Source organism: Rhinatrema bivittatum, chromosome 2, assembly GCF_901001135.1.
Source record: "Rhinatrema bivittatum chromosome 2, aRhiBiv1.1, whole genome shotgun sequence".
In the NCBI taxonomy this organism is placed as follows: domain Eukaryota; kingdom Metazoa; phylum Chordata; class Amphibia; order Gymnophiona; family Rhinatrematidae; genus Rhinatrema; species Rhinatrema bivittatum.
This window is the reverse complement of record NC_042616.1, coordinates 95,677,547-95,749,635: the sequence shown is the minus strand read 5'-3', so window position 1 is coordinate 95,749,635 and position 72,089 is coordinate 95,677,547. Positions and strand designations below refer to the sequence as shown.

At 44.2% G+C, this 72,089-nt stretch overlaps 1 long non-coding RNA gene across 1 annotated transcript; it reads right to left on the bottom strand.

The window, feature by feature from the left end:
• Positions 1-12,180: 12,180 nt before the first annotated feature.
• LOC115086038 lies at positions 12,181-23,050 on the bottom strand. The gene is made up of 3 exons (XR_003855024.1): positions 22,693-23,050; positions 14,314-14,490; positions 12,181-12,293 (listed from the first exon to the last, which is right to left on the bottom strand). It is a non-coding gene; the product is annotated as an uncharacterized LOC115086038 (long non-coding RNA).
• Between the last annotated feature and the right edge of the window lie 49,039 nt (positions 23,051-72,089).

Here is a 72,089-nt window from a genome sequence, read left to right as displayed (position 1 = left end):
ACTTAAAAAAAAAAAGCAGCCGCCCTTTAAAAAAGGCACAGAATAATGTAAATATAGATAACTTTTGTACTTGGCCCCCAGATAATTTAACATATTTATAAAATGACCTAGAAATAGGGAAAATGAGCGAGGTGATCAAATTTGCAAATGACACAAAATTATTCAAAGTTGTTAATCCACACGATGATTGTGAGAAATTGCAAGAAGGGAGGCTGGGTATGCAAATGGAAGACGACATTTAATGTGAACAAGTGCAAAGTGATGCGCGTAGGGAACAGCAATCTAAATTGCAGCCACACAATCCAAGGCTCAGCATTCAGGAAAAGGATCTAGGCATTATTATGCATAATACGTTGAAATCCTCTGCTCAGTGTATGGTGAGGGCCAAGAAAGCAAATAGAATGCTAGGAATTAGGAAAGGACTGGAAAATAAAACAGAGAACATCATATTGCTTCTGTATCGCCCCCATGGTGCAAACACATCATAAGTATGGTATGCAATTCTGGTCACTGTATCTCAAAAAAGATATAGCAAAATTAGAAATGATACAGAGAAGGGCAACCAACATGATAAAAGGGATGGAATTTCTCCCATATGAGGCAAGGCTAAAGAGGTTAGAGCTCTTCAGCTTGGAGTAGAGATGACTGAGGGGAGATATGATAGAGGTCTATAAAATAATGAATGGAATGGAACAAGTGAACACAAATTGGTAGTTTACTCTTTCAAAAAGTACAGAGACTAGGGGACATGCAATGAAGTTACTTAGCAGTATATTTAAAACAAATAGGAGAAAATACTTTTTTCTTAACACTTAATTAAGTTCTGGAATTCATTGCCAGATGACATGGTGAAAACTATTTAGTGTAGCTGGGTTTAAAAAGGTTTGGACAAGTTTCTGGAGGAAAAGTCCATAAACCATTGTTAAGGTGGACTTGGGGAAATCTGGGATAAGCAGCATGGAATCTTTTTAAAGTACCATTTGGGTACTTATGATCTAGACTGGCCACTGCTAGAAACAGAATGCTGAGCTTCATGGATTTTTGGTTTGACAAATCTTAAGTTTTTATGCTGGAAAACCACCATCCTGTCATTTCTCCACTAACTGAAAAGGTAATGGAGGAGCAGAGTCATTGAGTACAAGCCACAAGGTCCTATCCTGTGGTGGTGGCTCCCACAGAAATTGCCTTTGTACTAACATGATTATTGATGACACGTGCCTTGGCAAGGTCTCAGGAAGAAAAGATTCTGGTAAGGATGAGTACTGAAGGTGGATCATTACATATTCCACCAAGGGTAAGAGTATCTGAACAATCAAGACCAAAAGAGAGAGGAATCTCATTTCATCAAGAGAGACTACAAAAAAGCCTTTGAAAATGCTTGACAACCTGTAAGGAAGAAACATCGCAGAAGGAAGCATCAATATGATAAGAAAGCTAGAGATGTGGTGATTGGGTAGGGTACCATTGAAGAAACATCATTTTGAAGGCAGGCACAAAATTCAGGATTTTTGGGAAAAAGACAATATGAAGTTGTAAGATTTTGAGCCACTCCAAAATGCATTAAAAAGTACGCTCAAACTTAGGAGAGACCAAAATTGTTCAAGAAACCATGCAAGATTACTGTTTTGGGGGAAGACCTGCTTTTGATACGATAAATTGAACCTGAGGGCCAAGAGAGTGAAATTCCACATGAGAAACCTGTCATGATTTGGTATATTATACCTAATCCTGTTACAAACCAAGAGATCTGTGTTCAGACAGTGGTTGCTGCTGTAGACCGTGAAGAATCAGTTTCGAGCTAAGTCTGATCAATCCTCTGACCAAATCAATATCCAAGACAATTTGACTGTTTAGAATTTCAAACCGAGCTAATAAGGGAAAATCCAAGCCTCTCCCTCAGAGAATTATTGTCTTGGATAAATTATAGAAATTGTGTAAGAAGGAAACTAGACTGGTAACAGTGAATTTGAAGGATGCTTGTAAAATGTTCTTGAAGTACCAAGTAATGTAAGAGAATTATATTTCCTGCTGTATGTGCTCTTAATCAGTAGATTTTAATGTTAAAGAGTAAAGACTGTCATTGTTTTTGAAGAAAGAAAATATTGGGGATGAAATTTTTGCATCCATGATGCCTATATGTACGAGTTAAAAAAACTAAAAATGCATTTGCTTTGGCCCCTGAAGAATGGTCCTGGAAGAGAGAAGCAGAGCTGCATTAGCTCTAACACAGATCCTGTGTTTCTTTTAATTAATTAATTGCTTGCTGACCTCTAGAACCTTCACAGGAAGGAAATACAAGCAAAAGTAAACAAACAGTTGAACTGAGCAGTGCTTGCATTTATTGCTTCTGCACCTAGAAAAGGAATAATTTGGAGCTAGACTGCAGAGAAATTTGGAGAGGACCAGAACCATACCTGTGTAGCTGCAGCTAGTGAGAAAGAAAATTAGTTTGTTTTTTTTGGGGGTTTTTTAGTCAGAGAGCAAAATAAATTATTTGGCAAAGGAAAGTCCTTAAAAAGCAAAGATTTGTATTTACCTATTAAAAGCCTTTATTCACAGGAATAGCTGTACATAAAATGGAATAGTTGCACACATATCAGGCTGTCTAAGGGTTGGAATAGTTACATTGCAGGGCCACCAGGTAAGGAATACAGTTGTACAGCTGTTTGTAAGGGAGAAATATAAAAATGTCTAAATAAATAAACAAATAAATAAATAAATGATGTCAGATAGTGGCAAATCTACACCTATGTAATTTTATGTATTTTGGTTTTATTGTATTTATCTTATTGTATTCTTTTGCTGTTGTAAACCGTTATGATGGCTACACTAAATGACGGTATACAAAACCAGTAAATAAATAAATTCATATCTGTTAGTCACTGGTGAGGGTGAAGGTGAAAAGATAGATTATGATGTGGGGAACTGGAAAACTGGGGAATTGGCATATGTAGGCATGCTGTGGGGGGAAGGGGGTTAATGATGAGAGTCGGTATGGTGCAGGGAGGGAACTTGATATGTAGAGGTCTCCAGCTTGATTTGATTGGGATTATTTGGAAGGGATGTTAATATTGGATGTCAGGTATTGGGAGATTGGAAGTGTATTATTTTATTGTTCCATCAGGATTATATGTGTGTGAAATGTGCTTGTATATACGTGTGTGTTTCAGAAAGGTCCATGTTTAGTAGAGTAGCTGAAAACATAGTTGATACTCTAGCTGGCTTTGTCACTTTTCCCTCTTTCCCTGCCATACTCAGTGGTTTCTTTAGAAGGACATTTAGGAACCCACTGGGATCCCTATGAAGAAGTATGGCCTAGTTGTAGGCCAGAGTAGTGTAGAGTAGATGAATGTACCACTTATGCCACTGTGACCCCAGTAGAGGCTGTTGTACTGGTTTGTTCATGTTTGCATAAAAGCAAGTGAATCCTGGTGTCTGTGTGGATTTTTAGTTTGAATTTAGAGAGGAGTGTTTCCTTTCAGTTCTTTTGATGTTTCAGATTAAAGGCCCAAAGCCTTGGCTGAGGAGACTTAGAAAATAAGAGATTAATTTACAGTTCACATCCAATAGTTGATAAATTAACCCTAAGAGACTTTTGAGTAGTTTACTATTTAAGTGATTTTTATTGGAAATAAAAATGTGTATCCACCCTTCCTACCCATGAACGAAGATCATGCAAAGAGGTTTCTTTTTTCAAGTCCTCGGTGTGAGAGATTTGTTTTCCCAGTCAGTGATGAAAGAGTGGATATATCTAGCAGATGTCATCACCAGGAGGACAGGCCTAGCCAAAACAAACAGCTAAAGAGGTGCCCACAATGTAGAGGAGGGAAGAAAAGGAGAAAATTGGAGAGCACAAGAACAAGCAGTGGATCCCAGAAATTTGGATGGGGAACTTAATTGGGAGCGGAAGACCCCATGTGTCACAGTTTGCACAGGAAGGTGTCACTTTCTATGCTGGGATAAAGAAGGAACCTTGAGGAATAGATCAAGGGATCATAGATGTACTAATCTGAATTGCTTTATGGACTTAATCTGAAAGAGACTTGGGCCAAGAGTAATATTTTCATGTTTGAACCATTTCTACAGCAAAGTTATGTTGGAAAATCAGCTTTGCATACAGCTTGTTTATTGGCACTCACTAAAGGATTACACACCTAACACCCAGGGCCTAGGAAGTTTATCTTCTCCCTTCCCCCCACATTTCAAACACAGAAGACCCTCAACCAGAGATGAGGGAAAAAAATTATACCAGAGACTTAGCCCGTGGAGTATATCCTGTGATCACTGAGGAGAGATCCAAGTACCTGGGTTAGACATATTTGAGGGCAGGGGTGAATTGTTGAAGAATGAAAACTAGGTATGGAGGGGGAAAAGCCCAAGAGGCATTTCCATACATCAATCACGCTCACGCCCAGAACACGGAGCAACTTTTAATTGGCTCTAAAAGATGCTACAAGAACTAGTCCCAAGAGCGTTCTATGCAATATTTGATAGCATCATTCGACTAATTCTTCTACACTGCAAAATTACACCAGGCCCTAAGATACTAAATTCACTTCCTATGAGAAAGCAGTACAAAACTCAGACCAATCCTCACCTTATAAAGGGACCAGAATTAGAAATAGAAAAGTACAGATGAAAATTGACCTGGAAACATCAAGAAGCATGCCTGGGACCTTTTAAAGTCCTGATCATCCTGAGACTGCTGTGAATTAGCAGAGAGAGGGGTAGATGCACATGAATTATCTTGCCTCCATATCCCCAAATACAAGCCCCCCACCAAAAGACTCTCACAGTCCCACGTTCTCTGCTCCCCCCTTCACGTCTGACTCCAGCAGCCTCTTCCTTCTTGATCCACTCTCCAAGATTTCTTCACCTTCCCTTTACCCCTCCCCAAAACTGACCCTAACACTCTCCCCTTCCCCTGCATGGACCCAACATCATCCCCCTTTCTCCAGGACAGAGCCCCACATTGTCTCCACAGGACAGACCCAGCAGTCTCCCTCTAACCTTTTGACCTCTGAGGCAGCGGCTGACTCGAGGACACTGGTGCTTCCTTGCCTTCCTCTGGCATACAGGTCAATTCTGCTGCCACCACTATTTCCTCCTTCTTCTGGCCCATGTAGACCAGGCACCTCCAATTCTCAATTAACTGGGGTAGCAAAGGAGTGGCGAGCCATTTTATCACACCCCCCCCCCCCCCCCCCCGTAGGGATAACACTGGCCATACTCCTTTGTTCAAGATTCATGTTAGTGGGAAGGAGCTCTGCTGTTGGGGGAGGGATGACCTAGCAGCCGAGGATGAATCGGGCTCTTTGTGGGCAACCCAGGCCTGTAGCCTTCAGCCAGAGTAGGCAGTATGTAAACAGGGGCCAGTCAAGACCTTGTGACTTATTTTAATGGGGTAGTCTGAGTACTGACCACACTAATATACCAAGAGTCAATCCTTTGAAACAGGCCTCAGTGGAAAGGTCACTAACCATGACCATGCAGTCATGAGATCTCTTTGCTAATATTTACAGAAATAGAAAAAAAAAAAGGTCATTGATGTTGTAAAACTTGAACGTTCTGATTAGGATGAGGGAGGGGGATGATTCTCCCCCCCCCCCCCCCCCGAGTTGCAGTTATCCTGGGTATATTACAAAACTGTATAAAAATGGTCAGAACTGTCAGAGATCAGATCTCTTCAAACAACAGACTTCCAGAAGTGGCAGAGCTGATCGAATCCTTGGGTCCTAATTGAACATTGTAAAGAATGCATGCTTTGCTTCATGAACAGCTGTATTCATTATTGTGATTCTTATCTTTATCTGATTATTGCAATCAACCATTTCTGTTATTTGCAGTGACTCCCATTTTCTAATTATCCCAATTAGCTTAAATCCCTATTAGCTTAAAACCTGCTGCAATTTTTACCTGGTACCAAGGTGTTTTAACTCTGTGTATGGGTGAGAGAGAGAAATATAAAAGTAAGCCTTGTCAGAGTCATAGATATAAACCTTGTCACTATCACAGATACAAGCCTTGTCAGCGTCAGAGGTGACCCTAGTCTCTTGGTCCGAACCTAAAACATTTATGGCCAGGCATATAATGGCTTCACATGGCAGACAATGCGCCATGCACAGAGCAAGGCCTCATGAGTACAGCAGGCCTCAAAGTTCCTGAACAAGACATCGAAAACCCTGTGAGTCAAAGGGGATGTCACAGAAACCAAGGATCATGAATGGAGCAAGCAACTAGAGCACGAGGGTCATGTGATCAGTTGCCTGGCCAGTAAGCCAGCTGCCCAACAAAGATCAGGAAACTGTGTCCCAGTAGCCCAATAGAGAAAGAACAGCAGGTGAACGAGCAGCCTGAACATCCACAATTCTTACTGGATGATTTCTAAGAGGAAACCACCAACCATGGTCTGGCATGGGTGTAGGAGAAGTTACAATTGCAGAGCAACATCACTAATGTACTTCTCCTTACACTCAAGTAGTTCCAGGGATGTTTTGGAAAACGTGAGGCTGCCTCCTTTCTGACCCACAAGGCACATGACTGTCGCCAGATTAGAGTGGTTGGCATTAGTAGGAGTAAAAGGGCCTGCATAGTCCCTACCCAGCTACATACTAGCAGGCTTCAGATACTGAATATGAAGTGGGGTTATGGAGGGAGGAATGTTTTGATGTCAAGAAAGACAGAGAAAACGTTTCATTGTTTATGGTTGATCGGTAACCTTTTGTCAGAGCTGGTGGGAGTTAGGCTTGATGTGAGGAGGTTGGTTCGCCATCTTAAAAATAATGGTTAAAAAAAATCCAGAAAGCCTACTGAAAAAGGGTGGACAGAGGAAAGCACCAGCATAAGCAAGAGACCTAAGAGGGCCCTCAAGAACATTTAGTTCAGGTTCATCTCAGACTCTGAAGACTCCTCGGGATCCACAGCCCCTGTGGTTTGAGTAAAGGCTCAGGGTGTGTGTTGGGGGAGGTAAGGCAGATCCCTCAGGTAGTGTCCCACTGGGCAGCAGTTGTGAATGGCAGTTGAGAATTAAGCCCTCTGTTCTAGAGCTCTTCTAGCATGCCAAGTACTTGACAAGGTGAGCTGGAAAATCTGAAAAAGGCAGATATACTGAGAAGAGGATTGTTCCGGATGAACTGCAGCCAGGCACCTCGATGGAGGAAAGAGCCCATATTAGAGGGGACCTTCCAAAGGCTGCACTTGAAAAAAAAGCAAATCAGCAAAAGAAGACACCAGGACCAAACCTAAAAGAGCTTTTAGGAGAGGCCAGAGAGCTATTCCATCACAGTAGGATTGTGAAAAAGATGATGATATATGGTTGCTGAGTGCCAGAGAGGGATATTTTGTTCAGTATGAGAGAGGAAACTAAGATTGCTGAGTGTCTGTTTGAGAGAGGAGGATGTTATTGCTAAGTATGAGAGGGGGGGATATCATTTTTATTTTTTTTTTAGATAGAGAGGGATATGGCTTTGAGAGTGAGTGTGAGAGAAGGGGAAATTATTGCTTGGTGAGGGCATGTGAGAATAAGAGGGACATTATTATTAAGTTTGAAGCAAGTGAATTATGATTGCTGCGAGAACAAGGCTGGGGGCAGAGAAACAAAGAAAAAAAAATTGAGAAAAAAAAAAAAAGAGTCCCCATTCAATGAACACAGAGAAAAATAAGCAAAGAAACAGACAGAGAAAGTAAAGCAGATAAAAGAATAAGAAAAGTCAATCCCCCCCCCAATGAACAACAAAAAATTAGAGTAAATTAGAATGAAATAAATATATATTTTCCCCAGCTCCTAAAACGTTTGGCTAGTGCCTACATTTTCTGTATAATTCATATTCCTCCTCATACCCATGTACTAATGACCCTCCTTTCCAAGGATGGCATGCAAGCTTCTCTCAGCTTCTGCACAACTGTTCCCATATTCCCTGGGGTTCCTGCTATCCCTGTGTGATACTGAACAGCAGGAGAGGTAGATTAGGGCTAGGAATGGGTGCAGCAAATGTTTGAGTGGCTGTTCCCTCAAATGATACACACAATAACGTGGGAATGAAGCCATATCAGATGCAGTAATGCCTGAGGTTTTCTGCTTTGGAGCAGATCCTATAAAGTTGAAACATGGATCTCATAAAGGATTGGATTAGAGAAGGTTTGGGGGAATATTTTTGCATTTTTAAACAATATTATTTGTTTTTTTTTTACATATATAAAGACATTTCAAGAAAAGGTGTTTCTTTTAGGCCTCACAGTTATAGTGAATTATTAGCTATGAGACTGCTTAGATAGATGCTTAGTTCACACCTTTGAAAATTCCTCAGACATCTCCCTGGTCCTTTACAACATTTCTGTTTGTTTTACACATCTGGTTAACACACAAATACTTGAAAGTTTATGTACAAGACCACTTATATGCTTTAAATTGATTTGCTTCTTGGATCTGTGTGTACATTCATATCATATAGATAGATAGATATGACCTGTACATTCACTTTTTCATTTGTTCTACATTTTTTCAAATTTTCAAATATTTTTAAGAGGGATTTTTGTTAGGGTAAGGCAAGATGACAATATCCACTCTGTAAAAAAAAAGGAATAAAGGCCTGGTTAATAGTAAATAAACAGATTAATGATGAGTATGATTATCATATTTTTGTTTGTTTTTAAATTTTTCCCCCTGCTCCTATGGGCTTCCAGCTCAATTGGCATTGACCTCTGTTGGTTTATGATGTCAATAGTCTTCATTTGCAACTACTTGGATTTTTTCCCTGTAAATATCCATCTCTCAATCAGTCCAGTCATTGCAGTGATAATCCTTATCCAGGCCCCATGCACCAAGGATCCCTTCAGAACCTTGTACTCATGGAACCTAAGTCTAGCCATTAGTGTCACTATTATGCAATAACTGACATTACTGCCCAGTGCCCACCTTCTCCCCTCCCAAGGACTATAAATATAAACACTGCCTCTGCAGTACTTCCAGCCTTGACTGGCCTGGGAACAAGAGGCCTGCTTCAGAAATCGAACCCAGATCTTCTTCTGCACGGCAGTGTACATCAAGATCACTGAGCCACTAGGCCATCCACAAAGGCCTAGTGGCACAGGAACTGCAAATGAAGTGTGTGCAAAGAATGCACACAGAAAATGCAGCTACACAAAGTGAGCACACGCAATCATCAAGTATGCACATAGATTTGGGGGTTGACACAGTCAGATTTTCAGAGCAGTGCAGTTCAGAGTTGGTATTTGAAAATCCCAGACAGGTTTTAGGCTTAGGGGTAGGGACCCGGGAAACTACCTATTAAGTATCCTACTGGAGACGGACCTCTACACATCTCTGTATCGACTGATTTTCTTGGTTGCTGAGAATACCTCTTATTATTTTTTAATTACCTCTTTGGCAGGTATTAGAACAAAGGCAATCACTTCTCAGCAGTAACTGAAAAGCAATATAATACTTTCTGACACGTCTGACCCAATACAACCCATGGTTCTCTAAAGGTCTCCTCCTCAGAGGGGGACAGAGACTGACGGGCCCAAAAGAAGAAGAAAAATCTCATTTTTTCATGACCTACTTCTACTGATCAATGATGATAATAATACATAGACAGACATATCTGCATTTGATCAATGGCAAAGCTCCCAGTCACCCAAACACTTTCCACCAGGGCTTATTTAGTCAATGGAAATCAGCAATTTGTAACAATGCCAGTGGTGATGGTAACAAAAGTACTGCTGGGAATGATAGCAAATGTAATCATCTAGCTCAGGGCGTCCAAACCTGTTCAGGGGACCCTGCAATCAGTCAGCTTTTCAGGATATTCACAATGAATATACATGAGATACATTTGCATGCATTGGTATATGCAAATTTATCTCATGCGGGCCCAATGTAGATGTCCTGGAAACCCAACTGGCTGAGAGGTCCCCAAGACAGGTTTGGGAAGCCCTGGTTTAGCTGTTGGTCTCCAGGAGGTAAAAGGTGTGTTAAGTATCGGTCGAGGCATAGGCAACCAATGCAACTGTTGAAATACTAATTAATAAACAAAGAACTTTACCTAAAGCTGCAATCAGAAGGAGTGGAGTCACTTCCAACCCAAAGTCAGTCTGAGACGTATCAGGGCAGTTGGGCAGACCCAGAGATGAAAGGTGAACTTGCTGGGAGAAGCTGGGAAATACTTGGAGCTATGACTCAGTGACAAGGCTCTCTACTGCTCCAGAGGTTGCTAGTCCAAGGTCATCTGGGTTTGACAGTACCTGTCCTCTCCACCGAAGCTGAATTCTGGGAGTGCATGGATGGAAGCATCTAATTAGTCCGGAGGTATATACATTTTGGGTTGGTTCCCAAATGCAGTCCTTGAAGCTGATCTTGCATTCTTTTGGAGTTCAAAATGTGTTTTATCGCAAATTCCTTATATTCATCTCTCTTCAGTAATGGCCACCTGTGAAAGGATTTACATGATAAGGTTTTAGCAATGCTGCATGAAGGTCTAGGTTCAGCACTCAAGAGGAAACAGAAAGTTGCCACTGAATACTATGCTTGTCTCAACTGATTTTTAACTTCATGAATGCCACGTATGCCCAACAGTACAGTGTTCCATAAGACATTAAGGAATCGATATTCAAAAGCCATTTAGATGGATAACTAAATGAGAAAACAGGCATATTCAGCCATTTCTCTGGTTAAGTTGTAGTCAGATAAGTAATAAACAGCTATAATTTAGCTGGATAAAAGAGGGGCATTCCAGGGGCACTCAGGGAAGGGGCTGAGTTATTCGGTTAACATAACTGAATATGGAGTAACTTTAGATCTATTTCAGAGCTGGCTTAAAGTCATCCAGCCTTGTGTGGCCGGATAACTTTCTACTTAATGGATATCTTCAAAGATAATCTGGTTAAGTAGCGCTGTCAGTATCAAACAAAAATAAAAAAAAAAAAAAAGTAATCAAAGGCCATGTGCCCGAATGTCATCCTTACCTACCTCATATATATAAAATGGCTCTGTCAGGCCCAGCTTCCCTTAGCCCCCAAAACATTACCGAGCCCCCTCCCCCTCTCTCCTCTCACCCTTTCCCTGTTTTGATTTAAAAAAAAATGTTATAATCAATACATCCCCCCAGACTTTCAAACCACTCCTGCAGCTGCAAATGGAATGGCATCACCCCTTCCCCACCTCCAGACTCCCCTCTCCCCGATGGACAAACAATCCCTGCTGGACTGAAGAATCCCACAAGCTCCATCATTGCTTCTCATAGGCAGCGCTGGAAATGTAAACCACACTCGTTTTACACTTCCAGCGTTGCCTGTGAGAAGCAGAGCTGGAGCTGCCGGAAGCAGGTGAGTGAAGACCGTCACTCCAGGTAGGAATCTGTCTTAGCCATCGGGGACAGGGAGGATGGGAGATGCTGTTTTATTGGTGACTGCAGGAGGAGGGGGTTTAAAAGTCCAGAGGGATAACGATTGGGAAATGTATTATCAAAATGGGGAAAGGGTGTGGGGGAGGGGAGGGGGCTCGGTAATGTTTTGGGAGCTGAGGGTGCTGGGTTTGACAAGGCCACTTATATATAAGATGGGGAAGGATGACATTCGGGCTATAGGCCGTTTGATTTCTTTCTTTCTTTTTTTTTTTTTTTTGTGATACTGACAGTGCTACTTAACTGGTTATCTGAAGTATCTGGGTAAGTAGAAAGTTATCTAGCCATACAAGCCTTTAAAAACTAACCGGCTTTATTCAAACAGAGTTGGTTAGGTTTTAAAGTTAAGTACATTCAGCGGGACATTTATCTTACTGAATAAACAAGACAAGTTATCCCACTCACTTTAGGGGGATAACTCGTCCACTAAACGTCCTATTGCGTATTGGCCTCTAAAAGTCTCCAGTTCTGGAAAAGTCTATTCACAGTTCCCCAATATCTTCAGGACCAGTAGTTGAGGAAACATTTTTCTTCATAATTCAGGTGCCTCAAGAAATAATTCAAGTTTGACCTGATCCATGTTAACTTATCAGCAGGATCAAGGATATGATCATAGCAGGCAGGTGAGCAGAAAGAAGCAGCAGGACCAGGGAAATGATAATCACAACACCAGTTGATGGGATGGGGCTGGGACAGGAGGTAATCGTTCCAAAACCTACTGGGTACACAAACTTTCGGATCCTTGGTCCTTCTACAGACCTGCTGGAGGTGGAGGTGATTGTGCAGCTGACAGTGCTGGTAGAAAGAGTAATCTTGTGGCAGCTTCTGGTGACATCTGAGGATACGGTGCCCTCAGCAGCAGGTAGATGGGCTGAGGATGAAGACATTTTCATTCTAGAAGAAAAGATTTTTTATATATATTTTTTTTAGCAGAGACCCAAAATATTAATTAAAATATATATTCTTCCATTGCATATTTTTTGTTTGTTCACTTGGGAAACTCAATTTTCAGGGGAATTCACCCAAGCTGAAAAATGGCATCCATTTTGCTATTAAAACACATAAAAATTACATTTTGAAATCCCCATGCATAAATTTTCCATGCATACTCTGCACCTGCTCTAAACCTGATGCTAACTCCATACAGCATCTCCCAGCTAAATCCAAATTTTCAGAGCAAATCTCTGCAGGGAGTCTTCCTTTGAAAATTAGCTTGCAGAGCTACCTGTAGATATGCGAGTTGACCACAGGGCTTCAAAATTGCCCCTGTTTGTACCAGTGTTTTCATTATTACTAACTGATACCAGGAGTGCTAGCACAGTAAAGGAAAGCCAGAGAGAAACCCGCAGCCATCCCACCTCATAATGCTGTCAGAAACTCTTAAGCCTGAGCAAAGGAGGAGATAACAAACAAGATGGGCACCAGGAGATCAATGTCGGAAAGTAACAATAATAGCCTAGAGATTTGTTCTTATTCTTATCTGTTTCACATCCATTTAAAACTCCCAGCTATCCCTATTCCTCTGAGAACTTCCTCCATTCCAGCATCTATGATAATGGATTATCCCAATTCAAATTCTCTCTGCTTTCAAGATTATGACTACCATATTATTCTAGAAATTGTTACAAAATCAGACTGTTCAAAAATGGCTAATAATTGTCTGTCCAGATCCTCTCATTTGTAGTCTGCAATATCATCTGTCATAGATTTCAGAATGAAAAAGGTCACCATTGCTCTGCTACACTTGGCTGTAGCTGACTTCCTGTTTACAGCCTTCCTCTTCTTCTGGACATGGCTAAAGGTTTATATTGAACCTTTGGTAAAGTCGTGTGCAAGCTGAACGCTTTCATTTTCATTCTGAGCATGTTTACCGGTGTGCTTTTTCTTTCATCGTCATTAGCCTAGATCAGTAGTTCCCAAACCTGTCCAGGGGGATATCCTAGCCAGTCAGGTTTACAGAATATCCACAATGAATATGCAGGAGATTAATTAGCCTGCAAAGTAGAGGCAAGTGCATGCAAACAGAACAGATTTGAGAACCACTGGCCTAGATCACTGCTCTTCTGTTATTTACCAGTCTAGTCCCAGAACCATTGGACAACAACATTTTTGTAGCATGTAATCAAACATAATGCTATAACCTTTTGCTTCTGAAACAAACAATTCCTTAAACACCAGCAATACAGAACTTTGAGAAACAAGACCCAGAAGTATAACTTTAGAATGCTATGACAGAGAGTATGGCTTTTGGATAAGTTATATGGTGTCTTTCTTTGTTTTTATGCTATTTTAAGATGTTTTAACTGTTTTTATTGTGAAGGTGATGATGCAGACTGCCCCAGAACAGAGGTCTGGTAATTGGGTGGGTTAGAAATAGAGGCAAAATAAATATATAAATAGATGTGTCCCGATGAGTGTATGCAAGGCAGTGATTTCAACCCACTTCTCAGGTACCCCCTTAACCAATCTGCTTTTCAGGATACCCACAGTGAGTATGCATGAGATAGATTTGCATGCACTTCCTCCATTGTATGAAACTCTGTCTCATGGATATTCATTTAGGAGTAGCCTAATAGTTAGAACAGTGGGCTGCAAACCAAGGTTCAAATCCTGCTGCTTCTCCTTGTGATCTTGGGCAAGTCACTTTACCCTCCATCGTCTCAGGTGCAAACTTGGAAGGTCATACTAAATATTTAGCACGGAGACACAGAACCTTGCACCTGACCTAGTTGTAGAATTGGATTTCATTTCACACACTTTGTCCTTAGATTTTGTAATTCCTGTTCCAATCAATCATCACAGTCATCTAAGTATCCTCTTTAATTTAAAAGGAAGCGGCTAGCCAAATCCAGAAAAAACAATCAAAATTATGTCAAGCATTTTTGTGACATTTTTTAGATGTTGCTCTCCTTACCATGTAATGTTTGTCTTGCAAAGAAAGTGCTCAGCATTTCCTCATTCTGTAGTCAGCATTAGATTCCCTATTGTAATGGTCTTCATGGATCAGGATTTTAAGACATTTCAGAAGAACATCATCTCCAGGCTTGAAATTGCAGAGTTTAGCAAAACAAGCTTCTCAAAGGCTTCTTTGCTAATTTAAAAGGAAAGAATTAAGTTGTAAGTAAACTGTGGAAAGCAAAACAGATGAGAATATAACAATCCTCATCTATGTTAATAAAAAGGACAAATGTACTGAGGCTACTAAATATGTTTTTCACCAAGAAAAGTGTAGAAACTGTGGACACGATCTACCAAATTTAATCTTTCCATTGTGAACTCTTCTCTCTACTTTGTCATAACTTAAACTGTCCACTGAATGCCTGATGAGCTGTCTAAATTGACTAAAGGGATTAGCTACAGTAAAGCCCCATTATCCAGCATGCATAATACCAGTTTATCAAATATGGCAGCATGTCTGCTGAAGGAGGAGGGAAGTGACCTCTGGAATAGGATAGGCCAGAGTGGTAACAGGCAAGAGGCTTCAAAAGTAAGTTACAACCAAAAGACTACAAATCCCAGAGTGTAAAGGGGTTAGTGAAATTAGGGGGCTCGGGGGGCAGGGTGTCCAAGAGTAGGGTAAGTGGAAAACTCAGGGTCCATTTTAGATGCCAGAGGAAGAGAAGAAGTACTCTACCATCAGCAGGAGGAAGACTTCCCAAAGAAGCAGAGTGGCAGTTTCTACCTTAACAGAAGGCATGGGGGTAACATGCATGGAGCGGCAGTTACTACCCTTAACAGAAGGCATGGGAGTAGCATGCATGAAGCGGCAGTTACTACCCTTAACAGAAGGCATGGGAGTAGCATGCATGAAGCGGCAGTTACTACCCTTAACAGAAGGCATGGGAGTAGCATGCATGAAGCGGCAGTTACTACCTTAACAGAAGGCATGGGAGTAGCATGCATGGAGCGGCAGTTACTACCTTAACAGAAGGCATGGGAGTAGCATGCATGGAGCAGCAGTTACTACCCTTAACAGAAGGCATGGGAGTAGCATGCATGGAGCGGCAGTTACTACCTTAACAGAAGGCATGGGAGTAGCATGCATGAAGTGGCAGTTACTACCCTTAACAGAAGGCATGAGAACATAAGAACATAAGAAAATGCCATACTGGGTCAGACCAAGGGTCCATCAAGCCCAGCATCCTGTTTCCAACAGTGGCCAATCCAGGCCATAAGAACCTGGCAAGTACCCAAAAACTAAGTCTATTCCATGTAACCATTACTAATGGCAGTGGCTATTCTCTAAGTGAACTTAATAGTGGGTAATGGACTTCTCCTCCAAGAACTTATCCAATCCTTTTTCAAACACAGCTATACTAACTGCACTAACCATGCTGCTCCATGCATGGGAGTAGCATGCATGGAGCAGCAGTTACTACCCTTAACAGAAGGCATGGGAGTAGCATGCATGGAGTGGCAGTTACTACCTTAACAGAAGGCATGGGAGTAACATGTATGAAGTGTAGACTACCCTTAACAGACAACATGGGGGTAACATGCATGGGGTGGCAGTTACTATCATGAACAATTTGCTGGACAGGCTGGATGGACCATTTGGTCTTTATCTGCCATCACTACTATGTTACTATGTATGTTATGTTATGTATGGATTTTCTATTCACAGACATCCCAGAGTGCAGTGTATTTCCTGCAGAATTTTTATACTAATTGATTCTATGCCATCTTTTACCTCCATAAGTCAATTTTCAGCCAAAGCTGAATGCCTCATCTAGGTGACTAAATGTTGTCATCATTGACATTTCCTATGTCTTTTCAAATGACTATTCATCTGTCATTCAGAATCTGTCAGCACTGCAGGCAGGAGGGAGACAGAACCTCTCCTACCACAAGGATGTAAGACCTTCCGGAATCATAAGGTAAACTTTTGGGGGGTGCAGGTGGTCCTGGGCATCTTCTTTGGAACAAAAGAAGGCAGCCACCAGACAATCATTGTCCCTGGGGTGGAGGTAAGGGGAGAAAGGAGGAAGCGGATTGCACTCATTGGCATGCAATTTTAGAGAGGATTGTGTCGTGGAAGGAGTTGGCGTTTGAGATCTTGGGGTTGTAGAGGGAAGGGATCATCTCAACCAGATTATTACTGGACTGGGCACAGGGATAGCACCTAGGTTTAGTTAAGCTATCCCCAATTCTAGTTTTGGCCACTGTTGGGGGAAATCTGAACCTGGGATTTCCCCAAAGTCCCTTCTTCTGTTCCCTTGATCTGAGGCAAATAAAGGAACTCTGAATGGATTCTTTAAGAAAAGCTTTATTTACATAAATGTATGGAGAAGTGCAAAATAGAGATGCTATGCACTTCTGCCTATTATTTTCATTTGCCTCTGTACATATGCATATTCATAAGTGCAAATATACATACGCATGGATTTAAGTACAAATATCTGTAAATATCTTTGTAAACCTTTGAACAGATTACAGAGCATTAAGACAGTAAGACACCAAGGCAAAGTCTCTCTTATCCTATTTTTCCACCACCAACTAGATTAGGTGCATAGCATTGAAAATCAGCACTAGATGCCTAACTTTCTCCCCCTGCCCAGCCCACTTTTTAATTGTCTTAAGTTAGACACCTAGTGAAAATGGGCACCTAACGTTAGGTGCTCAGTCCCATTTAGTTTTCAAAGATCGCAATTTATAATGCCTAATTCTTAGGCACTTAAATCCTTGGTGCTTTAACATATAAATAGTCCCAATCCCATTGCTGGACTGCAATCTCTGTTGTTTTTTTTTAAACTCAGAATAAGATTAAAATTTCCAAGCAAGTATTAACCTAAAATTCTAGTGCAATTCTCTTTAGAATTCAGATGACACAAGAGTTCTTATCACCTTCCAGAGAACAAAAGAGAAATTATCCACGGGTACAACTGCATGCAAAGGAGAAATCTTACAGGAAAGGGAAGCCTGCCATCCACAAATTTGGAGGCATGAATATAAGACAAAATGGAAATAAAGGTGGGTAGAAATATAAACTACAGTTCAATTTCAAAGCAGCAAATTCAATAAAGCCAATACAGAGTAAATTGAAAAAAAGATTGCAGAGAACAAAAAGGGCAGAACAGGTTAACCAGGAAGAGGCTTGCAAAACAGAGAGCCAGAGCCTCTAACAAACTGGAGACCTTAGTCAAATCCCTCTGTAAGATCCTCTACTATGCCCCCCCCCCCCCCCCCGAGCTGATCCAACCCTTACTGTGAAATTGTAGGGGTGAGCAAAAGGCTGAGAGCCACAGAAACCCAGTTTCAAATCCCACCCCTCCTTCCCACTAACACACCTTAGGCAACAGGCAAGTCACTTTATCTCCCATCTCCTCAGATACCCCCTTAAATTGCTAGCTCTCTGGGGCAGGGGCTTATTGTACCCGAATGCTGTAAGCCTCCTTGAACATGGTTTGAAAAGGTGGGCTACATTATTACAGTAATACTTTATGCCATTCTGGGATTGAAGTGAACCTGCACAACGACACCGTCATGACGGCAGAAGCAAGAGCAGGCCCGGAGGTTGTGAGAAGGAGAACATGCAGTGGTGGCAGTGCCCACTGCTGCTCCACTCTGCAGGCGGATACTTCTCGCTGGCAGGGCATCCTGGACCTCTGCAAGCAACTGAATGGAGGAAAAAGGGAGAGTAGAAAAGAGAGCGTGGGACGGAGGCAGCCAGTGACGGCACGACCGGTTCCTGCTCTGCAGCGGCGTTTCAATTCTTGTTAATGTAGTTTGGCTATGTTTCTTGATTTTAGTATTATTAGCCTTCGCTTTACTGCATTTCCATTCTTCTTTTTACTGAATTGTTGCCATCATGGTTTATATTGCTATGCATTGCCTTAAGCAACTGGAAAGGTGAACTAGAGATTAGATAGGGAAAGAAATAACTACTCTGCTGGTAACAACGGAAGCCTAAAAGGAGTTGGCACTCTGCTGGGAATCCTAAGCACCTGAGGTGGGGGAGGGGAGTGGTCCCTTGAGCAGTGACTTGTTTTGGCTGGGAACAGTCTTGGTCCAAGTATACGCCAGGTGGGGGGGCAGCAGCTCCCCTGGTGGAGGGTGAGAGAGCAGATGGAGAGGGGGGAGGTCTGATCCTGCAGTCTGTGTACCCGCGCGATGCATTCAGCACAGCAGAAACATTGGAATTGGAGGTGGGGGGTGGGGAATGTGAGGAAATGAGCTGCAGACACTGATGGAAAAAAAAAAAGAGGGGCGTGGCTAATGTTGGGGGGGGATGTAAAGATTAGATCCGCAATTCCCAACCTGTGGTCTATGGAAAGAAAAATAGGAACACAGGGCTCTATTCCTTGGGGAAATCAGCAGCGGCATCAATAAGGTGAGTTAGAGGGAGAGAGGGTTGAAAGTTAAGAGAGTGAAGGAAAAAGCGGGGGTGGGTTAGGGTCTATGAGATGCTGTAGATTAAAAAGGGGCAGAGCAACCAAAATGAATTGGACCACCTTGATTAGAGGGGAGGGCTGGGGAAACGGGGGTTGAAAGAAAGGAGAGTGAGAGGGGATTGTCAAGGCGGCCTTAACAAATAGGATTACATACGTTTTTCAGATACCTGCTAGCAGAAAATTCATCTTCCTGTATCCTATACAGTATATGGAGTGGGTGAGTTCTCTGGCTAATTGGGAGTGACTGGCACTGTGAACTTAGCAGAGTATACATTCAAACTGTACAACAATTATAATCAGACTAGGCGAAACCCACAAACCATAAGAACATAAGAAGATGCCATACTGGGTCAGACCAAAGGTCCATCAAGCCCAGCATCCTGTTTCCAACAGTGGCCAATCCAGGCCATAAGAACCTGGCAAGTACCCAAAAACTAAGTCTATTCCATGTTACCGTTGCTAGTTATAGCAGTGGCTATTTTCTAAGTCAACTCAATTAATAGCAGGTAATGGACTTCTCCTCCAAGAACTTATCCAATCCTTTTTTAAACAAAACTATATTAACTGCACTAACCACATCCTCTGGCAACAAATTCCAGAGTTTAATTGTGCGCTGAGTGAAAAAGAAAATAACTTTCTCTGATTAGTTTTAAATGTGCCCCATGCTAACTTCATGGAGTGCGCCCTAGTCTTTCTATTATCCGAAAGAGTGAATAACTGATTCACATCTACCCCGTCTAGACCTGGGATCTGATTTCTAGTCACCCCGAGATTGTTGTGGCTTGGGAGAGGTAGGTGCACAAATTTTATCATCTCTCTCACACACATGCACAATAACACATTCATTCTCTCCCACAGTCCCTCTCTCTAACATACACAGGCTGCCTCTCCCTCACCTCCACAGATATATTATGTGTGTGTGTGTGTGTGTGTGTGTATGTTCGTGTGTGCCTGTGAGAGCCCATATGTGACACACAGGCTCTCAGAAGCAGAAAACATACACAAACACACAAGCTCTTACACAGACACATTCACAGGCACACAGGTTCTCACATAGATACACCCAGAAGTTCTCACACACACAGAAGCTCTCACATAGACACACACATAGGCTCTTATAGTCACATGCACAGACTCTCACACAGACACACCCATTTCTTTATTGTAACAAACCTTCTTTAAATACAGAATTTTCCTCTCCTCTGATTGCCTCCCTCTCCTAAGTGCTCTACTGTACATCTGTCATCCATTCCATGGTTTTCTCTCAGATACACACCCACCCCTGAACCAGTCTGCTCTCTCATTCACACACACAGGCTGAGCGGATCCCTCCCCCAGCCAATCTCCTCTCTTCCCCCCCCCCCCCCCCCCGTCTCAGTCCCAAACTTCTACCCTATTGATTCCTGCTCTCTGCCCCTCCTTTTCAGACCCCCTTCGCACGTCCCACTGGGGCCTTCTTAACCTGCGACTTTCATGCTTCCCATTCCACCTGCAGCACACCAGTCACAGTCCAGTCTGATGCCCAGTGGGGCCCACTTTGCAGCCCTCACAGCGGTTTATTATTCCTCTGCCACACCAAGTCCCCCAAGCCCCACCCCTACACTAAGTTCCTTGCTGCTTTAGCATCCTCCCAGTGTCACTGGTGCGACACATGGACTCGGCACCACTCTCTCTGCCTGCCCATTCTGGCAGCGCAGCCACACGGCTCGACTGTGCGTCAGGGGTGAGGACAATCTGTAGGAAAAACTTAGCTGCCAGCAAAAAATGTTTAAGAGCCAGAGAAATGTGCATAATTTTGTTCATTTGTTCCTTTTTTGGCCAGTTTGCATTTGTTGCGTACTTGTTTTTTTCTATTTTTAGCATATTCTATAAAATAAAAAAAAAGTGCTTATGGTTTTGCTTTTCCTTCTCTCCGACCGTCCATCTGCGACACTGACATCAAAACAAAACCCTATGTGCTGGGGGGAGGCGGGAGCTGCCGGTGGATGGGGCAGCAGGGCTGACATCGGAGAAGAGGAGCTGCCAGCAGCACAAAGCAATGGGACTGGCAGGGTTCCCCAGGCACTGCCAGACAAAGATGAAATGACAGGAGGTTGGGAAGAGCTGTGTGTGTTGAGAGAAGGGGTATGGGGTGGAGGGGTATGAGGTAGGGTGAGTGGATGTTTGGAGGAGTGGCAGTATGGATGGGGGTTTGGCAGTGGGAGTGTGTGTGAGGAGGTGCGAGTGAGAGGGGCTGTGTATGGTTACCCACATGCCTCACTTCCACATCTACCTTCCACTCACACACATACTCCTTCTCTTCCAAGAGCAACTTGACTTCTACCATTTTGTTGCGTGTCTTGACAAGTTGTTTTTTTGTTTGTTTGTTTTTTATTGAATTTTGCTTACAATACAAGAAATTCTTGTCTGAAAACAGTAAAGCTTATTTATGTAGTACAATCAAAAAGAAAAATCTTTTGAGGAAAAAAAAACAAAAAAAAAACATATAAGCTTTACAAATTAAGTCCTCAATATTGAGAGGATGCAATACACTACTTTAGGAAATTACAAACTTAATCATAGGAATAGCAATTAACAGTTAGGTGATAGGAAAAGCTCCTTTGCCTAACTCTGTGGAAATTCCCCTAACCGAAGTAACTTGAAAAGAAAAGGCTCCTCCATTGTATAATGTGCTACTGCACCTAACTGTTAATTGCTATTCCTATGATTAAGTTTGTAATTTCCTAAAGTAGTGTACAAGTTTTTAAGCTCCGTGGAGCATGGACTATTTTCAATCTGTGTCTGTATAGCACTGTGTATGTCTTAAAGTGTTATATAAACTAGTACTGGTAGTAATAGTAGCAGGGGTAAAGCTTAATCCCTCAACACTGCTCCTCATCCATACACATGCCCCTTTCACTCACAATCCCTCATCCACCACACCCTGCCACTACCCACTCCTAGCCCTAAAACCTGCCCACCATGAAGCAACTGCAAGACACACAAATACAGAACTCCTGTAACAAACGCACAGAGTAATATACACACACGGAGCAAGTGTAACATGGATATGCAAAGCATGGAATCATGAAAGGTAATCTTTTAAGTCAACATACAATTCTGGACTTTGTAAAGTTTTTTAAATTGTTTAATTATTTTGACTTTTATCTTTTCTTTGCTCTTCCTTTTCCTGTCCAGGGGACTCTCTTTCTCCATCCAGGGACTCTTCCCTCCCCCCTCAAGCACACTCTCCCCCTTCCCTCCCCCATCTTTCCTGCCTGGCTGATTTCAAAATGCACTGACCTCATTCAGCCGGCACCATTTTGGAGTTTGAAACAGTGCTGGTGGGCCAGGAGTGAGTGGGATCAGACCCACTGATGGGGTAAGATGTGGGGGTGGGGTGCCTGCGGGGGCAGGATGCCTTTTTTCCAGCTTGTCAATACTCCAACATGGTGCAGACTTCAGTTTGGCCAGTGCCATTTCGGATTAAATATTGGTGGTACAGGAGTGACTGGGGATCAGGTCTGCCCCATTTTGACACCACAGATGGGGTAATATCCTGCCTCCTGAGACCTGTGGATGGGTTAGGATAAAGGTGGGGGGGACTGGGGTGACTTGGCAGGAAGCCACAAGGGGCTATTTCTATGGCATACATTTTTTTTGCAAGGAGATGAGGCCAAGGCTGCAGCTTGGCATTTGAAAATTAAACTAAAAACACTTTCTGTTCATTTTCAAAATGAAAGGAAACAAAATAAGAAATGTTGTTAAGATTTCCTATTTCATTTCAAACAAAAGCACAGCCCCAATCTAGATAGACAGAGAGAGAGTAAAATGCAGAGAGAGAGATCATTGTTGTTCAATGAGCTGGGATAAACAACCACCAAATCAAGCTGAATACAATTTCATTAAAGGCAGCAGTTTACCGTTTGTGTGCAGGAGTTGCCTTCAGGTTACAGCAGCAGGCTGAGAACCAGGGAAGCAAAGCTCAAATCTTGCTTCTTCTCCTACTGATGCTTCTTGTGACCTTGGGCAAGTCACTTCACCTTCTTTCTCTCAAGTACAAAATTTAGATTGTAAGCCCTCTGGGGTAGGAACTGCAGTATCTCTGTACGTGAGTTATAAGTCATCTTGAGCTCAAGCTTGGAAAGGTGAGAAATTAAATCCCTCATCCATAAGCTCCTCAACACTGCAGTGGCATCCAGCTAGAGTCTAGCCTGGGGCAGATTTGGGTTTTCTTCAAGCTGTCCTAGACTTCTGCTGTTGCCTGGGTCCAGTGCCATTGCAAATCTTTATTAGGCAGACAGTCAGGATGAAAGGCATTTTCTGGGCATGGAGATGGTGGTGCCCCGATAACCAGGAGCTCAGTCAAAGACCATGCACCTTCTGAAAGAGAGGTGAGGTCCAGTTTGCATGTCTGTCTGGGGAGCTGTTGCAGAGTGGTCCTGGTTGGCGCCTGCTATGGCTCTGTTGGGCAGAGCTGGTCTGACTGCTCCAACTCCTGCCCTGGGTGCACCCGGCAGGCTCTTCTTGCTCTGACACAGCACAGCTGCCTTTGATCCAGGGGCTCAGCTTGACCACATTTCACTTTTATCTCCTACCTGTGCACCTGTGATATCAGATGAGTTTGCTGGAAGCAGCGCATGAGATTCTGAAGATCGCACAGTTTTTATGAACCATACAGACAAGTCTCTGCCTTGGCTACTTTTATGGACAATCCATAAATCTGGATGATGCAAGATACATGGCTGCCTGGTGCCCGGTCCAGCAGTTAGATTGGATTAATTCCAAACCTTTTGCACATTTGGGGGGTTTTCCATTGCTTCTTTGCTGTCTTCAGACTGCTCAGTGTCAGTTGTACCAAAGAAATGAATCTCTATAGAGACAGAAAGAGATAATACCCTGCCAGGATTCTGCTTTCATAATGTCCATTGTGACAACAGAGGCCCAGACTCTGTGTTAGGCTGCGTGGGGATACATTCATTGTAGGCTTCACTCTTATTAGACCAACATAAAATTATCCAGTGGGGATTTTGCACATGAGCTTTTTAGATCACTACATGCCCCCTTCTTCAGCTTCTGCCAACATGGAAGGAAAAACGTATTAAACTCATCAGATACTGAAAACTATATAAATTCATCAGTATACTTATAAAGAACTTTCCATGCTTGTGCAGATGATGTATTGGAGCACTTTCTGTTACTCTACATTCAAGATTGAAATGTCTTTTCAAGCAATAAAAAACATACACTTGCAGAAACATGGTCTTAAAAAGATTAAAAAAGGGCTGTGTGGAAGGTAATAACAGAAACTGTTGTAAAGATGGCAGAAACATGTTACTCTGCCATCAGTGCAAGCTGGGGAGCCTCTTCCTACTACAGTGCCCAGGTATCTTGCTTTATACATGTTAGTCTGTTGTTTTTTGATTTTTTTTTTTTATTTAACTGTTTGACCCCCTTTTCCAAAATGTCTTGCTTTTTAGTCCACCTTTTGAAACGATGTTTAAAGCAGCTTAGAATATTATTAGAATTCAGGTACAATAAGTCCCTTCCTCAGAGAGCTTACAGACTAATTGGCTCCCTAAGTTAATAGGAAATAAAGTCACTAGTCCTAGGTCACTAAGAGTGTCACAGTGGGACATAGAATTTAAACCTTGGTTTCCCTGGTTCTCAATCCATTGTTTTAACTACTAGGCCACACTGCCATATCTATGCACAGTGCCTCTTGCTGTCAGCTATGGCCATGGACAGGAGACCCTCATCATGTACCGCTATGCCTGAAAGATGGTAGGCGTTTCTCGTTCTGAGGTGGAAACACACTTCCCAAATTTCAATCAAATCAGTGAAAAAAAAAGTACCCACAGTCCTTGAGGCAAAAAATTGGGGCCATTCCAGAACTATAAAATAGGTCAGAGTGACAAACATTACAGGGCCCAGGCTGCGCAGGATGTTTTGGCATGGGACAGCTGTGATGGGACAGCCGATGGAATTATCCCACCCACCTCTGAGAAAGCCCAGCTAGCAGAGAGACTGGTGAAGTGCATCCGTCAGGTCAGTGAAGAAGCTGAGGGATAGGATAGGCAGCAGAGTTCAGACCCCCCAGCTGCCAAAGAATGGCTATGCCGCTGGCACAACAATCATTTTGAAACCTTGCAGGCCAGCACCTACTGGATGTGCTCATCTTGCCCGTCTGTAAGGAAAAAAGGTTTGTCGTGCTGTGAACCAGTGGCTTGCAATAATAGAAGGTGATGTCCTACCACTAAACCACTGGGAGAATCTGTTAAAGTGGGGGTTTGGAGGTGGGAGTGTAGGTGAGGAGAAGTGAGTGAGCGGGCTGTGTATAGATAACCACATGCCTCACGTATACCTTCCACCCACACACATTCCTCCTATCTCAGGAGCCATTTTAAGAGATACTTCAGAGTAAAACTTGACTTTAAACATTTTGTTAAGGTAAAAAAAAGCCTCAAGGATATCTGATTTGTTTTGTTTGTGTGTCGACTAGTTTTTAAACTCAGTGGAACATGGACTATTTTGAATCTATGTCTGTATAGCACTGTGTATGTCTTGTACTGTTATATAACTATTACTAGTAGTAGTAGTAGCAGCATCAAAGCTTAATCCCTCAACCCCGCTCCCCATCCATACACATACTCCTCACTCACATGCCTCTCTCCCCCACACACTGCCACTTCCCACCCCGTACCCTCACTCCACATCCCACCATGAAGCAACTGCAAGACACACAAATCGGAACTCCTGTAACAAATGCACAGAGTAATATACATACACACGGAGCAAGTGTAACATGGATATGCAGAGCATGGAATCATAAAATGTTCTCTTTTAAGTTGACATGCAAATCTAGACTTTGTAAAGTATTTTTTAACTTTTATTTTTCCTTTGCTCTTCCTTTTCCCCTCCAGACATGCTTTTTCTCCATCCAGGGACTCTTCCCTCCCCCCTCAAGCACACTCTCCCCCTTCCCTCCCCCGTCTTTCCTGCCTGGCTGATTTCAAAATGGCGCTTACCTCATTCAGCCGGCACCATTTTGGAGTTTGAAACAGTGCTGGTGGGCCAGGAGTAAGTGGGATCAGACCCACTGATGGGGTAAGATGTGGCGGTGGGGTATCTGGGGGAGCAGGATGCCTTTTTTCAGCTTGTCAATACCCCAACTGATTTTAGTGTGGCCAGTGCCATTTTGAATTAAAGTATCAGTGGTACAGGAGGGACTGGGGATCACGTCTGCCCAATTTTGACCTCACAGATGGGGATACAATTCTTCCCTTTGAGACTCATGGATGGTGTAGGATACAGTTGAGGGCACTGGAGTGACTAGGATGGATAGCAGCAAGCTAAAAGGGGCTTTTTAAAATTTTCATGGCATGCATTTTGTGGGAGTAGTTAGGGCCAAGGCTGGCAGCTTGTCATATGAAAATTAAACGAAAAACAAACTCTTGTTCATTTTCCAAATGAAAGCAAACACAATAGGAAATCTCAACAACATTTCCTATTTCATTTCAAACAAAAGCACACCCCCAACCTAAATGTACAGAGAGAGAGAAAAGTACAGAGAGAGAAATCATTGTTGTTCAATGAGCTGGGATTAAAAAACATCAAATCAAGCTGAATACAATTTCATTAAAGGCAGCAGTTTACCGTTTGTGTGCAGGAGTTGCCTTCAGGTTACAGCAGCAGGCTGAGAACCAGGGAAGCAAAGCTCAAGTCTTGCTTCTTCTCCTACTGATGCTTCTTGTGACCTTGGGCAAGTCACTTCACCTTCGTTCTCTCAAGTACAAAATTTAGATTGTAAGCCCTCTGGGGTAGGAACTGCAATATCTCTGTACGTGAGTTATAAGTCATCGAGCTCAAGCTTGGAAAGGTGAGAAATTAAATCCCTCATCCATAAGCTCCTCAGCACTGCAGTAGCATCCAGCTAGAGTCTAGCCTGGGGCAGATTTGGGTTTTCTTCAAGCTGTCCTAGACTTCTGCTGTTGCCTGGGTCCAGTGCCACTGCAAATCTTTATTAGGCAGACAGTCAGGATGAAAGGCATTTTCTGGGCATGGAGATGGTGGTGACCCGATAACCAGGAGCTCAGTCAAAGACCATGCACCTGCTGAAAGAGAGGTGAGGTCCAGTTTGCAACTCTAACTGGGGAGCTGTTGCAGAATGGACCTGGTTGGCGCCTGCTATGGCTCTGTTGGGCAGAGCTGGTCTGACTGCTCCAACTCCTGCCCTGGGTGTACCCGGCAGGCTCTTCTTGCTCTGACACAGCACAGCTGCCTTTGATCCAGGGGCTCAGCTTGACCACATTTCACTTTTATCTCCTACCTGTGCACCTGTGATATCAGATGAGTTTGCTGGAAGCAGCGCATGAGATTCTGAAGATCGCACAGTTTTTATGAACCATACAGACAAGTCTCTGCCTTGGCTACTTTTATGGACAATCCATAAATCTGGATGATGCAAGATACATGGCTGCCTGGTGCCCGGGCCAGCAGTTAGTTAGATTGGATTAATTCCAAACCTTTTGCACGTTTGGGGGTTTTCCATTGCTTCTTTGCTGTCTTCAGACTGCTCAGTGTCAGATGTACCAAAGAAATGAATCTCTATAGAGACAGAAAGAGATAATACCCTGCCAGGATTCTGCTTTCATAATGTCCATTGTGACATCAGAGGCCCAGACTCTGTGTTAGGCTGCGTGGGGATACATTCATTGTAGGCTTCACTCTTATTAGACCAACATAAAATTATCCAGTGGGGATTTTGCACATGAGCTTTTTAGATCACTACATGCCCCCTTCTTCAGCTTCTGCCAACATGGAAGGAAAAACTTATTAAACTCATCAGATACTGAAAACTATATAAATTGATCAGTATACTTATAAAGAACTTTCCATGCTGTTGCAGATGATGTATTGGAGCACTTTCTGTTACTCTACATTCAAGATTGAAATGTCTTTTCAAGCAAAAAAAAAAAAAATACACTTGCAGAAACATGGTCTTAAAAAGATTAAAATAGCACTGCGTGATAGCTAATAATAGAAAGGTTTGTAAAAAAGGCTGACATGTTACCCTGAAATCAGTGCAGGCTAAGCAGCCCCTTCCTGCTAAGGTATCCAGGTATCTCGTTTTAGTCTTGTTAGTTTGTTATTTTTATTTTAATTTAACTGTTTGGCCCATGTTTCTATGACTTCCTGCTTTTTAGTCTACATTTCTAACGGTTGTTGAAGGCAGCTTAGAACATTATTAGAATTCAGGTAAATAAGTCCTTTCCCCAGAGAGCTTACAGTCTGATTGTATTGCTAAGTTAATAGGAAATGAACTCACTTTTCCAATGTCACTAAGAGTGTCATTCTGAGATATAGGTTATAAACCTCGGTGTCCTTACTTTTAACCACTAGGAACACTTTGCCATATCTGTGCACAGTACCTCTTGCTGTCACTATGGCTATTCATATGCATGGACTGGAGGCCCTCTTCAAGTACCAATATGCCTGAAAGTTAGTAGGTATATCTCTTTCTGATGTGAAAGGAAAGAGCCCACAATCCTTGAGGTAGGAAAAGGGGGCCATTCCAGAACAATAAAATAGGACAGAGTGACAAACATTACAGGGCCCAGGCTGTGCAGGATGTTTTGGCATGGGACAGCTGTGATGGGGGTAAGTGAAGGAATCTATCCCACCCACCACTGAGAAAGCCCAGCTAGCAGAGAGACAGGTGAAGTGCATCCTTCAGGTCACCGAAGAAGCTGAGGGATAGGATAGGCAGCAGAGTTCAGCCCCCCCAGCTGTCAAAGTATGGCTATGCCGCTGGCACAACAATCATTTTGAAACCTTGCAGGCCAGCACTTACTGGATGTGCTCATCTTGCCCGTCTGTAAGGAAAAAAGATTTGTCGTGCTGTGAACCAGTGGCTTCCAATAATAGAAGCTGATGTCCTACCACTAAACCACTGGGTAGATCTGTTGTGAGATTCAGGCAAGATATGGAAAACTTGCCCCCAAGCCTGGTAGCAGAATCAGTAATCTGCACCCCTGAAGAAGAATCCAATTGCTCTTCAGTCCTAGAAAAAGGGGTTATTAGGTATGACAGAGATGGAGGCTTCCAAATTTGCAGGGCACATCTGCTGAACTCTAGCCCAGGCAGTCAGGTCTGTCCTGGAGACGGGAGGGGAACAGCGCTGATTGCTCCAGGTCACACACATGTGGAACAAATCTCATGTTGCTACTTCCGCTCTCATTATTTCTCCTCCTCTACTGGTGGGGCTGTTTGCAGAAGTGACCAAGTGGACACTCCCAGGTTGGCAGTGCACTATACCCTCAAGTCTGAGGAGTAGTCTAGGTCCCCCATACCCCTAGGTCAGCCTTTCAGGCAGCTCATATTCCTCCCTACTCTCCAGTTATAACCAGACGTTGAAATTCTGGTTAATGCAGCAGGTTTGCTATGCTGGATGACCCTTCCGCCCAGTATTGCTTCCTGGTTAGAGTGAGAAAGGAAGGTAGAGCAGGGCTGGCCGATCTCATCTGAGAGCTGTGTTGGACCTCTGTGGCTTCACCCTGCCTCCTTTCCCCTGCTCTGATTGAAAGCCATCGGGAGAGGAGGTGGGGCCTACTGCAGCCCACTGAAACAGTGACCTGGCTCCCACACCTCTCGTCCCACTTTCTAATTGTGTGCTGAGCTAGGAGGGAATATAAGAAAATGCCACACTGTGTCAGACCAAGGGTCCATCAAGCCATCATCCTGTTTCCAACAGTGGCCAATCCAGGTTACAAGTACCTGGCAAGTACCCAAACATTAAGTAGATCCCATGCTACTAATGCCAGTAATAACAGTGGCTATTCCCTAGGTCAGTTTGATTTATAGCAGTTAATGGACTACTCCTCCAAGAACTTATCCAAACCGTTTTTAAACTCAGGCACACTAACTGTACTAACCACATCCTCTGGCAACAAATTCCAGAGCTTAATTGTGCATTAAGTGAAAAAGAATTTTCTCCAATTTGTTTTAAATGTGCTACTTCCTAACTTCATGGCGTGACCCCTTGTCCTTCTGTTATCCAAAAGAGTAAATAACCGATTCAAATTTACCAATTCTAGACCTCTTATCATTTTAAAGAACTCTATCATATCCCCCCTCAGTCGTCTCTTCCCCAAGCTGAACAGCCCTAACCTCTTCAGCCTTTCCTCATAGGGGAGCTGTTCCATTCCCTTTATCATTTTGGTCGTCCTTCTCTGTACCTTCTCCAGTGCAACTATATCTTTTTTGAAATGTGGAGTTGGGAAGCTGGTGAATTGAAATCCCCAGTATGGAGGATCAGGATATGGGGAGGATAGGTGAAAAGAAACAGAGGGTACAAGGGCGGAATAAAGAGAGACACAGAGAAGAAAGAGGGGGGGGGGGAGGGGAGAGATACACAGATGGAGGGTCATTGGAGAGGAGAAGGTAGAAACACAAAGGAGGAAAGGAAGAAAGAAAGACAGAAGGGGCACATAGGAGAGAAGGGGGAGACAGAAGAGACATTGGAGGGAGAAGAGAGACAAAGGAGGAAATGGAGTGAAAGAGGACATGGGAGTGGAAGAGAGTGATAAAAGACATGGAGAAGGAGGTGAGAGATATAGAGGAAGGCACAGAAAAATGAGGGGAAAAGAGGAGGACACAGGAAGGAAGAAGAGAGAAAGAGGGGACCCAAGAAAGACAGAGATGGAAGGCTGAAAGGCATTAAGAGAAAGGTGGAGAGAGTTAACTCTAGAAGCAGGGAGTGGGGGAATGGAAACATGACTGAGAATGAGAGACTGGAAATGGAAAGCTGAGTTGGCGTGACAGGATAAGATAGGAGATAAATGAAAGAGAGGTAAAAAATGTATGAAGTGCAAAATGATGAGAGGTGTGTGGTGATGATGAGTGGAATAAAGGCAGAGAAGAATTGCCACAAGCAACTTGCCGGGCAGACGATGGACCATTTGGTCTTTATCTGTCATCAGTTACTATGTTACTATGCAAGGGACATGGAAGGGAAACAATGTCAGCAGGAATGATGAATCTCGCGAAAAAAGGGGCGGGACTGCGAAAGGCCGCAGCCGTTCGCACCGCGGTGGTGCGATTTCGCCAGCCCCGGTGCGGCTGGCTGGAGGCTTTCACTCAAATAGCACCACCGTAAAAGGTGGTGTTATGCGCTATGCTACTGCCGGCAAGAATGTTCCTCACATTATCGCTGGCAGCAGTGCCGCGGCCGACTCCCCCTCCCCGCCCTGACTCCTCCCCTCCCCACCCCGACTCCTCCCCTCCCAGTCATTTACATCCAATCGCACGCAAAAAGGCCCTTTTCACATGCGATAGGGGTTTATCGCGTGTGTTAGGGCCTTATCGCGCCTTAACGCACGCGATAAACCTTTAGAAAATAACCCACTAAGATTGCTGAGGTTGTTGTATGCATGGTTATAGTTGAAATAATCCATTTAATTTTATAAAGGAACGTATATGGGGGGATAACAGGGAGTGAAGTATGTGCTGAGATTCTCTCTCTTTAAAAATTGCTCCCCCTTGGCAGCTCTGGTGTAGGAAAGATGCTCTTGGCAACTTGAGGGCTGCCTACCTGGACCCTGTATCCTGCACTTCTGATGCAGAGCTGTATCTTCTCCTTTGTATTCACCAGAAGGGTGTACCATGAGTACTGTTCCCACTGGAGAATGAATCAGTGTATCGGCGGGATGATGCCTGTATTGAATAAAATATTGCCTATGTGCGCATCATTCCACTCTGGATAGTACAGTGATTGTTTTAGAGAGCCCTGGAATTCTTGCTCCAGCTTTTGTAGCTGGCCAGAACCTCTATGAGCCTCAAAAGAGAGCACAGAGGCTGTAGAGAACAGTCGGGGGGGAGTCGCTTGCAGTGACTCATTTGACTATTTTTATTTTTTGTTAACAATCAAAGGGCCTCATTAATTTATATTGGACGAGGGGGGGAAACAAGATGGCCACATGATCAACATGCTGTAATCAGTTTTTCCTATCCTGTTTGTTTCTTCACTTGTTTGTTTCCTGAATGACTCCCAATTGAAAAGGCATGGTGTAGGTCTATCCCCCTGAGACCGCTTGAAGGACAACAGTTAGTGACATCTTTTGCGTCTCCTGCTCCTGATTTGGGTGATGGAATTCCCGATGTGAGTGTCAACGGAGGAGCGCCAATTTCTCCCGGGTTTGAGGTCCCCTTCAGCCCCCCACCAGCAAGCTTCACCACTGGCACCTGGATGCGACTCCTTTTTGTCGACTGCAGCAGTGCAGAAAGATGACCTGCTGTCCGCATGGGATGGAATCGTCGAAGGCTCAGTGTCCGGCGTTCTGTCTGGTGGAGGGCAGGATTTGTTCCCCCTGACAGCTTCCTCAGCTTCCTGGTTTCCTGTTGTGGTTCCAGGGCCAGGGAAGCCTTCTGCAGTCCCAGACCCCTGTTTTCTTACTCTTCAGCCATCAGGTAAACTCCTTCAGCCTTCCAAAAAGTCAACAGAGGTAACTCTGCATTCCCTTTGGGAGCTGATGTCCCAATTTGGCTAGGCCCTTGCTTTAATCAACTGGTTAACCAAGGGATCCAAATGGTAAGTTGGATCCCTTGGTTAACTCACATGAAGTTAAATTGGATGAACATGATGATAACATTTCTTCAATTCAGCAAGATTTGGTTACTGTCCAGACTAAATTTGTTCAAGAGCGGAATAATATCTCTAGAGGCATTGAATTTCTTGAAAATTCATCACAGCATTTGAATCTCCATTATCTGAGCTTTCCTAAGGTTATGGGAGAACATCTCATTATGACTTTGAGGAGATATTTTAGGGATGCCTTGAAAATGTCATCTGATTCTTTACCATCTATTCATAAGGATTTTTTTTCTACTTTCCCCTTCTAGTTCTGCTCATTTTCCTTCTTTAAATGTTGCTCAACTTATTGACCACACATCAAAACAAAAACCAGCACTGGTGTATGTTTTATCAATCAATTCAAAATTGTTAGACCACACGAACACTACTCAGTCAATTATTTTATTTGTAGGACCTCAAAGCTACTTGAGAATGTTCAAAGCATACACACTCAAAATGTAGCGTACAGGTCCAAATTTGATATTTATTTAATGTGAATAAACTTATTCAAAAAAAATTTTTTTGCTTGTTTTTTAATTTGTTTAAAAACATAGCAAGACCCCTATTATTCCACCTTTCTAGATGTATCACCATTATTTGCACACGAAAATTGAATAAAGCATTCAAAAAAACTTTTTTGTTGATCTCTGAATCATACTTAGCAAGTTGATTATAATAAAAAGTCTCGAAAGTATACTCATCTTCACAGCATCCTACATGTCCCAACACGGCCGTGTTTCGGACCGTCCTGGTCCTGCTTCAGGGGCAATAAAATTTTTTCAGGGTCTCCAAAGAATTCTGTGGGTTCAATTCAATTTTTTCAAATTTTTGTTTTGCGGTCGGCGTCTCCATACTTCTCCATACATTTATGTAAATAAAGCTTTTCTTAAAGAATCTAGAACTTAATTGTGCGTTGAATGAAAAAGAATTTTCTCCAATTAGATTTAAATGTGCCCCATGCTAACTTCATGGAGTGCCCCCTAGTCTTTCTACTATCTGAAAGAGTAAATAACCGATTCACATCAACTCGTTCAAGACCTCTCATGATTTTAAAGACCTCTATCATATCCCCCCCTTAGCCATCTCTTCTCCAAGCTGAACAGTCCTAACCTCTTCAGCCTTTCCTCATAGGGGAGTTGTTCCATCCCCTTTATCATTTTGGTCGCCCTTCTCTGTACCTTCTCCATTGCAACTATATCTTTTTTTGAGATGTGGCAACCATAATTGTACACAGTACTCAAGGTACGGTCTCACCATGGAGATCTCACCACAGATGCATTATGATATTTTCCATTTTATTCACCATTCTCTTCCTAATAATTCCTAACATTCTGTTCTCTAGTGAAGGATTCTTGTGACATTTTTCAAGTATTCAGGCTCTGTACTTGTGGTTTGTAAGGCCATTAGAATCTTTTGGAGAAAATAGTTCCTTAGATTATTTATATATATATATATATATATATATATATATATATAGTATTATTATACTACACTTCTCCAAATAAGAGAAAACAGTCACAATTGCTGAAAATAATCTTACTGCACTTTATAAGGTTAACTGTGCTTGATCCTCTTCAGATTAGATTGAACAATACACAAACCAATTTTTTACCAGCAGTCTTCAAGCTACCTCATCTGCATTCCACCAAATGATAATACATAGCGTAAGAGCTTTTGCAGCTGAAAACAAAAATAAAACATACATAGAGGGTTTCTTTTAATAGAATAATGTTATTTTATATATTGGTTGCAGTAAATACTATACATATAACAATGGATACTGTAGCTATCAATTTAACCTAATAGGCAGGTTTGCATAGCAGCTAGCAAGCCTTGCCTTTGTCTGAGAAAAACAGATTAGCAATCATTTCTAATTTCTTCAGACTATGAATGAAAAAAATCTCAACATGGAGTGGCTTAGTTCAATCAAGCTGACTGAAAAATGTGGTCCTCTTTATAGGTGATTAACTTGTTTTTCTTCCCCGAAAATTGTTTTATTTCATCTGGGTGCAGATAATAATTTAGAATCAAAGATAATGGTATGGGAATTTGAATTCCCTATGGTCATTTAAGTATGCAATTTGCCAACTGATCTGTGATTGCTTAACTTTTGCTAAATAGGACACACTTAATTTACACATACTGTGAGATGTTTCTATAAATATTATTCAAGCAGTAAATCACAAGAGATCAGGGGGATGAGCAGGTTTTTCCTCATTTGCCATCTTCACAAGAACAGCCGGCTAGAGGAATGCTTGGTACTGCTCTTCCCTATCTGTTTTTCAGGACCTTGGACTATACTTATGGCTCATAGGGCTGTGTTCCCCTGCAATGATAGCACTTCCAGGCTGGTGACATTAAGAGCAAGTCCAGTCTCGGGCGGCAAGCTTGCTGCTGCTAGGTTTGCCATTCAAGGGGCAAAAAATCAAGGAGGTTGCCCCTTGGCGTGCCCCTTTGCATGATCTGAGACTTTCCTTGGTGACTTGTTCTTCATTTATCTTTGAAGGAAGCACAAATTTTCTATTGTATTAGTCTTATCATAGGGGTTGGATTCTGCTTGGGTTGCAGTTGTTGACTGTTTCAAGTCTCAAGATGTGCTGGAATAAAGGGTCTATTGGGTATGGCAACTCCGCTTATACAATCCTGGGACAGGAGAGGTACCATGTGAACTTTAGATAAAAACATAGAAACATGATGACAGAAAAAGAACATTAAGACCTATCCATCGTGCCAATCCACACCAGTTATGGCAAATTAGGTGATAAATCCTTCAGTCGTGCTCTATCTGTTCCATCTAGACTGTCAGTAGAAGGGTCAAAAGTATTAAAACGTCTGAAGTCTCTGTTCTGAATGTTGCTTATGTTAATGTATGTTCAATTAAAAAAAAAATGTCTTTAGCAAAATTTGGATGTATTGTTTATATCCAAATTTGGCTTGCTGTCTCTGATATTATGCTGTTAAATGATATGTGCCCACAAAGGTATTCTTATTTACAAAAGAAAAATGCATTTCAGTTCATTCATTCGTGTTGTTGGGACCCAAATTCATTTAATTAATTTCACTATGGAAAAAAAAATAATGGGCCGGATTTACGCACGTAGGGGGCGTTACATGCACCAGGCCTATTTTATAAAGGCCCGTCGACGCGCGTAAAGCCCCGGGACGTGTCTAAGTCTCGGGGCTTTACTAAAGGGGTGGTCTGGAGGCAGGGGCGGGGCCAGAGGCCTCCAACGCAGCGGCCATTGCTGCTGTGTCAGAGGATTGCGTGCCGGCAGGCTGCCGGTGCGCGCAACCTGCGCCTGCCTTCAGGCAGGCACAAAAGGTTTGACAAAGGTCAGGGGAGGGGTTAGAGTAGGGCTGGGGGGAAATGTTAGGGGAAGGGGTGGGAAGGTTAGGTTAGGGGGAAAGGAAGGAGGTAAGGCAGCGTGGCTCGGCGCTTGCAAGGTGCACAATTGTGCACCCCCTTGTGCGCGCCGACCCCTGATTTTATAACTTGCGCGTGTCGGCACGCGCAAGTTATAAAATCGGGCGTAGATGTGTGCACGCCTTGTACGTCCATGCGCTGCTTTGAAAATCTACCCCTATTTTATTACTTTATTCATTTTCCTTTAAAAGCTATGGGGGAAGCATTGAGTCTATTCTAGGCTCCACAATAGTGATTTTCTTATCAATTCTAATGAAACTTGTGAGAAGAAATCATCAGAAAGTGGAAAGAACTGCAAGGTACTTAGACTGTGGCAAAGTGACATCAAAAGTGGAATAAATACTAGCCTATGGCTCCTCAAAGGGGCAAAGGGCTACCAGGCTTCCAGCATTGGCAAGAGTTCTCCAAACTCCGTGAGAGGGGCAAAGAAGCAGCAAGAGGAGGAAGAACGTCTCAAGGTGCAGAAAGAGGACACCAGCAATAGTGATATGAATACTTGATGGCATCACGAGAAGCAAAGTGGCACCAAAAGAGCCATCAATACCCTAAGGCACCATGAAGAGGGAATAAAGCAGAAAATGTGGCAGGAAAAATCTCAAGGTACAGATAAAGGGACTAAGAATCAGAAAGAGTGGTTTCAAGGTTTCAAAAGCATAGGAAAGGTGCACATTGCACAGCAGCACCCTAGATTGGCAAGAAGACCACAAGGTGTAAGAGCTGGAGAATGCCAGCAAGATACAGTGGTAGAAATAAGTTAAGAACCCCAAGGTGTAAAATCTGTGCATAGCAGCAAGGCAGAGTAGCACAAGGAGCCAAAGATGTAGGATGAGGGGCAAAGCATTATGGCAGAGTGGTATGGGAGAAGCCAGTCATTCCATTGCAGCACACAGAAAACCAGAGAGTGGGATGCCTCTCCCTGTCGAAGCATGGCTGCACCTGGCTGATCCACCAGTTCAGTAACAAATGCTTACGTCATGGAGTAAGTCATGCATGTCATAGTGCACAGTACAGTGGTATATCTTAAGAACTAGAATGGTAGGAGCAGAGCAAAGCAGCAAGAAGAGTAGCCATAATACCTCAAAGGCATTTGCCAGTTCTTCCACTTGCACAGAGCAGCAGAATGAGTGGGCACCCTGATGTGGCAAGAATGGCTTGAAGCAGTGGCGACAGAAGTGGTTTTGCTTAATAATTTTTCAAAACTCAAATGGTAGGAGCAGAACAATGCAGTGAGAAGTATAGCTGTAACATCCCAAAGGCTGTGGTGTTAGTGTCAGGTCCATGTAGCATTTGTAAAATACCTAAGCAGGCAGAAAATTTAGCATTCTGAGGGACTGCAAAGTCTATCTGAAAATATTAAGGATCCTAAGCTTTTCTGTTTTGATATGTTGGTTGGTGTAGGGTATTCTGCAGCTGGAAGTGTCAGGCCATAGTGATTGTATTTGGAGTAAGGCAGGCTTATGTGGAATATGTTAGGCTTCATTGGATATGGTGAAGCATGGCATGCCACAGCGAGAAGTGTCACACCACAGTGGTCATGGTTGGAACATGGCATTCCGCAGCTGGAAGTGTCACACCACAGTGGTCATGGTTGGAACATGGCATTTCGCAGCTGGAAGTGTCAGGCCACTGTGGTTATGTTTGGAGCAAGACAGGATTATGCAGGATACATTAGGCCTCAGTGGTGGTGTTTGGAAAAAAGGAGACAGAGGATCTCAGTAGAGTCATGACCCAGTGGGGTTTAGCAAACACCGCCACTGAAGCATCAATCCACTGACCTCCTCGGCCTGCTTGGCCTCAACAACTGACTGGGGTGAAGTAGGCAGGGAAATCAGTGGAGTCATGACTGCAGTGGTGTTTGAAGGAAAAGAGGCGGTGGAGTCATTCCTTGGTGGTGGCAATTGGCAATGTAAGACTGCTCCCGGATTTATTTATTTATTTAGATTTAGATTCCACTTTTTTCAGCGCTTCAAAGTGGATTACATTCAGGTACTGTAGGTATTTCCCTATCCCCAGAGGGCTTACAATCTAAGCTTTTTGTACCTGGATGTGCAGTCAGACCAGTGGCGTAGCCAGAATTGATTTTTTGGGTGGGCACAAGGTTAACATAGGTGGGCACAAGGCATGCAGGTCTACTAGTTGTTTTCTTACTGATAAATAATGCCATATATACTGCACCCTAGAATGGCTTTCTAAGTAGTTTGCAACAGCCATTATGTGTCATGTATGAAACTTTAAAATAATTTACTTCAATTATTTCAAGTATAGAAAACAATCAAATCCAATCATATAATAAAACAAAAATTAATGTATTCTTTCATGAACCATCTTTGCTGAAACCCAGAAATCTTCATAAATACAATAAAATATAATTAATCATCAGAACAGGTGCAGCGCAGAGCTAGGGCAATTCACATTACAAGTAACATGAAAAAAAAAATTCAAATTCTGGTGTAATCTCAGCAAAAAATAACCCTCCACTGCTATTTTGTGAAGTAACAAACTCTTGCAAAGAAAGAGGCATCTGGAACCTTGCCAAACAATCACAGCACTGACTCTCAGGATTCAAACAGCAACCTTATGAAAAAGCAGCAATGCAAATACTACACCAGGCCCTAGAACATTAATACATCACCTACGGGAATAACAGAACAGGCTGGACTACTACTACAGAGAAACTATATGCCAGAAATACTCATTTCTGTCACAAACAGGCAAAACTGAGACCGACCCTTACCTAATATAGAAATAATAGACTATAAATTAGAAACAGAAACATGTAGATAAAGCCAAAATAGAAAGCCTGAGAAACGAAAATGTCTGAACAGTGGAATACTTAAGAAAGAGCAAAATTCAAAAATATAAGAATGCACATTCCCAAAGATGACATATTTAAATTGCTAACATCTCTCTCTCTCTCTCTCTCTATATATATATATATTTTTTTTTTAACCTTTGTTGTCTGATCTTTGTATTTTTCTAATCAGTTGGTCCTGGTCTCTCTTTCCCATTTTTTCCCTTGTCGCTCATTTCCTAATTCCTCTTCAGTGTCTTTTCTACTACTGTCTTCTTCCCTTCCACACACACACACATATATACATAAATGCTTTCTCTCACAGACTCCCTCACACACTCAGGCTCTCACTCTCATATGCTCTCCGCCCCCCCCCCCCCCCCAAGCTCACATTCTCTGCAGACACACATACAAGCTCTCACTTTCTCACCCCTCCCCAGGCTTATATTCTTATGCACACACAGACGCACATCCAGGCACCCATTCTCATCCACACACACACAAACCCATTCTCCCATTCTCACCCACACATACACACATTTAAGGTCCCATTCTCACCCATACATACACACTTTCAAGCACCCATTCTTACCCACATATTCAAGCTTCCATTCTCACCCACACACACAAACCCAGGCTCCCATTCTCACCCATATATATACACATTCAAGCTTCCATCCTCACCCACATATTCAAGCTTCCATTCTCACCCACATATTCAAGCTTCCATTCTCACCCACACACACAAACCCAGGCTCCCATTCTCACCCATATATACACACATTCAAGCTTCCAACCTCACCCACATATTCAAGCTTCCATCCTCACCCACACACATTCAAGACTCCATTCTCACTCCCATACACACCCAGGGTCCGATTTTCACCCACACACACACACAACAAGGTTCCCATTCTCATCCTCACATACACATTCAAGCCTGTGCACAGTTTCCGCTTCCTCCCCCCAGAGCAGGAAGATCAGCTGGCCTCTCCTGCTGCCACTAGCCTCCTGCTATCTTCGGGCGTATGGCCGACCGATCTTCCTGTTTGGGGGGGGGGGGGTGGGGAGGAGAGCGGAAGCGCCGCGCACAGTTTCCGCTTCCTCCCCCCAGAGCAGGAAGATCAGCTGGCCTCTCCTGCTATCTTCAAGCCATACGGCCGACCGATCTTCCTGCTTGGGGGGGGGAGCGGAAGCTGTGCGCGGCGCTTCCACTCTTCTCCCCCCCCCCCCCCCCAACAGGAAGATCGGTCGGCTGTACGCAGGAGGCCAGTGGCAGCAGGAGAGGCCAGCTGATCTTCCTGCTCTGGGGGGAGGAAGCGGAAACTGTGCGCGGCGCTTCCGCTCTCCTCCCCGCCCCCCAAACAGGAAGATCGGTCGGCCATATGGTTGTAGGACCACTTCCCCACGTGTGCCGTGATGGCGTGCCAAGCATGGGTTCTCCTCTTCACTGTCGCGGGGATGGGATCCCGCGACAGCCTTGCAGTTCTGGTGTCAGTTGGGTGGGCCTGGGTCTAAATTGGGTGGGCAGCTGCCCACCCAGGCCCACCCGTGGCTACACCACTGGGTCAGACCCCTGTGCTGTTGGTGTTGGTGTTGGTGTTCAGCAGTGGAAGGCAGCTGCTGGATATGCTTTCAGACATTTGTAGTGTGAGAACCCAGTGTTGTTGTTGGGGGCGTGTCTGTAGGCAGCAGGATGTGACAGGCCCAGTGTTATTGATGGGAAATGTCAGGAGGCAGCAGGCTGAGTCAGACCCCAGTGTTGTTGATGGGGATGTGTCAGGATGCAGCAGGGTTGGTCAGACCCCAGTTGTGTTTTATAATGGGAAAGGCAGGCAGAAGGTGTTAGTACATGTAGGCCCTTGTGATGTTGCTAAGGGCAAGTCAGGCAGAAGGTATCAGTGTCAGTACATTTTGGCCCCAGTGATGTTGCTAAGGGCAAAGCTGTCAGTGCATATTGTTATGTTTGGCAGTCCATGGGCTCCTCCTGCAAACCCCTGGGTCCAGGTGAGCTTTTCCAGATCCAGTCGGGATCCCCCACTCACCTGTATGGCAGTACACCATGCTTTGATGAGGCAAGACACCATTGATGCTCTCTGTGATGGGCCGCTGCCGCCTTCCTGCCAGACTTCCCCTACTCGCATGTGTGCCTGACAGCATGGCTCTTAAAGGGCCCATGGCGGGAATTCTCCCATGACACCCATTGATGACCTCACAGGCTTAGGCCTACATAAGATCCTCCTGCTCAACCCTTCTTTGCCTGTTGTGCAAGTTGGTTAAGTGTTTTTCGTCTCCAAATGTCTTCATCTTCAGCTCCTGTCATCTTCAGTTCCTGTGCCCTCATTTCCTCAGTTCCAGCATCCTCATCTTCTTATCTTCAGTTCTTCAGTTCCAGCACCATCATCTTTAGGTCTTCAGCTCTTCAGTTCTTCTTCATCTCCTCATCTGCCCACTTGTTCTGCTCCTTGCCCTCCTGCCCGGCCTCTCCATCCCACCTTTCCCTTCAGACAGATACTCGGTATTGACCTCGGCCTGACTCCTGGACATTGCTGAATGCTGCCTGCCACTGACTACTGCCTGCCTCCTGGACATTCATGAACGCCACCTACCACTGACTACTGCCTGCCTCCTGGACATTCATGAATGCCACCTGCCGCTGACACCAGTTTGCTTCTGGATTCACCTGTACCACATTCACTCTGCCCAGCATCCCCAACGAATTTTCCTACCATCAGCAGAAGCCCCCACCTAAGATCTGCAGCCCCCTGCAGCCAAAGACTCAACCAGAGGGCAACATGGGCTAGTAAAGGTAGGGCATCTGCCTCATTCTGATCCACCTGCCAACAGTGGGAACCTGCAGGGCTGCTCTCTGCAGGTGATGTCAACTCCACCTCGGTCTAGGGGTCCACAAATTCAACACATGTTAGTCACAGAAGTATTCTTGGAGACATGGCAGGTGGAAGTAGGATTATGTGTAGCTGAACTGGCAGTCCTGGGGACACAGTAGAACTCAGCATTCGGGGTGTTGTTGCCCTAGGAATGGATTCTCAGGCTTGGAAGGCAGATGAAGTGTGTTTGCGATAGTGTGACCCACCTGGTGGTATTGGGGATACAGCATGACTCAGCATTTGGGGTGTTGTGGCCCTTGGAATGGCTTCATGGACTTGGGAGGCAGCAGCAGTGTGTTTCCAGAAATGTGGCCAAACTGGCGATGTTGGGGACACAGCAGGAATCAGTATTCTTGTAGTATGGCCCTCACAATGGCTTCTCCAGCCTGGGAGGCAGCAGCAGTGTATTTGCAGAAGTGTGGCCCATCTGGCAGTGTTGGGGACTCAGCAGGGTTCCGCATTCAGGGTGTTGTAGCCCTCAGAATGGTCTCTCAGGCCTGGGAGGCAGCAGCAGCAGTGTATTTGTGGACGTGTGGCCCACGTGGCGGTGTTGGGGGACACAGCAGGCAGAAGCAGTCAGTCACTGAATGTTGCTGGATGTAGGTCCCATTGCTGTTATTGAAGCATGGCAGGCAGACAGGCAACTCAATTGATCTGTCTTTTTTACAATAAAAGCAAGCGTGTTCTGCTGCATCTAAGAATTAACTGGCTAAATACAATGAGGCACATTAGCCATAGCAGATTTTACATCATGGGCTGTTGTATGTCATCAGTGTACATCCTGTACTGTTCACCCAGAGAAACTAATAGCCTTTCCAGCGGTTGCAAATAGGTCTTAAACAATGTGTCTGTAAAAGAAGACCCCCTGGGACACTCCAAATGGCAAGGGCATATGTGATGATTTAGGTGTGTGTAGTGGTCTCTGCACAAAAAAAGACAGCAGCAGCTTGAAGCTGGAGTGGCAAATGTTAACTCTAGCAGGATTACAATGGCCAGGATTGCAGTCACCTGGTTAGAGGTGGTACAAGAAAAGGGGCTGAGTCAGAGGGAGGTGCCTCAGTTCTCCAATAGGCTTCTAGTTCCCATAAAAGGAACCAGAGGGAGACAGAGCACAGACTGAGGTGGGCTGGAGAGAAGGGGCACCTGGCAGTGCAGATCCAGATGGACAGTCCCATTTCTAAGCTAAGTCTTTGTCTAGAAATAGCAAAATGGTGGCCATTCCCATAGGGATTTTGGTGGGGGGGAGCATGTCTTGAAAGCAATAAAAGGTTAAACTTTTGGAGTAATGTATTAGAAACTACTGCAGAAGGTTAGGCCTGTTAGAGCACAACTCCTGAGAAACCCAGAGAGGGAGAGAGTTTTATAAGAGATAAAATGACCAAAACAGGGAGAGGAAGAGGACTTATTTCAAACCTCAGGCAGCCCTAATCAAGTGAGTGGCCAATTTCAGGGAGAGGAGCTTTTGCTGTATTTTAAGTTCAAGGTTATTGGCTCAAACCTGGTTTGAGAGAGAGACAAGCCCAACATTAGAGGCAGCAGAAAGGCTGAGCAGCTGCATGGACCCAGGCAGAGTAGCTGAAGTTACCTTAACCAGTGCTGGGGCAGCTTGCATGTGAGTTAATTGGATAATTTGTGTTCTGAAACCCTAATGCTGGAAATGCTGAAGCTGTGAGGTGAAGGTTTAGCACTTCTGAGCTGTGCTTGATAAATTCTGTTCCCGTATGCTTTCGGGGAAACTGTGGTGTTCAGAAACCCTGAGCATTTGCGTTTGAAATGTACTCCCATTAATTGTCTGTATCTTGGACTGCAAACTATATCAATTAGAACTCCAGGCTAAAAGCATTACCCTAATGAATCACTTGGAAACTCTGGCATGGAATCCTTTTAATCCGTGCAAGCCAGCCCAGCCCAAGAAATGAGATAATTACTAATCTCATAACCCGTCTTATATTATTATTTATATGTTGCCAATTCCGTTCTACCTTTCTTCCTGGCTCCTTTAGCCCCCAAGTTCAATGCCCTTGTTTTATGTAACTTTGCCTGTTTCAGCCTTCTTGTTTGGTTACTCTTGTTAATCCCCTAAGTTCCATGTAAACCGGCCTGATGTGAATTCCATTCGTGAAGACCGGTATAGAAATATATATTAAATAAATAAATAAATAAATAAAGTAATAAAACTATAGGCAATACTTTTCTGCTGGTGTCTGTGTCTACTTGAAAGCTTGAAGGTTGAGCTCTTAAGCCTTGCTAGATACCTGCTCCAAATTGTTTCTTCTATGCTTGAGTGTTAGCTGTTATTGAATAAACATAATTTGGAAAACTGAATTGTGGCTTGGTTTGGAGTTATTACTAAGGACTAGAATGGTACAAGGGTTTTGGGAGAGTGAAGTAGCACATTCAGGCCGATTCAGAAAAACACGCGGGAGAGCGGGCACGTGCCAGGTCACTCTTCTGGGCGTGCGATTCAGGAGGATGGCCTATGCAAATTAGGGCCTGCAGTAAAAGGAGCGGCGGCTGTCAGCGGGTTTGACAGCCGACACTCAATTTTGCCGGCATCGGTTCTCAAACCCACTGACAGCCACAGGTTCGGAAAACGGACGCCGGCTTAATTGAGCGTCCATCTTCCGACTCACGGGTCGATTTTTTATTTTTTTATTTTTGGGGCCTCCGACTTAATATCGCCATGGTATTAAGTCGGAGGGTGTACAGAAAAGCAGTTTTTACTGCTTTTCTGTGCACTTCCCCGGCGCCGGCAGAAATTAACGCCAGCCTTTGGGCAGGCGTTAATTTCTGAAAGTAAAATGTGCGGCTTGGTTGCACATTTTACTTTCTGTATCACGCGGGAATAACTAATAGGGCCATCAACATGCATTTGCATCTTGTGGGCGCTATTAGTTTCAGGGGGGGGGGGGTTTGACGCGCGTTTTCGACGCGCTATTACCCCTTACTGAATAAGGGGTAAAGCTAGCGCGTCAAACTCGCCTCCAAATGCGGGTTAACAGTGCGCACTGTACTGTATCGGCCTGTTTGTCAGGAGTGTCACAAGGAAATAAGAGCCCAGTTCCAGGTTTTTGTTTTGAAGTTAAAAGGGAGATTCCCCATGGTTGCCAATGACACAGTGAAGCAGAAAATATGAGAATGCAGTCTTCTGCTTAGCACTGGGCTTACTCGTACACTGGTAATAAACTCATTACACACAGGATTTGCCTCAAGCTAGGGATAAGGACCCCCTTTGCCTTATGGTAAGAGGTATAAGATTTAGGTGTAGGGGAGGTTCTAGTAATAGAAAACCCCCTTATGTGTAGACGGTGCTCCCCCTCCTGAAAATCCTAAGTCCCAGCCCTTGAAATTGCTCACACTAATGCCGGACGTCAGCCCCACAGACAGCCTGTGCCGTACCACCGTATGCCCGGACAAACACTTCTCCCCTGTTTTTACCTGTTCATACCTATTTAGACAGATAGGGGGGGGGGGGGAATCATTGGAGCACCATCTCGCCAATACCCCAACTCTACAGCCGATTTCACAGAATGATGTTGTCACAGAACAGCAAGTTTGAGTTGGGGAGCATCCCCACAGAAGCTGTACAGACCTGCAGGGCCAGCCCCCTCCCATGCAGGCTGAGCCCTTGGATAGACCAGTAGGACTTGCCTTCTGCAGACTGGGAGCTGGGGTCAGGCACAGGCTGGGAGCTGGATGCAGACACAAGCTGGGAGTGGGATGCAGGTACTGACTGGGGATAGTCACAAGTATTAGTGGGGAGCTGGATGCAGGTACTGGCTGGGAGTGGGATGCAGGTACTGACTGGGGATAGTCACAAGTAGTAGCGGGGAGCGGGATGCAGGTACTGGCTGGGAGCTGAAAGCAAGAACAAGGGAAAGGCCTGGGAAATAGACAAGGGACTGAATTAAATTGGGCAGGGTATGGACTGAACAAGGACAGAGAACAGGAAACAAGAAAGCCCAAAGGAAAGGGATGTGCGGGGTCATCGTGTCTCCATGGAAAAGCACTAAAAAGGCGAGGTGAGCAGGAAACAAATGATTAGCTAAATATTGAATTTGAATAATAAAATGGTCAGATCACAGAGGGACTGTATAGCCACATTCTTTATGGGCTCATCTTGTATGTCCCTTTCCAAATAAAAAATAGGATCTACAGATTGCCCAGCTACACAAGTGGCAGATTTAATTATCTGGGTTAGCCTTAGTGGTGAGGAAATTATCAACAAATGGAACAGCTGTGTCATTTATATGAAGATTAGAGTAGCCTAATAATAAAACATTGTTTAGGGTCATCCATCAAAATGCATTAGGCTGATATTGCGGGCATTAGGGCTCTCACACCTGCGATATTACCATAACACCTACGATTATTTATCGCTTTGAGCGATGAGAATGCAAATTTTTGAAATTTATTCAAAGGGGAGGGGTTTGGGCGGGCTCTATGAAAATGAGGGGCATTAACGTAGTGTGCGATAGTGCAACGCACGTTATCGCATCTTTTTAATGCTGGTAATAACTACACCTTTTTTCCTGGCGTTAAGCTGTATGATATGGCCAAAATGAAATTATGATATTTATCGTGAATTCTGATCTGGGCATTTTCCGACAGTGACAGGAAGTGGATTGGAATGGAGTAGAGAGAGCCTCTGGGGTAGCACACATAGAAGTCAACTAGTTATACCACTATAGGAGGGCAAGCTAGTAACTCGAGGTGAGGCTTTGGTAGTGGTAACTCGAGGTGAGGCTTTGGTAGTGGTCTAGAGAGACACACATCAGTAAAGATCTGATGTGATTTTGAGTGAGCAAAGTCAAACAAAGATGAAATTTCTACAATGTTCTCTTGCCCTAGCTTGATAGTACCCTGGCAGAGAGTGCAATACTAGCACTTGGCTGTACTTGCGCACATATTAGAACATTATTTATCATTCTGTGTTTTGTGTGTGTATATGCAGTGCATTAGTTTGAAGAGGAAAATACTAAAAAGTACAGTAGTGCATTCTTTCTGTGTGCAACTTTACTCACAGAGTGATCACTTTAGTCAGGGTCACACACATTCACTTCATGGAAAATAATAAAGATTAAAACATCTAGGACTTATGGTAATGACTTGCTCTTGATTGGATGTCGAGGGTAAAGTTCTGGTGCGTCTCTTCTACAAATCATTCCAAAAGTGATTCTAAAAATTTGCGGTCTAAATCACTTGTGAAGTGGTGGTGCTACTGAAATCGCTGCTGGCAACAACGATCACCCGGGGGTATGACCACAAAGGTAACAAGACTGGGCTGGGATAAAAAACATGCAGAAACAAAGATGGTGAGAAATGATGGCGCTGAAAAAGCTCTCGCTAGTCTCTCTTAGGAAGTGCTGCAGCAAATATCTAAAAGTGTACAAACAGGATTAGACAAGCATCTGATCAAAATCCAGGCAGTGGTAGAAGACATAAAGGGAGGTTTGGAAGGACAATCAAAACACTTCGATCTCGCGGGACAGCGAATCTCCCTTAATGATGATCGCTTGAATGACGTTGAAAGACAGATTGTAGAGTTAAAGGAGAAAAATGATATGCTGCTTACAAGGTTTGAAGACCAGGAAAATTGGGACAGGTGAAACAATATTAAAATTATTGGCTTGCCAGAGTCGCTTTGCGAAGCAAATCTTTACAATTTTGTAGAGCAATGGCTGCCCAAGTACTTGGGCCTCACTTTTTAGGGTAATTATTTGCATTCAGGCCGATTCAGTAAATTCCGCGGGAGAGCCGGCGCTCAGAGGCGAGCGCCCGCTTTCCCGACGCGTGCCCAGGCACCTCTCCTCGGGAGAGGAGAGGTGCCTGGGCGCGCGTCGGGAAAGCGCTTCTGGTAATAAGGAGGTGCTAGGGACACTAGCGCGTCCCTAGCGCCTCCTTATTACCAGAAGCAGCGGCTGTCAGCGGGTCTGACAACCGACGCTTAATTTTACCGGCGTCAGTTGTTGAACCCGCTGACAGCCACGGGTTTGGAAAATGGACGCCGGCAAAATTGAGCATGCATTTTCCAACCACGGGCAGATTTTTTTTCTTTTTAAAAGAAGTTTTTTTGTTTTTAATTTTTGGGGCCTCTGACTTAATATCACTATGATATTAAGTCGGAGGGTGTACAGAAAAGCAGTTTTTTTTCTGCTTTTTTCTGCTTTTCTGTACACTTGCCCGGTGCCGTCTGAAATTAACGCCTGTCTTTGGCAGGCATTAATTCCAGAGAATAAAATGTGTGGCTTGGCCACACATTTTACTTTCTGTATTTTGGGTAACTAACTAATAGCTCTCATCAACATGCATTTGCATGTGATGAGAGCTATTAGTTTTGGGGGAGGGGGGGGTTGGCCACGCATTTTCCACTTGCTATTACCCCTTACAGTATAAGGGGTAATAATAGTGCGTCAAACTCACGCGGCCAAATGGGCTAAATGGTGCACTCGGCTGAGCGCACCGTTCCGTATCGGCCTGATTGTGAGTTAGTTCATTGCCTGGGGCCTCCACGAAATAGAGAAGGCAAGCTGCAGCCTGTGATGGCGTGGATACTTAACTGGTTGCATAAAACAAATTTTTTTCAGGCGTACCAGCAAAAAAATATATTGAATATAATCACACGATTCTCCTGTTAAACGATTTTTTGGCGCATGTGGCTGCACTGAGTAAAAAGATGTCAGGGCCATGCTCGGAGTTGTTTCGGCAAGGCATTCACTTCTCGCTGTTATTCCGGCTAAACTTCCAGTTCAGCATGAGAGCAAAGTGTTATACTTTCCTAAGAAAGTGGAGGCTGAAAGGTTTCTTGCATATATACCGGCATTTGAGGGCAATCGTTAGGACCTCCTAAGCTCAAGATGGAGAGTGTAAGTGTAAGTGTAATGGTCTGGCGATCCTTTTCAAAAATTAATTTTGTTATTGCCGTTTGACCTTACTGGCCCAGTTTACGCAGTGGAAACGAAGAATGTTTCTTAACCACCTGGAGTATTTGATACATCGCAATGACTGTTCAAGAAGAACACACCAAGAAAAAGGAGGATGGCCAAAACAAATATGTCTGGAACGTTTCAGAAGCTGCCCTCCGAGGAAATATTACAGGATTGGACAGGAACTGGCACGACTGTTTTGAAGACTCACACGATGCATGCTTGCTAGTGGAGCAGGTGGCTTTTTGAATGCAGCATACGCTTCCTAAGAAAGTCAAATATTGTCTAAATCCTACTAGCCAAATTGCCTCGGTCTCTAGGTGATGAAATGGTAAATGACACAACATAATTTGGTCCTGACAAAATAAGGTTAAGACAAGAAAATTGATACCTATAGATTTTTATTATAGCTGCACTTTTTCTTGTTCTGAACAGTATTCATTTGTAGCAGTATTTGAAAAGGTAATAAATAGGTATGTGCACTGAGTGCTTGGTGGGTGGGTAATGCTTTTAGAGAAAAAGAGGAGATGCCACAGGACACAGCCCACAGAAGTGTGGAAGAGATAGGGGTTGTAGTTCCTTGGAATGGGAATTTCAGAAGTAGAAAATGGGGGGTTAAGGTGCGGAAAAATTATTTGTGTGGTAGAATGATGAAGCGATTGTCTGAAAAGAGGGGGGTGTAAGTGAGAGTATTTCTGGTGGGTTGTATATGAGGGTTGTATAAATGGTGTGCAACACAGTCTGTGGAAGATGGGTAATTTGAATTTGGTTGCCTGGAAGCTAAGCTGGGAAGTCACCTAGGCTGGAAGGTTCATCTTCTGTATATCCAATGTGGGTCTATGTTAAGCTGGAAATATGGGCGGGTTGTGTTATTTACTTTAAATGTTGACAGAATCCATTCGCTGATCAAATGCAGGAAGTTATTGAGCATGCTTAAGCAATTAAAAGTACAATTTGCATTCCTTCTTGAATGAAAAAGAGCAGGCCAAGTTAAAGCCTGATTGGGTGGGGCAATGTTGGTATTCCTCCTTCTCTAGCAGACAAAGGGGAATGGTCATTCTTCCTCATAAACAATTACCATTTCAATTGGAGCATCAAACACCCCAAATATAACACTTCAATCTTTTTTCAAGGAAATTGTGGGGAAATTGCTCACCGTCTCAGAATACAAATTGATTGTGGGCGGTTACTTTAATGTTGTGGCTGACAACAAGGAAGACTGTAAACCTGATAAGGCTGCTAAACCTGGTTTTGAGGCCTTGGGGGTTAACTGTACCTGCAGGAAATTGAGATTGTTGGACAGCTGATCCTCCACCCTGGAGAACTCAATTTCACTTTTATTTTCTCATCCTCACCAAATGTATTCACTTTGGATTACATTTTTTATTTCAGAAGAGCTATTTCCCAGTGCGTGTGGCTCCAACACAGGCACTATTTCCATTTCAGATCACGCACCAGTATCTCTGAAGTTAGAGTTGGGCGAATGCAGGTATCAGCCTTTATCTTGGAGGATGAACCCCGGTCTATACTTCGATGAAACCTTTCACACTTAATATAGGTGGGCAGATTATGTACATACTAATTTTCACGCGGATGTTTCTAAAACAACTTTCTGGGAAGCTGGGAAGGCCATAATGTTTGGGCACATAATAGCTTATGTAGCAAAACACACTAAAATTAGAAATGCTGCTACTTTGCAGATGACCAAAAATTTAAAAGGGGCCCAAGCTAGACACACTGCAAATATTACGGAGCCAAGTAAAAGAGCAGTTCATGCTGCTCGAGAAGCATTAAATCAACTACTATTTCAAAGAGCAACCAAATCGCACCAATATTTTCAATACCAGCTTTACCATTACGGAAATAAGCTTAGTAGCTAATTTAATACTCATACACGGTTGAACATCATATATTCTGGACATAAAAGATAGAGCAGGGAAACACATGATCAGCTGAAGAAATTTCTAATAGATTTCTAGAATATTATCAAGAGCTTTATAGCCAAAAAAACTATGTCTGTAGAGGTGAGGGAGAAGTTCTTCACTTATTTTTCAATGGCCTAAAGTATCTCCAGAACTAGTGGAAAGATTAAATAGGCCAATGAGTGATGGGGAAACTTTTCAGGTGATCCAAAATCTTAAACCGGGAAAGGCTGCATGGACGGATGGGCTAGGAAAAGAATTTAAGATTCTGTGCTTTCCAATATTGCCCTCTCTTGCTGCGACCTTTAGTTCTATCCCAGATTTGAGGTCTATTCCAGGCAATATGAATCAATCAATCATAGTAGTGATGCCCAAGAAGGGGAAAGACCCTTTGAGGTTGGGTCTTTTAGGCTTATATCTCTTATTAACGTAGACATGAACATTTTGGCAGCAGTCTTAACAGAAAGATTAAGCGTAGTCTTCATCGACCTGATTCACCATGACCAAATGGGCTTTGTCTTTTTTATTCATTTAAACAGCTGAGCCACTGGCCATATGCCTGAGAGGGGAGGATGTTAGTGGGGGGCCACCAGCTAAAGTTAGCCATATTTGCTGATGATATTATTGTTAGCAAGCCAAGCATTAGTGTCCCTGTGATAGTGGACATATTTCCCCAGTTTCAAAAGATTGTGGGGTTAAAAATAAATTTAGGAAAATCAGAGGCACTTGCGTTAATCTCCAATGTAACATCTTTGTTGGTGGGGTCCTTCTGCTTTCCCCTTTACTTGGGCTACTCAAATAAATTAAAATATCTTGGAATGTGGATCCCACGAAAGCTTGAGAGGGTATATGAGGTTAATTTTACAGAAATTGTCCTTAGTGTTCATTCACAGCTTCAGTCCTGGCAGGTGCTACCTTTGTCACTTTTGGAGAGATGTGCACTGTTGAAAATGATTATCCTTCCAAAAATATTATATAAAATGCAGTAGCTCCCTTGCTAGCTTCTGGTGTGAGATTTGAACTCATATCAGCTATTCAAAACTAATGTGCTGTATGATTATGGGGGGGTTAGATTTCCCAGATCTGAGATATTACAACATAGCATGTCAACTGTGTTTCTTCGGCGAATGGGTTTCAAACAAACATGTGTTGTGAAAAACGTTTATTAGATAGTATGATGCATCCATGGAACCCATTGTATATGCTTCATGCCCAAGACAAGCAACTATTGAAGGTGATTAATGCTAATCTATTGCTGAAATCATATTAGCTTGGAGATGCTTGTGCAGGACTTGAGGACGGACAATACACCAATCACTCTATATACCCCTTCTTGGTAATAAAGCCTTTGTCCTCGATATAGATTATAGAACGATATTTCAACTTTGGAAGGAATGGGGTGTTAAGTGGATATCTGATTTATACATCACAGGCAGCTCAAACTGCCTGTGATGTATACAAGATTGCCACTACTCAATTATTTGCATTCTTGCAGGCCTGGCACTATTTCTCTACACTAGTCTGGCTGACAGAGACTATTGCCCTTGAATTTTTTTTCTTGACAGATGTACAAGATTGTCTTGGCCAGGGGGGATTCAATTTTTGGCTAGCATAAACTGTGTAAAGTCCATCTTCAACCACAATATTTGGATTCTTTAAGCAAATACTAGTCCTCTCTTCTGGAAATGTCATTTACTCCTGGGGACATTCAAGCATATTTCTAGGACGCATATCAATACTATATGGACGCCAATCTAAGAGAAATGAAATTTAAACTACTACATCTTGCGCACATGGATGATGAAAAAAGACATAGGATCGGAGTTGCTCTTTCCTACTTGTGAGCCAAATGTAAAATGGAAGTGGTTTCACTACTGCACCACATTGTGTCCTGTCCTATGTTAGATGTTTTTTGGGCCAAAGTGTTTCAAAGGCTTCAAAAATGGACTGAATGGTCCTTTCTTTGCTCTGGGGAAATTCCCTCGAGCAAAGACTCTCCATCCAATGTTACTAAATTTGTATTTAGCTTTAGAACTGGCATGTAAATGTATTTTAGCACATTGGGTGGAGGAGAGGGTGCCCACCTTCGAACTATGGCAGTCTAAAATGATGCAGATCATGCAGACAGAATAGTTGGATATCAAATATGCTAAACAATCCATGTTTACACAATATGTTGGTTTACGGAGGACTTTATGACTGCTCAACAAGGAGTTGCAAAACCATCTCACAGTACTGGGATATACAACTAATAGTCCTGGGGGAATTCTGCACTACTGCAGAATGCAGAATTCCCCCCTGTGCAGACTTGTCAAATTCTGTGCAGAAAATGGCAGAGGAGACCCCAGTATGCCGTGAACAGATCGATTGCCGTTCGCGGTGAAGATGAAGGCCCCTACATGCTACGGGATGCGCTCCGCTCGTGGCGAAGATGAAGGCCCTGGAGAGAGTAAATGTGTGTAGAAAGATGTGTGTGTGAGAGAGGGAAGGGGAGGGTGAGGGGGGCAGGGGGTGTGAGACCAGGGAGGGTAAGCAGGGTGTGTGAGAGAGTGGGGGGAGGGGTGCTTGAGTGTGGGTGCCAGAGAGAGGGAACCTATATGAGGAGATTGGGAAGGAGTGTGTATGTGTGTGAGAGATTAAGAGCTGGTGTGTATGAAAAAGGGATCGTGTATATGTGAGGGTGTTAGCCTGTGTGAAGGGATTGTATACGTGTAAGAGAGAGCCTGTGTGAAGGGGTGTGTGAGAGAAAGACATAGGTAGCCTGTGTGAGGATGAATGCATGAGAGAGGGAGTTTCTGTGGATATGTATGCAAAAGAGGGACCCTGTATGAGGGGATGTGTGTGTGTGCGAGAGAGTGAGGCAGCCTGTATGAGGATGTGTGTATGTGTATTAGAGAGAGGGAGCATGGGTGTGAGAGAGGGAGGAACAAAGGGAGCCTATGTGAGGGGCAGTACTGAGAATGGGGTCAAACTCTGGGACTGGCAATAGAGTGGAAGGGGTTGAGCCTAGAGGTGGAGGGGAGAGATACTGGCAGATGGAGGAGTTGGGGTCTGAGAGGACAAAATAGCCAGGGGAGTAGGGAGAGAGAGTGGAAGGGACACTCTTACAGTGAATTTCTAGGGAAATTCTGCTCAAAATATTTAAAATTCTGCATCTTTAAGTAACTACTTTTTTCTGTATTAATTTAAAATGTAATTATTTAAAGACTGTCATGTAAATTGTTATTTTGACCAATATAAAGTTTGCAGAATTTTAAGTTTTTGTGCACTGAATTTTAAACTTTTTTTGTGCAGAATTCCCCCAGGAGTAAACTAACTGGGACACTATCCCTGCGCCTCATAGTTCATGGAAATTTATTCTGTGAGGGTTTTCTTATGGTGCAGTACCTAGATATAAATATAAATTTGATAGCGTATTGCGAGGGATGTTTGTGAGTGAATGCAGAGTGTCATATGTATGGGATGAGTGGGCTGAGAAGTGACAGGGGAGGATTCTATGACGGGGGGGGGGGGGGGGAGAGAAAATAATAAATAACTGTATGCTCCTTGTTAGGATTAGAAAAGTTCTGAGACTACTACGTGACTCTTGTTTTTGCTGATTGTTTTGTTTGTTTTCTTGTGTCTTAAATGCAATAAAAATTATTTTGAAAAAAACGCATGCAATGCACCGGATAAAATCCCATCCTGTCAGGCAAAAGTAGTAAAGACCATGGCAAGCCCTCAGTTGGTAGCAGATTTTTTTTTTTTTTACTAAGGCAACAGTGAATCCCCCAACCAAAATAAAGATGGATTTTTTTCAAATCCAAAACATCAGCAGGAGAAGCAGCCTGTTAAGCCATAAGTAACTGAAATTTGGGGGGATATGCCAGGACCAGCTGTGTCTCAAACAAACCCTGTTGTGTAGAGGGGAGGGAAAGGGTGGGGGGCTCTAGTAGCAGGCACAGGGCACAACCACCAGTGCCTTTGGAAGTAGAAGTGGAAGCAATAAAATCTAAAGCACCAGCAGCGCAATCCATTAGTGTAGTGCAGGCAGTAAAAGCAGTTTTGTCATCCTCTTCCTCTGAATTAGAATTAGAATCTCCCTTGAAAGGATATCCTGAAGCAGAGATGGGAGAGGTGTTAGCTGAAGATCCTGTATTAGAAGGATTAGTGAGCACTGTGTTAGCCTCTATTTCAGTGATGAAGGAGAGAGACAGGAGCTGAAGTTATGACGGAGAGCAGGCCACATTGACAGTGCATGAAGAGAGAGAATGAGTGAATCACCTGCCACAGTTTCTCAGGGTCCACCTGTCTCCACCGCCACTTCAGTGCCAGCATCATCCATCCCCAAGGATGCAGACAGAGGTAAGGAATCAGGTAAGAAATCGGTGATCTGGAGGCATTTTCAAATCGGGGAGGATCCACGCTTTGCTCATTGTAACTATTGCGCAAAGGAGATCAGCCCAGGGAAGCAACTGGGCCATTTAAGTAATCATGGGATGCAGCATCCCCTTCCATATGCAGCTGGGGATGGTAGAAGCAATAGTCAGGGGACACTATTTCAAAAAGGGACGCATGTTCCTCAAGCTGCATCCAAGCCTTCTGCTCCTTCTACCAGTCAGGTGGCAAGCAAGCAGCAGCAGTTCCCAGCTAAACCTAGGAAGCACCAGCCCACAGTGGAGGAAATGGGGTGGTGTTCAGTGGCACTGTCATGGAGAAAGAGGCAGACAGACAGCATGCAAAGTGATTGTCCAGGAGCATTAGCGAGATAATTAGTCCCTGCAGGTAGTGGAGAATGTGCTGCAGGTGTTTGCGCCAAACTATAAAGTGCCCTCCAGGACCACATTCAGCAGGAAGGTCATCCCCAATTTGTACGATCATTGCCGTAGTCACATCCAGGTGCTGCTGGCACAGGCACAGGGGAGCAGTGTGCATTTCACAAGGGAAATCTGGACATCCATAAATGCTTCACACTCCTTCCTCTCCCTGACAGCACATTGGTGGGACTTGGCTGAGGTAGGGGCAAGAGATCCACAGTGGACGGAGTAACAGGGCGAAGGTGGGCTTTTGCTGCATATTCACCTGGTAGATGGTGCCCATTCCTCTGCCAATATTTTAAGAGCCATTAGGGAAATGCTGGAGGGCTGGCAGCTGGATGAGAGAGCCAGAAGCCTAAATGCAGGATTGCTTGTCACTGACAATGGCTCTAATATGTTAAAGGCAATATCTTATGGGGGATATCAGGGTGTACGATGCTTTGCTCACACCCTGCACCTAGCACTGAAGGAGGTCCTGGGGCTGGGGTCCAGGGACCCAGAGAATGTCTACCTGCATGGTTTAATAGAGAAGTGTAGGAAAATAGCTGGACATTTTCACCGAAGTGTGAAGGCGGGGGGAGCTTTTCCGTGAAAAGAGGAGGAATTAGAGATGCCTCACAAGCGTCTCATTGAAGATGTGGGCACTCGCAGGAATTCTACCTACTTGATGTTGCAGAGGCTAATGGAGCAGCAGGCGCCCCTGCACCATCTATCTTGGGAAATGGAGATAGGTGTGCAGACTTCCCTGGGCATCATGATTGGTCAGTCATGAGAAAGCTTGTGACAATCATGCAGCCCTTTAAGAATGCAACAGAAGCTGAGTGCCACAAGTGCCACCTTGGGAGATAGCATCCCAACAGGCATTCGAGAGAAATGAAATAGGAAATTAGACAATTTTCTATTTCATTTCATTTTGTTATCTAAGCAAAACAATTGAAAATCTGACAATTTCATTGTATTTTCATGTTTTGTTTTGAAAACAATACTGATCCATTGGGCCTAAGCCTAGGCCCAGGCTTGATACTAAGTGCTGACGTAGGGAATAGGCTGAGGCCCAAAGCAAGGGCCTTGGATTATGCCTGAATGCAACGCAGGGGCCTAGACCTAGTCCTGTGGCTGGGGTCTCAGATAGGCCACAGCCTCTTGCAGAAACTGTGCCCTAGGACTGAGTGTGGTGCCAAGACCTCAGTCCTAGGCCAAAGGCTGGAGCCATGCCTAGGCATAGGCTATTCGCCAAAAAGAACTGTAAAATGATGATGTATATAGTAATACTTAAATCAAAAAGAACATCACAAATAAAACTGTGTTTTCAGGCTGTGATACCTCATATACATCTAGAGCCTCTCAGTGTTTGTCAGAGAGTGCTCTCATAAAGTCATATTTCAAGCGTTAACTGCAATATATAGGCAAAGTTATACGCTGTATGGACTTGTTTATAATCACTGGTATCGACAATCCCTTAATTTTAGACAATGCTTTTGCAATTTTTTTTAAATAAATTTTTCGTTTAAGGTTAAAGATAAGATGGAAAACAATCACTTATCATTATATGCTGAGCGTGCAAGGGTGACAGCTTTTCTAAAGAACACCGACATGAACCCGACATGTCCGTGTTTCGTGGACTTCTTCAGGGTGCATGATCACAGCTTCTTTAAGCTGTGATCATGCACAAAGCGTTTATATGATGGGACAAGCTTTCAACAATACACCGCTGAAAAATTAAAACCCCTGAAGAAGTCCACGAAACACGGACGTGTCGGGTTCATGTCGGTGTTCTTTAGAAAAGCTGTCACCCTTGCACGCTCAGCATATAATGATAAGTGATTGTTTTCCATCTTATCTTTAACCTTAAACGAAAAATTTATTTAAAAAAAATTGCAAAAGCATTGTCTAAAATTAAGGGATTGTCGATACCAGTGATTACAAACAAGTCCATACAGCGTATAACTTTGCCTATATATTGCAGTTAACGCTTGAAATATGACTTTATGAGAGCACTCTCTGACAAACACTGAGAGGCTCTAGATGTATATGAGGTATCACAGCCTGAAAACACAGTTTTATTTGTGATGTTCTTTTTGATTTAGGCATAGGCTATGGCATGACACAGAAACTGCAGCCTAGGCCCAAGCATGATGCTGGGGTCTCAGCCGAGGCACAGGCCTTGAATGAGACCAAAAAAATGTAAAAAATGTAACTACTCCAAGGATTCATTTTCATGGTCTAGGCCCAGGCCCAATGCATGGGCTCAGACCCAACGCTAGGGTCTAGTCTGTAGACCGGGTCCTGATGCCAGGGCCTTGGTTCAGATCCAGGCCCAATGCCGAGACCTAACCCGAGACCAGGGCCCATGTCTGACACTGAAACACAATCCAGTCACTGGTTCCCAGTGCCGAAGCCCGGACCCAGGCCTAATACAGGACACACCCCAGAGGCTGGGTCCCAAAGCTTGGGCCTTTTCCTAGGCCAGGGACTAGACTTAGCTCTACTCCAAGATCCAGTCCGGAGACTGGGTCCCGACATCTGGGCCTCAGCCAAGACCAAGGCCTGCAACCCGGTCTGGAGACTGGTTCCCGATGCTGAAGCCTCGACCCAGACCCAGGCCCGATGCTAGAACCTGTCCCAGAAGCTGGGGTCTTGGACTAGGCCAGGGACTGGATCTAGCCGTGAACCATCTGGAGGTCAAATCCCAACCTCAGGGCCTTGGACCAGGGTCAGATCCAGGCCTGGCACCCAGGCCTCGAGGGTCATCTGTCTTCTTTCTTCTGTATTCTTTGGTAAAATGATGCATCCACTTGGGAAGCATAGGAGGTAATTAAATCTGGTGCTTCCGCCAGTGGAGAGTGCTGTTTTGATGACTGGCAGCCTTCTTATAGTGTAGAAGTATGTTTCCAGTGGAAGCGTATGCCAGGATCGCTTAGCACAGTGATCCTAGCAGATCAAGAGGGGCGATTTGCAAGGTAACCGGGTTGGTGGGAGGGTGCTGCTGAGAGGGAAGGAGGTGAGTTGATGCTTGGGGGGGGGGAGGGAGAAGGGATAAATATGATTTTTAGTGGAGAGGGGACCTGGAGGCCTGAGCCTGCAGTACTCTTCTTCTTGAACTTTAGTGTGTTTTTTAAAGATTGGGGCCCATTTTTTTTGTGAGCAGGGGAGAGTTTGGGTTGAGACAGGTGGTGGGGGGCCTGGGTTTGCCTGAGGTGAGGGCCTTGAAATAAGCCAAGGTCGTGGCAACATATGGCTCCCTTGGCCTATGCAAGGCTGAGCCTTGAGCCTGGGCCCAGGCTTCACCGGTGGATTCATACTGGACTGGGTTAGTGGGGGCTGGGAGGAATATTGGCGCCAGCATTTTTCCAGGCAGGTGGGTGGGAGAACCCGGGAGGCCTCATTTTCGTTTTTTGGCCATTTTGGTTATTTTAAATTATTAGATTCATGTTTTCCTCATCAATGAAATAAATCAAACAATCTACAAACCAAAATTTGAAGGAAAAAAAACCTACTGAAAGCAAACCAAAAATGAAAATGAATGAACTTTTCTCCCCTTCACATCCCTAACAGATAGTTGCTGCCCTCAGCACCTGGGCAGGATCAGTAACTGCTTGAGTTTGGAGGGAAGATATGTTTGGAAGAGATACATGTTAGATATTTCACTCTGTTATCTGAGGTGTTGAAAGAGGGCTTGGAGACTTGTACTGATTGTTCACATGGAAACTCCTGAGATACATACACATCTATGATGTGCAACTAAAACAATTACCATTTTCGCTGTTGCAGTGGGCTGCCAAGAAGAACAAGCAGGGCCAAGCTGGGTGCAACGGCCTTGGTGACACATCAGCCAGCTTCCAGACTCATCATTATCTGAGGAGGAGGTGGTTCAGAAAGGCTCACCTAAGGGGGAACTGGTGCATCTGCCATGTGGTGAGCAAGAAGAGGAGCTCAAAGAGGAGCCAGAGCTGGAAACGCAGCAAACTGCAATGGATTCCTCTTCAGAGGGGGAAAGCAGTGACCAGCCACAGGTGCAGGCCAGGCCAGCCAAGCAACTCCTGATTGCCATGAATGGCTGTATCTTGGAGAAGATGGCGGCCCTGCAAGCAGAGCTCCATGGCTTGCAAGTGGCAATGCATGAGGAAGGAAAGGCTCTCAGGCAGTAAGTATGTGGCCTTATAACAGGAATTTCATGAGCAGACAGCTGTCTGGAGGGAGCTACTCCTAAGATTTCCCCCTTGCCAACCACAGCCACCACCAGCTGCACCTTCCCTACCTGGCATACCCTCCTGCAGCCAGCTTCAACAGGATCCCGGTTCAGTGCCCTCTGAGGGACCTGCTCTGAGGAGGAGGTCCAGACAACAGCAGTTCAATGCCTCTGCAGGCCCACCCAAAAACAAACGAGGACGAATGAGGTATTAAGTTTATTTTGTTTTGAACTCAGATAAACACCTGTAAGTAAAAGCAAGGTCATCAATGAAAATATCTTTGTATCAGTGTTCCTTTCTTCTATTGCCTGTCTTTGTGTCTGTGGTGATTTATCACTTGTAAGTCCTCCTTACTGAACTCTTGTTCCTCCTCCTCTTCCTCTTCATCTGTTTTCTCAGGCAGTCCCTCTAGAGAAAGGATGCATCTGGTCTTGGCCAAGTTATGTAGCAAAAAGCAGGCTAGGGAGATCTGACAGACTTTAGGTGGGTTGTAGAGGAGGCATTCCCTGATCTATCCAGACAGCGGAAGTGTGTTTTTAGTAGGCCAAAGTTTCTCTCAATGACTGGTCATCCTTTGGGCCCTGTTGTATTGCATCTCTGCGGCACTCAGTGGGGTGGCCACAAGGATCATGATGCCCTCAAACCAGAAGTGGATCAGTGTCAGAAGAAGAAGATTTTATTAATCATTTGATAGACTGCCCGACTCGGGCCGAGTTTTGCCCATAAACAGGAGCTGCTTCAGGGGCTATATCATTCAGAACTGTCTGTGGAATGATTCATAGTTCAGAAAATAGTTGTAACCAGTAATCCTTTTTCAGGAGAGTAGTGCAACAACTCCAATTCCTCTCTATTATGATAGCAGCAGTACACCGGCAGGCGTTCAGGTACAATGGATGTCTGCTCTACTCTCCTGAAAAAGGATTACTGGCTACAACTATTTTCTGAACTTTGAATCATTCCACAGACAATTCTGAATGGTATAGCTCCTGAAACAGCCCCTGTTTATGGGCAAAACTCGGCCTAAGTCGGGCAGTCTATCATAAGATTAATAAAATCTTCTTCTTTTGACACTGATCCACTTCTGGTTTGATGGCATCTCTGCTGCATTGGATCGACTTCCGTGCTGTTTTTTGGGACCATCACAAGGATCATGAGCAAGGTTTTGAGGGAATAGCCTCTGCCACCTGCAAGGGAGAAATCATAGCAAAACAGTTAGTATAGCGGTGTTTAAAAAAGGATTGGATAAGTTCTTGGAGGAGAAGTCCATTACCTGCTATTAAGTTCACTTAGAGAATAACCACTGCCATTAGCAATGGTAACATGGAATAGACTTAGTTTTTGGGTACTTGCCAGGTTCTTATGGCCTGGATTGGCCACTGTTGGAAACAGGATGCTGGGCTTGATGGACCCTTGGTCTGACCCAGTATGGCATTTTCTTATGTCTTATGTCTTAGTTATATAGGATTTCAGGTTGTACTGGACATCAGGGGATTAGGCTGGGTCAGAGCTCTCTTCCGGGGCAGGTAGGCCAGCTAATGAGATGGGACATCCACAGAGGAGGCTGGTTGTGATATGTTAGCAATGGATTGTTTCCTACCTAATAGCCAGTCCCTTCTGATGTGTCCTTTCTGGAAGCGGTCATGAATTCCTGACTGCGATAGGAATAGGCATTGTGAGTGGATCCAGGAAACTTGTGCATGATATCTAGGATGAAGCTCTTAGCATCACAGTCTACCTGATTATTGAAGGAGTGGAAGCCCTTGCAGTTGCAGTAGGTGAACTCATCTCCCCCTTGTACCCTTATAGGGATGTGTGTGCAATCAATCGCCCCTAAAATGAAGAGAAAGCATGTCGCCTGATAAGAAATCCAGCATGATGTATTCTTGCTGCCGTCTGCTCTGAGGGAAGTATATATACTGATGTGTTCTCCTTAGCAAAGCGGCCAGTGCCTGGTCGATGCACATGGAGGTGGAAGACTGGCTTATGCCAGCCGTGACCCCAAGAGGAATTTGGAAGATACTGATATAATAAAAAATGCTAGGGCAGTGGTGATCTTGAGATGTGCAGGCAAGGCATGACCCCTCTGGCTGGTGGATTGTAGGTCCACCATTAACTGCTGATATAGATATTGTATGGTTTCTAGAGAAGTGCTTCGGGTAAAAATTTCATGTCGGGCATCATTTCGAGGGCCCCCCCCGCGGGAATTTCATTTTTCCCGCGGTTCGAGGTTTTTTTTCAGGGGCCCAAATTTTTGGGTTAGTGCGTGCTAACTCCCAATAGTGCACACTAACCTGGCAGAGTTAGCCCATGCTAACTCAAAAATGAATTTTTTTGAAATTTCAGAAAAAATGAAATCGTTTTTCGGTTCTCCTGAACCATTCCGAATTAGGCAATTTTGTTGAAATTGCCTAATTCAGGAAAAACGATTGCACATCCCTAATGGTTTCATTATTAAACCTGAACTTACGTATGACTTCCTCCTCTAACAGATCTAAAAACCGAGTCCTTGTTCTTGTTGGTGTTTGAGGTAGTTGTGGTTAGATCCTTGGGCCGGTAGCAGATGACCATGCCCCCGGGGGAAGATCCCGAGAGGGACCACTGGTCAGGCTCAGAGTATGGAGACAGACACACACTAGTTCTTTTATTAAACAGTATATTGAACCACCAGAGGTGGCAGTAGTGAGCTGGAAGTGCCCGGCAGGGCTGTAGTCCCTCAGATACTGGAACAGCGATCCTGGATAACTGAGCTATAGAGAAACTGAATATAGTGAGTAGGCAGGGTATGCAGAGTTCAGGAACAGAACCTTGATGGTAACACTCACACAATAGTCTCTAGAAGTAATCCAGGTGTTGGAATGAGTTAGGCCCTTGAGGAGCGAGTACCTGGTTCCAGGGAAAGCTCTGAGAGAGAGAAGATAACTCACTGGTGTAGTAGGCAGCGATGACTTCCAGGCAGAATAAATATTCAGCAACCAGTCCGGGAACATGGGCCCTCGAGGAGCATGTACAGGTTCCTGACTGTGACCTGAAAAACAAAGAGAGAGCGAGGCTCCCGAGGAGCGGGTACCCCTGGTAAGTGCGAGGAGGCAGAGCAGCTTAGATAGATAGCTAACTCCATTAGTTAGCGATTTCTGAGACCTTATATATCCGGTACAGATGACGTCATCTCAGGAGACGCCCCTGAGGTTCACGCTACTGCTGGTACATCAGTCGGGGCCGCACCACACGCGCGCCCTTAGGCTCTTGTGAATCATGGTGGATTGCAGTATCGAGCCGCTCCGGGGACACTGGAGGGAGTCTGCAGAATGATGCCGCAGCAGCCAACCTTCCATTTGAGCAAGAGGGAGTCGCCAAGGAGGTAAGGAGGGCGGAGTGGAGACGTCGAGCAGCGACGGTCGCAACAGTTCTTTAGACTCTGTGTGCAGGGTACCTTATCCTCCTCCTCCGCACTCTCACTCTCCTGCAGCTTAAAGCCATGAGTACCCATATAGTAATTAGTCATTTTACTATGAAAATGTGTCTCCCGTGTCTCAAACCCCTGAATAGGTAATGGCTACTTCCTCTCAACCCTCTCCCCAATGGCCCACAAAGTACCTGTTTGATGCTACTTGGTCCTGTAAGGCACAATCGACTGCAGGAGAAAGCAAGTGTCTACCTAAGTAGCCCATGTAACTCTGATACTCTGAGGGCATTCCCATGGGACTCTGCCTGTCCCTGTTCCTACAATGAAGGGCAAGGCTTTCCCAGTATCCCCCAGTGGGTCCCAGTAGGTACTGGAGGTCCTCGTTTCCCCCCACTGGCAGTTCCTGCTTCCACCTGTTAACAGAAGATGGCCTGGCAAATGGCAAGTAGTTAATTGAAAGTCTCTCTGGCAGCCATGTGTGTATACCCCTCGTAGCAAGTTTACATGTGTAAGTGAGCACATGTCAGTATGGTAGATCATTTTTAAAATACGTCATTAAGCACATACATATAGTCTGCAGAAGCAACTCTAGAATTTCTAATAGATGAAACATATTTCACTTTATTCTTCAACTTACAAGTTTATTTACAGGCATAACACTTTTGTAATTGATATATAAGCAGTTCTCAAAAATACCCTGTATCATAAAAGACACCGTTTCCCTGTATGCAGGAGCTGTAACTAATGCAGAGATTGTACTGTAAAAACCTCTTAATTGTTACAGCTTTTTCGAAAGTACCTTCAGCTAGAAACTTCCACCCTTAGTAGCATGATGTCATTCAACATATATTGGACTGCTTCTGGTCCATAATTTTTAAAAGTGGTTCTTTTTTTTTTTTTTTTCTAGTAGCAATCCTTTGACGGATTACAGACATTTTCCTTTCGTATCACAAACACTCCATATATTCAAGATTTCCCAAGAAATCAAGATTCCCTTTGCTATCCCCTGATATCCCGTTTACATTTTTATGGTCTACTTTCATTGGCTTTTTGTCCCCCTTTTTCTCTTTTTTTCATTTTCTGTTTTTTTTTTTTATACCATAAGCAGGGTTGCACTTCCCATACTTATCCTAGCCTTTTCCTAGGCTATATTCCCAGGGAATTTATCTCCCTGTATCCCAGTCCTAGGCTTTCCCAGAGAATTTGTCTCCCTGATTTTGGTCCGCCTAGACTGTCCCAGCCTATTTACCTTAGGCTGTATATCCAGGGATTTTACCTCCCTGTATTTCACTGGGCCCGGTATTTTTCCTGGGAGTCTAACTCCCTAAATTCCTTTTCCTGGAGCCTTGCGCCCTGTATTAAGCTGCTGGCTATGTCAGGTACCTTGTAATTCTGAATGCTTTCTAATTCATAGGAACATACAAGTCTCTTTATAATAGTGCAAAAACAATGAGTAAGCACATTTCTCTTAAAGGTCTCAATGTTAGTGCAATACAAATGGTACAGCACAAAAAACAAAGAGAAAAAGATGAAAAATACCTTCAGGGATCTTGTGTCCTATATTCTGTTCGAATCGAGAGAAGGGCTTCTCAGGCTGTGCTGTCCTGCTTCAGGCCAGGCCAGCACCCCCTTCTTTGATTCCCGGATCAATGCACCATCTGTAATGAAAAAAGTTTACCAAAGGACAGGACAACAGAGACAGTGTATTTCTCATGATCAAAAACCTTTATTTCTTATGTGCATAAGGAAGTCAGCTCCTAAGTTTGAGAGATTGACTTAATTAGATATCCAATTGACTGTACTTAAATACACTTTTGCCCTAGTAATAAAAACAACACTCCTTTGATTTAAGGTCACAAGGTGAAAAGAAACATTTGCTTACATCTAGCATTCCAGAGTCCTGGGAAACTAGCTAACCTTGAAGACATGCATCTTTCATAATTCTTCATTGTGGGCCTAAGACTACAAAGAGATACACTATTTCTTCTGTTATCTAAGCATGAGACAGTTTGAAAGAAGGCCTCAAAAATTCAAGCAGTACCACCTGGAGTTTCACTAAACAGATGCATACCATAAATTTTATTATCACAGTGTCTGTATTAAATAGCTAGTCAAAGGAGAGGCCAAAACCAGGAGTACCTTTAGAATCCCCTTTTGGTGCCAGGATCTGACAGCAACACTAGTAGTTTATGCTTCCAGCTGTTGCAGCAACACTGGAAGCCTCTGGGATTGCAGTGTGCCATGAACCCCGAGCTGAAAGGGGATTCGAAAGGTAGTGGATGGGAGGGTTAGGGTTGGCATGGGGGAACATGGTAGGGAGGTTGGCACAGGTGAGAACTCAGAACATTGATTTTATGAGATACCGTAACTGGGAGGGTGAAAGTTGGAGTGGAGGTAGGGGTAGAGGTACAAAAACAAACAGATATTTAGGAGTTGATTTTCACAGCAACTTACATGGATAAAACCCTGTTTTATACACATGGGGTAGATTTTAGGAAGTGCACGGGCGTACATGTGCGCTCGCTATCTGGCGTGCACACATGTATGCCCGATTTTATAACTTGCTCACGCAAGTTATAAAATTGGGGGTTGGCACGCGAAAGGGGGTGCACAACTGTGCAGCTTGCTCGCGCTGAGCCTGCACCGAGCCGCACTGCCTTCCCCCGTTCCCTACCCCCCACCCCACCTTCCCTTCCCCCTACCTCCCCCGCCCTTTCCTCCCTACCTTTTTCTTTTTTTGTTTCTTGTTTTAAAACTTACTTTAGCCCTGGGGCTGAAGTAAGTTGTGTGCGCTGGCCAACTGCCGGCATGCGATCCCCCGCACAGCGACAAATGGCCACTGTGCCGGGAGCCTCTGACTCCTCCGGTGTCCCCGGAACGGCTATGGCAAAGCCTCATGCCATGTTTCTCCTAAGGACCTCCTAGGGTGCGCACGTGCTTGCCACCCACGTCTTTATCCACGTCATAGCGGGAACCTCAGGGGCGTCCCCCTCGAGTGACGTCACGCCATCCAGGTATTTAGCCTATGCTTGTTTGCTAACTCTTTGAGTTAGCAAGGATTGGATTGGATCGTGATACAGATTGATTGGATTGGGTTCGTCCGGTCTAAGCTACTCTGCCGCTTCCTTGCTGCCGCTGGAAGCCCTCTCTGCCCTTCGGGGTATATTCTAACCTGGGTACCCGCTCCTCGGGGGCCCTCTGCTTTCTTTCAGGTGCCTTACTGGGATCAGGTACTCGCTCCACGAGGGCCTGCTCTCCCTGCCTCGGTGCCTGTTACCATCTACTTCTGCCTGGTGGAATCATCAACCCTACAGTTACCATCTAGTGAGTAATTCTAATTCTCAGTCTGTCTCATCTACAGCTCTGCCGTCCTGGGAAACCTACACCAGGATATCCCTATACCATCTTGGTGAGACGGGTCCCCTCTGCCGAGGGTCCCTGGACTGCTACCTCTGGATCAACTCACTACTGCCACCCCTGGTAGAATACATCAGCTGTACAATAAAAGACAAAACTCTGTGTTTGTGCGTCCTGAGTCTAGCCCAGTACTGTGGCTCCCCACGGCACTCCTTCCCATGGGCGTGGTCATCTCCCACAGTACCCAAGAATCCACTCAAACACCTCGAAACCATAACACCCGGTTATGTGTGTAAATCCTCCAGATTTACGCGCGTATCCCTTTGAAAATCCGGCCCATAAGGGGCACTTTAGAAATCAGTTAGGGGGTTGTGCATGGGAAAGTACAAGCAAAACCCATTTTGTGCATACGTTTATCTGTACTAGGAAGAGATGTTCCACAACAGAGAGAGGAGCGTGGAAGACCCACAGCAACTCTTTAAATTTTTTTTTTTTTTTTTACCAGGACTTAATGAAATTGAGGGTAAGGGACTCAGCCCAACAGGGCACAGTTTTCCCACATTGACTAGGAGACAGGGCTGGGAATTGGGCTAGTAGCTCCGAATTCCTTTTTTTTTTTTTTTAAGTCTGTGCCACTTAACCAGCTATATTCTTTTGAATATAGCCAATTAAAAGTTTTTATCTAGTCATGAGGCCAGATAACTTGAAATATATATTTTTTAAGTACTTATTACTCACACCGTAGAGTACAGTTTGAGGTGAGGTACAATGAAACATACACATTCATTAAAACAAAAATACATAAAGACAAAATAATAACTTGATATAATATGTCTCATGTAAAATAACAGAGCTGAATACATTAGGCACCATTTAAGAATTTTTAATAAGGTGAGCAAAAAGGCTCATTGAACATATAGGTCTTCAAAAGTTTGTTAAAAGCGTTGGTGTCTCTTGTTAACTGTATATTTAGTGGTAGAGAATTCCAGAATGCAGGGCCAAAGATGGAAAAGGAATGTGCACGTGTCTCGGAAAGTCTTACTAATTTTGGAGAAGGAATATTGAGTAGGAATGAAGAGTACAGATGAGAATGTAAATGCATAGTGTTGCGCTAATCCAAGAGGAGATGTTGTTTAGGAGGATGTAAATAATTACTGTTGTCATATATTGAATACGCCATCGAACTGGCAATCAATGTAATGATTTAAATTCTGGCCTGATGTACCCTCTGAGGTGAGTTTCAGTCAAGATGCGCTGCTGAATTTTGTATTAATTGTAGTGGACATAAGGCCGGATTTTAAAAGCAATGGATTGGCCACTGTTGGAAACAGGATGCTGGGCTTGATAGACCCTTGGTCTGACCCAGTATGGCATGTTCTTATGTAAAACCCGGGGTTTATGCGCAGGGCCGGGTCTTGCGCGAACCGCGCACATTTAAAATGGGCCTGGCCACGCACGTAAACCCTGGTACATGCACAAGTGCCGGGCATCACAGAAGGGGCAGGGTCTGGGCTGGGAGGGGCAGGGCGGGGGTAGCCCGGGACAGCTCCATTCTATGCTGTGCCAGGGAAGCGCGCGCCAGTAGCCGGACAGCGCGCACAGATTACTTTTCCTCCAGAGGAGCAGTAAGTAATACAAAAAATTAAGCAAAGGAAGGGTTTAGGGGCTGGGTAGGAGAGGAGAAGAGAGAGGGAAGTTAGCTAAGGGATAGGGAACTGGAAGAGGCCCGATTGTGTCGCCACACGTATTAATCGCAAATTCGCCCCCCTGTGCACACCGTCTGCACATGCACGTGTGGATTTTAAAATCCAGCGCACGTGCACGCAGCCATCAGATTTTATAACATGTGTGCGCATGTTATAAAATCGGCGCGTGCCGGGAACCGCGTGCACATAGACGCGTGCCCACTCCTTTTAAAATCTATTCCATAGTGTTTTGAGATAAAATATAATATAGAGTATTACAATAATCAGTACCTGAAAGGTTTAAGGCTTATAGTGCCATATGAAAGTTAGTTAGACAGAGCAAGGGTTTCAAATGGCATAGTAATTTTAATTTGAAAAAGGAACTTTTTTAAAACAGTTTTCATTTGTGGAATCATAGATAGTCTTAGGTTATGGAGGACACCCAGATCCCTTACATTTTGAGATAGCAAGAATCAAATTGGAACGAGGAAATAATTGAATAAGGAAAAGGTTGACCAAGGATAATGGCCTCTGTTTTTTTAATGTTTAAAGATAACTTATTGTGATAAAGCCGGGTTCTAATAGAACTGAGACACAAGGGTGTAAATTGAGTGGAGGATCAAGAAGATTTTAATGGGAAGATAAACTGTATATCATCAGCATAGAGTTTATATGACACACCAGTTGGGCAAGAAACTGGCAGACAGGAGTCTGCTAGATGTTAAATAGAATGGCAGAGAGGGAAGAACCTTGAGGGATACCAAATGAAAATCGGAACCAGGAAGAAACAGAAGAACCAATTTTGTTCTCTGAGAGTGGTGAAAAAGTTATAAAAAGAATCATTTGAAAACTGAGCCAGCTATCCCAATTCTTTTTAGATGAGAAAGACGGATATTATGATCAGTAGTATCAAAAGCAGGTGTTGTACCTAACAATCAGGTCGATACAGTTATGCCGCGTTAGAGTGCGGCAGTGCCAAGCGCACCCTCGTTCCCCGCACGCACAGTTCTCTTCACCTACCGCTCGATACTCTCTTCAAATTGCATGCAAATGCATGCCGCGTCTGCGAAGCGTTAGGCGAAGGTTAGGCCCGCGCAACCCATTTTACTGTATAGAGCGCCTATACAGTATCCTGGGTGCACGGGCCTAACACTTCACGGCCACGCTGGTATCTGTCATTTCAAATGACATTTGAAATGACATTTGAAATGACAGGTACCAGGAAGTGGACAGTTATGTTCTCCGATGCTCGGCAAACCTTCCCCCAGCCCCCACTCACCTGCCCTGGCCGCGTCCGGTCTCCGGTGCAGCCCCAGTCCTATCCCCTCCTCCCGAAGCAAAAAAAACCAAACCGAAAAAGTAGCAAGAGAGCGAGGGGAGAGACGGGCAATCCTAGGCTCGGGCCTGCTAGTCCCTTCTCCTCTCCTCCCGAAGCAGGGCGCGAAAAGCAGCCTTGCTCTGGGAGGAGGGGGGGGCAGTTTAAAGCGACGAAGCGACTTACTTTTGCAGCCCCCCCCTCCGGACATCGGCGACGACCGCGGCTCCAGCCTCCAGCTGTCAGACAGACGCATCGCACGTGGGAAAGCGGCCCCCATGCGTGCAATTGGCTGCTCAAGACGTGACGTCACGACGTTTGGCGTCACGGCATGTGACGTCACGTCTTGAGCATCCAATTGCACGCATAGGGGCCGCTTTCCCACGTGCGATGCGTCTGTCTGACAGCTGGAGGCTGGAGGCAGGAGCCGCGGTCGTCGCCGATGTCCGGAGGGGGTGACTGCAAAAGTAAGTCGCTTCGTCGCTTTAAACTGCCCCCCCCCCTCCTCCCGGAGCAAGGCTGCTTTTCGCGCCCTGCTTCGGGAGGAGAGGAGAAGAGACTAGCAGGCCCGAGCCTAGGATTGCCCGGTCGTCGTCGCCGATGTCCGGGGGGGGGGTGCAAAAGTAAGTCGCTTCGTCGCTTTAAACTGCCCCCTCCTCCCGGAGCAAGGCTGCTTTTCGCGCCCTGCTTCGGGAGGAGAGGACAAGGGACTGGCAGGCCCGAGCGTAGGATTGCCCGTCTCTCCCCTCGCTCTCTTGCTACTTTTTTTTCGGGGTTTTTTTTTTTTTTCTTCGGGAGGAGGGGACAGGACTGGGGCTGCACCGGAGACCGGACGCGCCAGGGCAGGTGAGCGGGGGCTGGGGGAAAGTTTGCCGTCTACCCTTATCCCTGCCTCTAACGCTGGGGTAAGGGTAGGCGGTAAGTTAGCAGGGTAAACGCGCGGCAAAACGGCAGGGTAAAAAAGCGATAGTCGGGGCGCGCGTTACTGTATGGGAGGGAATAGCTAATTGGCTCGTTTACATTTAATATACATGCCGCATGCGGAAGGGGTTACTCGGGGATTTTAAGAGGCGGTAGGGATGAGTTAAAGGGGATAGTGTATCGCGGGAAGGGCTAACGCGGCCGGAAAGTGAGTAGAAGGCGAGTTAGGAGCAGGGTAACAGCGGCCGCACTTTACTGTATCGATCTGAATATGAGCATGTAATAGGAACCTGAAACAAATCCCTGATGAATTGCATCAAGAGTAGAAATGAGTAATGTTTCGATACTGTAAAATCTCTAGAATCCAAATTGGTGCTGATCCAGTATAGTGTATTCATCAAAGAATTGTGATAGTTGACGCAGAACAGCTGACTCAATCATTTTAGCAATAAAAGGGAGAGAAGAAACTGGACGAAAACTGGAAAAGTAAGTGGGATCAAGAGATGACTTCTTAAGAATAGGCCTCACTGAGGTCTCTAATACTGAATAGAGATGACCAGAAGTTAGTGATAAATTGGCTATTGGAATAATGGATGCAGCCTAACCAGCAATATTCAAAGATAACCAATTAGTTTTTAAAGTTTATCCAGGTAAAGCTAGACAGATAACTTTATTTGTGGATATTCAATGTGACATTTATCCCACTGAATATCCAGATAAGTTTGACATTTTAGTGCTTTCTGAATATTGACTTCATTGTTTTAAGTTGATAATCTATGCTAGACTAATTCAATTATTTCTTTTATGTGCCTGTCCCTACAAAATAGTAAAATAGTGTATAGGGCTAAGCAAAGAAAGGTACATCATTAATCAGGACTATGTAGTGATTTGTGAAGGTAGGATATGAACCTAGGTCATTAGGTTTTAAAATTATGCACTTTAATCACTAGTTTACCCTGCCAGTTCTAAGATATACTGCTGTCAATTCAGTTCCAGTTTGCTTGAGGTGACTGCTGGGTCAATCCTGGTTCCCCACCTTTTCCATTGAATCAAATACCGTAAAGTATTGTACTATTCTGAAATAGTTATGTATGCTTGAGCAGTAGAAAAGATTTACGAGTCCCTGTTTCAGTCTATAAATATTATGACAAAAGAACAAGGATATTCCCTTTAGAGCAAGCAACACACAAAGATGGTAAATTGAACAGAAATAAAAAACTAACATATTTCATTATGTTGGAATGATTTTGAATCCAAAAGTGATCATAAAAATATGGTAATATAAGTATAAATAACAAAATACAGGAAGTAATGTGTACAGATAGCTATTTAATCATTCAGGACAGATTTAATAGCTGCTATTATAATATAATGAAATAACATATGTGTAATGTTGCTCTAGCTTATGATTTACATACAGTCACAGCAGATTATTATCGATTTCTCCTCATTCCTGCTTTAAAATGTTATCACCACCTTCTGTGGTAGATGCTGGGATATTTTCATTTGCAGAATACAAGAAAATGATTTGAATGCAATTACACGATAATGGCCATAATTAGAGAGTAGGAAAGGAAATAAATGGCCCCTGTGGTGTTCAAAAGCCAGACTGAAGCTGAGGAATTTAATCAACCCTGGAAGCTCTTTCCCTGCTCTCTGACAATGGACATTAATCACATGTCACAGCAAGAAAAATTATTATGAAAAAAATGTTTGGAAGGTTGGAAAGAGTGTGTATGTGAGTGTGAGGGAGAAAAGGATGGGGCTAGTCAGCAGGGTTTGAAAGTTTGGGTCTAATAGGAGAGAAGGGAGCCTCTAAAACTAGGGTGGGGGGGGGTTAAGTCCTATCCCTACACTGGGCGAACTGGGAACAGGGTAAGTAGCCTCGGTGCGCACGCTTTATAAAATTCCCCCAACTTACGTGATAGACGTGTCATTTGCGCACACATGCACGTCTACATAAAATTGAGCACACATGTCCGTGCCTACAGCCAATTTTATAACATACACGCATATGTGCGGGTATGTTATAAAATGACCGCGTCCATTGGCATGAGCCAGCATACGTACGC